At 29.6% G+C, this 72,089-nt stretch overlaps 2 protein-coding genes and 1 pseudogene across 3 annotated transcripts; all 3 read right to left on the reverse strand.

The window, feature by feature from the left end:
* LOC129285577 (MADS-box protein JOINTLESS-like) overlaps positions 1-1,935 on the reverse strand; it is a 4,687-nt pseudogene extending 2,752 nt beyond the window's left edge.
* Positions 1,936-8,724: 6,789 nt separating this feature from the next.
* On the reverse strand, positions 8,725-14,334 carry LOC129285578 (MADS-box protein JOINTLESS-like). The gene is made up of 6 exons (XM_054921322.1): positions 14,153-14,334; positions 13,338-13,389; positions 12,181-12,261; positions 10,490-10,531; positions 8,964-9,002; positions 8,725-8,863 (listed from the first exon to the last, which is right to left on the reverse strand). The coding sequence occupies exons 1-6, from the start codon at positions 14,332-14,334 to the stop codon at positions 8,750-8,752; spliced, it is 510 nt and encodes a 169-aa protein (XP_054777297.1). The 3' UTR covers positions 8,725-8,749.
* Positions 14,335-34,096: 19,762 nt separating this feature from the next.
* On the reverse strand, positions 34,097-44,745 carry LOC129285974 (MADS-box protein JOINTLESS-like). Of its 2 annotated transcripts, none has more exons than XM_054921992.1 (9): positions 44,645-44,745; positions 43,830-44,021; positions 43,032-43,107; positions 38,915-38,973; positions 38,716-38,815; positions 37,210-37,251; positions 35,497-35,535; positions 35,280-35,389; positions 34,097-34,658 (listed from the first exon to the last, which is right to left on the reverse strand). In XM_054921992.1, the coding sequence occupies exons 2-9, from the start codon at positions 44,009-44,011 to the stop codon at positions 34,640-34,642; spliced, it is 627 nt and encodes a 208-aa protein (XP_054777967.1). In that variant the 5' UTR covers positions 44,012-44,021; positions 44,645-44,745; the 3' UTR covers positions 34,097-34,639. The 2 variants fall into 2 exon arrangements, with proteins under 2 accessions (XP_054777967.1, XP_054777968.1); XM_054921993.1 differs by having other exon boundaries at positions 43,830-44,018; positions 44,645-44,738.
* Positions 44,746-72,089: the final 27,344 nt, after the last annotated feature.

Here is a 72,089-nt window from a genome sequence, read left to right on the forward strand (position 1 = left end):
ACTACTACCTTGTGCAGCTCGTTCTCATCACCTTCAAGCTTGTACGTATTTCAAAAGGAAAAAAAAAAAAAAAAACCAAAGGAAAGATGCAAAAAGACTTGAGAAGATTAGCCTATCATGATTTAATATCCATTACTTCATATATTATCATAAATTGATTTCAACATTATGTCACCCCTCAAGGCGATGCTTTTTTTAGCTCTCCTGTGTGGAGCTAATTCAGGACCTAGGGTTTTCTGTAGGGCAATTCAGTTTCACTTTTGTTCATAACATTAGCCCCTATTATCCTGGAACCTGATCAAATCTAGAAGGGGAAATATCTTCAAGGGAAGAGAGAGAAGAAAAAGAAGTTATGGACAACAAATTACAAAGAATCAAGAGGGAGGGAATTATAGGTAGAATGAACGTAATTTCTTCAGTGAGTTTAATTCTTCCAAAGAAGTAGATCCTTTTTTTTTTTTGTATTGCTGGCAAGTGCCGTACTAGTGGAAGTAATCTTGTTCAAGGCATGGCCGGACATTAAATGTGAACCTCTCTCAGCAAAAATTCAAACTTAGATTTGTTATATTGTGAGGGACTAACCCTTTCCGCTGGACGCAAGCCCCATTAGTGAAGTAGATCCTTTTTTCCCCTCTTATTCATTTGGTAAGTGTTTGCTTAGTTATTCAGTAGTCAAATTCCATAGTCAATTAAATAAGAAATCAGTTTGGGTGGGGGGCGCAAGTCATAATTTAGAGAAACTAAAAGGAGTTAAGTATGTTATCCAAACTAGAAAAGAAAAGAAAAAAGTCAAGTAAACAGGGTAGGCCGCATATGTTTATTTATACAAAGCATAAGGTATGGTATATTGTTGACAGCTAATAAACAGTACAACTTTCTATAAATATAAATATATTCATGATTGATATTAATTCATTGATTACCTGCAGATCAACAGATGATTTGCCTTGTATTTGAATGGCTGAATGTTGATCATACCTTTCAATTACCTGCTGAATACTGAAACCAACAAAAACAGTACCTCATTTGAGTGCCTTTATCCATTTTATTCCTTGAAATCAGTTAATGCAAAAGATCATATCATTAAGCACAGTTTTATTTATGTCAAACTAAATAATGAAATTCTTGAGAATCCCAATGGTTTTACTCAGAGCCTTCAGCTGTGCGGATACTAATCATGATTCAATTACTTCATCAAATCCATAAAAATATTTATGCATTCGTTGACCCTTTAGTTATTACTTAACAGAAACAACAATACTAAAACACACACATTGCACTTTAAGGTTAGAAATTAATAAATAAACAGAAATCATGTAGATTCTAACTAGTGGTCAACTTATAATTCTAGCCCTTTGAATTCAATTTATTAAACGAGGAAGATCATGGAGTTATTTCAAAAGCTCCCTATCAAGCGGATGAGAAATGCTGCTGTATTATCAGATTAAGAAGTTATACAATAAAATTCAAAACATATGCTCCTAGTTAGCTAGTTTTATAGATCATACAAAGTGAGAGATGCTAAGCGTGCGCTCGCGCGCGCACACACTAATGATGATGATGATGATGATGATGAGTGCTCATACAGTTTCATATTGCATTCTTAAATCAATCACGATGATATTGTGGAAACCTCTCTCTCTCTCACGCCCCCCCCTATAGAATTAAATATCCCTTTGTACATATATGTGTACGTGTTCAAAATGAAATTGAGAATAAGAGATAACACACACACACACACACACATAAGAACCTTGAGCTAGCATAATCAAAGAGCTTGCCAGTGAAAGAGAAGACCAAGAGGGCAATGTCAGCATCACAGAGAGTTGATAGTTCATGTGCCTTCTTGAAGAGACCTTTCCTTCTCTTTGAGAAAGTCACTTGTCTTGCTGTTACACCGTCTATTTTCTTTATCTGTATTTTCCTTCTCGTCATTTCCCCTCTTCTTCATCCGTAACACATGGTTATTAAATACAGTAAATTATACAGTCAAAAAATTACATGTACATATATATCAGCAGAATCAAAGTGGGGGTAAAACTGTACTTGAACTGATAAATAGAGAGGCTATTATACATGCAGTAAATCCAGTGGATTTCACATGAGAAAGATTTACAATAAACTATTATTATTCTTCTTCTTCTTCTTCTTCTTCTTCACAAAATCCAAGTATCCCACCCAGAACCGACAGATCAGAGATGAGAATCGGGAAAGAAGTTAGACATTGTCGCTTTTGTTGATAAAAATATAAACTATAGAAAGATTAGTGGCCTTGAAAGAATAACAAGAAATAATTGAAAAAAGTCCAATATATCGAACCAAAGAGTTTCCGACTCAACAATATCAGTCCAAAGGCTAGAGTACTTTGAAGTAATTTCTTCGCGACCAAATCAGGTAAGAGAAACTCAGCTATCAGTAGATGAAAAATGGAAAGCGAGGAAAAGGGGAGAAAAAAAAAATCGACTGTTTCGAAATGAACCTCAAACCAAAAGTTACAGAGGGACAAGAACCAAAAATAAATAAAAACTCCAAATAAAGCATTTTTAGAAGAAGGAAAGTGAAACCGAAGCTCCAGAAAATAAGGAATCCAACCTGGTAGATATTGAAGAGACTTGTGTTATGAATATCGCATCAGACTTCTCTCTTGTTCTTCAGCTTTCGCGGTTCGTACATTAATGGCTTTTCAAAGGAAATTAATATATATGCTTTTTTTCCCCTTTATGGGCAAGTTGATGTTTCCTCTGTAGCCACTATTTTAATTTCATATTCTTTCCTTTTCTGTTCTCTACCATTTCACCGTCGGAGAACTTAAAATAGTGGCTACAGGGAACTTACAAAGAAAAAGTAAAGGGTCCGTTTGTTTTCTGCTCACATAACTTTTGTTTATGTTTATTTATTTCTTTCTACCAAAAAAGTTTGAAAGGAATTATTTAAAAAAATGACAATAAAATTTTTTAAATTATATCAATGACATTTTAATCATTTGAAATGCTATAGTTTTTTTTAAGTTTTTAATAATTTTTTTATCATTAAAGAATTAATATAAAAAATTAAATTGTCCTTAATTGAAATCGTGTCATTCATGTTCCCTCTCACTAATTTTGCTTTCAATTTATTTAACCAGCCTTGACTCAGACACAGTCGAACAGAATTTTAAATTCAACTTCAAATTATATACACACAATTGTGCGTAGCGTACGGATGTTTGTTTTGTGTGGAGCATTATTTTAAAAATTAGACCGAAAGTGAATGGTTTGATCAATGGCACCGTCAACTGGACAATGGCATAACGGTTTGGCTTTTGTTTTTTAAGAAGAAAAACCGTTCAGATGATGGAATCGGGCGGCAAAGAAACGAATACCACTATTAGATTGATTGGTCTAATTCTTTTTTAAAAAATGAATCCAAATTTCAAAATTAAATGTCAATATTAAGCGGGGCTAAACTTGAACCAAAAATTATAAATTCTCAATTAGTATATTTTTTTAATGATTCACATAATTCTTTTCAGCATATTTTTTTTAACAATTTCATCTTTATATTGCTATATATGTTTGAAAACTAGGCTACGTTTGGTAGCCTATAATTGGCCAAATTGAAATGAAAGTGGAACCAAAATCATGAAGTTGAGTGGTCTAGTACTCCTTTCATTATAAATTATAAAATACTTTTAGATAACATATCACATGTCAATAAATATCATTAAATACACTTAACAACTTTATCTTTTCAAAATAAAAATATAAACTTTAAAAAATATCCATCATTTGATATATTAAAAAGAGAAGGGACAAAAATTAATTATAGAAAAAGAAAAGATGATATTAAAATTAATATATTTAATGAAACCTTAATCTTCTTAAAATGTCTTATATTTTAGAATAGATAAACTCTTTCATAAATACTATATAATTTGGGACGGACGGAGTATGTATGAATCTAAATTTCCAAAAATGTCTTGAATCTATTTCCATTACTATCATGATAGAATTGGCTAAATTTCAAGGAATTCTCGTCACTATCCTTAATCTCCCCCCGCCCTCTTCCATTACTATCATTAACACTAATGGTAACGAATCAAGTAAAGAGAAAGGCAATAGTGAGAGTTTTTTTCTTCAATTTTGAAAGGGGCATTGGGTTTTTATACCTTTTAAATACACATAATAAATAAAATTATATTAAGATTTCATCTACATATCAAAAATTGTACTTTTAAAACTTAATTTTATTGTATTTCTAATTATAATTCGATTCTATTAAAAATTCTCCCATCATATCAAATGGAGCATATATGTAAATCAAAATCTATTTAAATTTAAAAGGTGCATCTGCTTAAAGGTTCAAAAATATTAAATCTAGTTCATGTAGCTTTTGTTTGTCTATTCCTATTGGTTAGTAAATGCTTCCATATGAGATCATCGATCACCTTATTATAACTTAACCTATCACAATTAAGATTTTCATGGTTAGAGTCATCATTAATCCTGGCTTGCCAAATCACATATAAAGCTACACAAAACACAGCGCCTTTTACCGTTAAAATAGGCACGATTTCACTATTAAATAGGCAATATATAACGTCTACTATATAACGGTTACTAAAAAAAAAAAAAAAGTTATATAGGAGAGGCAGGATTTAGTGCACTCGAACATATAATGCTAACTAAGATAACAATTATATAATTTATATATAACAATTATTAAAAAAAACATTTAACTAGTCTTTTTTTTAAATTTTTGTCTCAAAATCTATGTAACGATTGTTTTAAAACAACTGCTATATCGTCTTAGGGATTATATAGCAATTAGTTTCAATAATTGTTAAATAATTTCATTTAAAAAACTTTTCACTTCATTTTGCCATCATAACATTACGACTCAAAAATTTTTTTTAAGACTCTCTTCCTCTCATGGAACCTCTCCATTCACCATGAAACTCTCCCATCGTGATCAAAAGCAAATTCCGACATAGCCCAGTCATTTTTTGCCATCACATACCTTCCGTCACTGTTGCCGTGCCTTGCTTCCTGTGGTGGTTTTGTCATTTTTCCGAGTTTCAGCTTTTGGGAGTCCGTTGATTTTGTTCTTTCATCTTCTTCAAGTTTTTCTCCATTAGGTTTGTGATCCTCTCCCTAATCTTCCTACTTTATCATTTTTATTGAGTTTTGGTTGTTTTTTTTTCTATGTATGGAGTGTATATGTGACTGTTCTTCTTCTCTGACTGCATTACTGTGCATCTCTGTCTCTCCTTTTATTTTATATGTATGTATGTATGTATGTATATGTTGAATTTAATTGCTTTAGACAACGTATATGCATAGATGGTGTTGCTTAATTTAATAGAACTAATTGCTATGAATTATGGAGGTTTTAAATTGCATTTTGTGATATTGGGTTGTTCTTTGGGGTAATTAGTTCTTGGTTTTGAAATAATGATGATGTTTTTCCTATTTGCCTTAATTTTTTTTTTTAGAAAATGAGTTGTTATCTTTGATTTTATTTTCTAAAAAGAATGCTGTGATATTGTTCTATATTTGTTTTGGAAACAAGTGTATTATTATATTTGAAAAAATTCATTTATGTGCTATTATGCTACTAATTTTTTTTAAATTAGTGTTCTGCCTAGGTTTAAATTATTTTTTATTTTAGAGTAATATAAAGAAAGGGCATAAAGCTAAGGCATTCCAATTTTAAGTCATCATGTTAGTAAAATTGTTTCAAGTGTAAGGTGACATGATTTCAATTATGTTCGATGTGTTTAAGATTTAGAATGTACCAAATATGAGTTTAAAATTTAAATTGCCCTCAGAATTATAGTTTAGGGTTTAAATTGCCTACTTGAAAAATATTTGTATACATTTAAATTCTAAAATGTTTAATCATCACATCAATATTCATTTTATTTTTAACCTCGAATAAGATACTTAAAATTAATTAATTTTGTTTAAAAATTTAATAATTTTTAACTTTACCCCTATTAAATGTACATATTTCAATAATATATTTTTTTTCTCCAACATTCAACAGAGAATAAAAGAAAAAATTTGTGATAAAACTTGAATGATGTAACTTATAAATATAATTAAAAAAAAATCCTTCTCTATATACCCTATAAATAAGACTAAAGGGAGTATGATTTCTACAACATATGGGATTGATATTTAATGTGCAATAAATAGATTTTTGCAAGAGGGACAAAAAATAAAGAAAATACATTAATAGATCCCCATACTTTGAATGCATTTTGTTTTAGTTTTTATAGTTTTATATTGTTCTTCCTAGTCACTTCAGTTTGATATATCTATAATATTAGTCCTTATAATTTTCAAAATGCACATAAAGACCATAAGTTGTCATTGACGGAGTTAATTTTGCTTGCCTATACTTAAGTTTATTAACCCCTTTATTGATGTATGTGTTCTCAATCTTGTCTTTGTCTCTCACGTTCTGCTTAATCCAAATATACAAGGAAGCTTTTTTGCTCTCTTTTATTTTTAAGCATGCTTAGCCAATTTATTTCTTTGTCAACATATTTTGTAATGTATCAACAAAAAGATTAGTAGTTATATTGAAATTAACTCTATCAGTGCTAATTTATAGCCATTTTGCACATTTTTAAAATTAAAGGGGCTAATTGCAAACAAAATTAAGCTAAAAGAATTGAGAACAATGAAATAAAACTATGAAGACCTGAAGAAAAATACAATTAAAATACAAGAACCAACTATAGTTGGCCAAAAGGACAAAAATACCACATGGCTGACAAACATGTAACCAATCTAATTATCCAACCATATGTTTGAGAGTTTTTCTTTTTTTTATTTTCAGGGGGAATGAATTAATGGATGTAGGATGGCTACAAGATTTGGATTCTACATTAAAATTATTCATCGTGTATTAAAATTTTATACTCTAAAATATAAAATGTTTTCAACTGTTTCATGTATCTTATAGAAATACGCAATATTGTTAAATTTGTCTCAAAAAAAAAAAAAACAGCTCAAGATTCTATTTTTACTCTTATTAATTAAGTGAATGTAAACATTATAAAACCTCCATTTTTTTTTCACAGATCAATCTACAAGATCTCTCATTAAAAGTCTGAGGGTAAAAATAAAAATAAAAAATTCATTACATGATATTACAAGCACATTATATCATGAGAGAATGACAAAGAGGTCCAAAAAAAATCAATTAATTTAAATTTCAAGTGTCAAATTTAAGAATTTACAATCTCTCAGTTTTACAATTCCATTATGATAAATTTACAATTTGCATTTCAAATTTTAATAGAAAAACAAAATTTTTTATTTTTCAATCCTGTTAAAATTTTAAAAATAAATTATAAATTTATCACAACACTTGCAAAATTCAGAAATGAACTCACAAATTTTTAAAATTTGACAATTAAAACCTAACTTAAATTAATTTATCATTTTAAAACCTCTTTATCATTCTCTCTTATATTTTATAGACCAATAGTATATTTTAGAAGACACTATAATTAGAACTCGAGTCAAATTTGCAGTTAATTAAGATGTGTGTCATACCATGCTCACGTGCGTTATCTTTTCTGTTTTAATTTGATTGGAAATGTTTAAATATAAATTTTTTGAGTTGTTTTAAATATTATTTTTAGTGCTGTACCCTTAGGGAGCCAAGTCAATTCAAACCGTACATTTTTTTCTGAATTAATAAACAATTGCTTTATAGTTTGTTTTCTTCAAAGTCTTCTACGACCACCAAAAAGGAAAGGGAAAAAAGAGTGAGGAAAAGAAAAGTCCAACGCTACCAATAATGCAACAGATGACTAACTACTACTTAATTGCAGTGTTTAGCGAATTAACCAAAAGAAATTAGATATATATATATATATATATATATGTATGTGTGTGTGTGGTGTGTGTATCATGTTTGTATGCAGAGAGAGAGAGAGAGAGAGTTGTAGTACAGTTCTCTCAGCTTGACTTGATAGCCCTACACTCACATGCCCGCGCGCACACATATAGATGATGTATACATATATACATACATAAATACATACATACAAAGAAAATGGTTTTTAAGTGACCATTAAACGGAAGCTAGAGATCGTGTTTTCCTGTTCATAAGTGTAATTCTCTAAGGAAAAAGCATTTATGCTTTTATTTGAATAAAGACAACCTGCAGCACATCCAAAGCCAAATTCTTGTTAGTGCTAAGAAGAATGAACAATAATGGCCACATGAATAAATAAATGAATGAATAAATATATTAGTGCCAACAAGTTAGAAAATAGAAGCAGTATCTTTTATTATTATTATTTCACAAAATGGATGGATTGTATATTTCTTAGTTAAAAACCTATTCAAAATTTAATTTAAATTATTTTGCAGAATTGAAACCTTCCAGTATGCTAAAACACAGCAACCAAGGTCTATATATTCAATTCAAATCATCAGCATCAAATGTAGACGGTTCAAGTTAGATTAAACAAACCTATCTGACATATATTTGAAATTTTAATATTTTTATTATTTCAAAAATGTAAAACACATAGTAAAACATAATTAATACTTTAGACAATCCAATTTTGTCAGATCAGTAAACAGTAAAACACAATTAATACTAGCTATCCCACTTTAGTCCAACATTTATTTAGAGGCTTGATTCAACTCATTTTAAATATATGAAAATTGATTTAATTCTTGCTTTTGCATGGATGAAATATTAACCATGGGCCTTACAACAAAGTAGATAAACTAATTAATTACCCAAGCCTGAGAGATGTATCAGAACTATCACAGTCTTGAGGAGGATTAATGTCAGATGAACTGCAAATGATGATGGACTCAGAAGACTGCCCTTGTTCATGCACAAGGCTCTGTACATATAAAGCTCAAGTGTATCTTTGTGTTACAAGACTTTCATCTGAAAAAAGAGGCAATAATTTAGAGGATAAGAATTTGAAAATCTGTGATCACCTGCCTCATTCTTTGGTTTTCTTCCTTGAGTTGGATTCCCTGTACATGAAATTCAAACATATTGTAATAGCAAAGGTGACTGAGAGTGTACGCGGAACATTGTTAGTGTCATAAAAAGCATCACTTGGGTTTTTCTTGAAATCCATTATGTATTAGTGAAATCATATGCATTAGTCTGTTAGAATATGGATCTGAATCTTCTCACCATGGGAAATTTTCAAATTATATAGTGTCATGTGTGAAGAGAAGAGTGAGCATCAAATCTCCTGGAATAACCGCATCTTGTGGAATCGACTATTCAAAAAGGGATTCTCAGAGAACTGATCATTCAAGTATGAACATAGGTGAATCTTTGTGTGTATTACGTTTCATTCGCTACATAATATAAGACACTTTTTTGAGTTTCCTAATTCCATATTCTTTTTTGTGCATTTCACATCCATTAATTTGTGTGTCAGCACCTCACTGATTGAGAAGATTCAGATATTGTTTTGTGACTAATTAAATAGAGGCTACATTCACAAAAATGAAGTTTATAGCTCTAGTCCAATAAAAAGAAGGATGTTTTACGTTTTAAGAGTTTAGGTATTGATTGTCTTTTCTTATGAGGGGAAAGTACCAAATTTATTTAAGAAACTAGAAATGGTGATCCCAAGAAAACAAATGAATCTAATATTCAGTCAACACTCTCTATTTTCATGTTTTTCTTAGTTGGGCTAATCACTAACCCCTGTTTGTTTGGAAGGAAATGAAAAGGAGGGAAGAGAAATTCTAATGAATTCGATTCAAAAGAAATGGATAGGTGGGGTTATAAAATTTTGAGAATTTTGTAAATTGAAAGAGTAAGCAAAATTAATTAAATATTTTAAACCCACTTCTCCATTTTGTTAAAAATCAAACTCATTAGAATCTCATATTCCCTCCAATTCCCTCCAACCAAACAGATATATGAGAACAATGGGAATGAATGTAATTGCGACTGTATAGATAGACTAAAAGACTAAAGTCAAGAAGTTTTTAATCACACTCTTCAATGGTTTTGTTTTCTCCAATTGTAGAAAGTATAAAAAGTGCTTAAAATAAGTTTGAACACTGGTCTTTTAACCGGTGTAGAAAGTCCACAGTCAAGACTTTCTACATTGCCTCTTTCTACACCAGTTTTGGAACTAATGTAAAAGTTATTTTTAACTGGTCTAAATAGTGCTTTTTGTAGTAAAGATGTACCTTTTGCAATACTGTGAAAGACCCTTTCTAGGTTTGGAACTACTTCAAGTCTAAAATGGATTGAATACACTTCAGTAAAATTCACATAAAAGTTTTTCCTGCTTCTGGAAGTATAATAAGTTATATAATGAGATTTCCTTTTACAAGCTACTGTACCCATCAATATTTAGACACACACAAAGGATTAAGTGGTTATCAGTTGATAAAAAGTGAATAAATTCATAGATACTAATAACATTCTTTGGCGCGCGCGCGCACATATATAGCAGATCCTAAAATCCTAAGTTTGGTGTAGTATTTACCTTTCTCTTAAGTGCATTGATTTGTTTTAAGATTCTTTCATCCTGAAACAATAATCATAGTGAGTATGTTAAATCAAGAGCTTGAATGTAATGACTACGCAAAATCACAACTCATAAAGGTATAGGATGAGGACGAAATCGAGCCAATTTCTTCACACAGTGAAAGATGACTAGCAGTTATAATCACTAAACTAGATTTTTTTTTTTTGCTTTCATGGTAAAGGCATTGCTTTTTAAAAAAGTGTAAAAGTATAGATTTTTAAAATAGAAAATGTGCACATCAGGTAGATTCTACATCAGCAATAATGTAGGTTTAAAGAAAGCTACCGAATCTTGTGAAAAAACATTAAAAGATATTATAGAAAAAGAAGTCATGGGGCAAAATGTAGGAAGCCACGTTGTTCATAATATAGCTTGTGAACAAGGTGAGGTAAGTTCTACAAATTTACAAGATACAGTGACTACTGATTCATGATTGATGAAAAGATATTATATTTCTTCTACATTCAATTCCTAAAAGTAAATGAAGAATGAAATTAATAGCATAAAGGAATCCTAACACTCTTAAAGTTTGTGCCTTTAGGGCTGTTTGGTCCACAGGAAATATGAAAATGGAACGAACAATAACCATAAATTAATTTGGTATGATACTGAAAATGGGAAAAAATATTTTTGATATTTAAATAAAAAAATCAAACCAATTAAAATGCCCACAAGGGGGAAAAATCCCATCATAGATCCACAGATGAAGGGTATTAGTGGAAATGGTGTGATTCCAGCTTTTGGTAATCAGGATTGCTCACGCTTTTATGGAGGATCATCCTTCCACAAGTCTGGTAATGAGTCTTTTCATAGGATTAGGATTCATACAACAAAAAGAATATAAAACACACACCATATTTGGTAATGCAATCGAGATTTGGGAGTTCAAGAATTCAATCAAACAAACCCTTATTGAAGTTCATAAACTTCTCTGCAGAATACTAGTATAATATATTTTCCTTTTTTCATATATACAAATACAAACTTTATACTCCCTACATTCAAAAAATACAAGGAATTTTTTCTGATTTTATATTTTTAAAAATAAAAGACATTTTTAATTTTTCAATGTGAAATTAATGAGTTTTTTTTTCAAAAGTACCTCTAATAAAAAAATCACTAAACTATTCCTTCACCTTTAAGTAATAGACCCTTTTAAATAAAGAAAAATATGAAAAGATAGTATTGGTTTAAGAATAACTAAGTAACTTATCAATAGTATAATTTAAATAAAAATGCCTTATACTTTTAAACTGAAGGAGTATGACAAAGTATCTTATTAATAGTATACTTTATTCCTCCTATCCCAAAATGCAAGTTACTTTAATTTTAATTATTTTACCCCAACCAATAAAGTTGGTTAAAGTTAATTAATTGAACATCTTGAACTTTTCAAAAGTTACTTGAACATTCCGAAATAACCCTTGTTAAAGTATGATCTCATATTAATGATATATCTCTTTTAAAATCTCTCGCGGGAAAAATTTGAAAAGATAACATTTAATGCTATAAAATGACTAACATTTTGAGTATCCCAAATCTCCTAAAACGTGACTTAAATTTTGGGATGGAGATGTTAGAATTTTGTTAGAACTTGACAAACTTTAGAGAGGATCAAGGTTGAAGCACAAAAAGGATTAAATCGAAACCTTTGTTTTTGAAACACGGGACAAGTCCCTTTCAAGTCTTTCCTCTAGTGTCTGCAATTCTTCAAGCGTGCATCCTTGAAGCTCTTACCCATTCAGCTGCCTGTTGAATTAATTTATAGTGCAAATCATCATGTGTCTTAGGAACATAATAATCTTGTGAACATTCATGCATGGTATGTATAGTACAAGGTTGTATACCTCAATTCACGAGTCTTTTCTGCTACTACTGCCTTGTGCAGCTCGTTCTCATCACCTTCAAGCTTGTACGTATTTAAAAAAAAAAAAGATACAAAAAGACTTGAGAAGATTAGCCTATCATGATTTAATATCCATTACTTCATATATTATCATAAATTGATTTCAACATTATGTCACCCCTCAAAGCAATGCTCTTTTTGGTCCTCCTGTGGAGCTAATTCAGGACCTAGGTTTTTTGTAGGGCAATTCAGTTTCACTTTTGTTCGTAAGATTAGCCCCTATTATCCTGGAACCTGATCAAACCTAGAAGGGGGAAAATCTTGGGGGGGGGGGGGGAGGAAGTTATGGACAACAAATTACAAAGAATGAAGATGGAGGGATAATTATAGGTATGATGAACTTAATTTCTTTGGTGAGTTTAAGTCTTCCAAAGAAGGAGATTCCCCCCCTTTATTGCTCACAGGTGTCCTCCAAGTGGAGATAATCTTATTTAAGGCATGATCGGATACTAAATTTGTAGTTTTGTAGTTTTGTACCTCTCCTGATGGGAATCCGAACTTGGGTTCGCTATATTATGAGGGACTAACTCCTTCTACTAGACCCACCCCTGTTGGTGAAGCAAATCCTTTTTTCCCCTCTGGTTCATTTGATAATAAGCGTTTGCTTAGTTATTCAGTAGTCAAATCCCATAGTCAATCAAATAAGAAAGAGGGGTTGGGGGGAGTGTGTGCAAGTCATAATTTAGAGAAACTACCTAGTAGTTAAGTATGTTATCCAAAATAGAAAAGAAAAGCAAAAAAGTTAAGTAAACAGAGTAGGCCACATATGTTTATTTGCACAAAACATAAGATATGGCATATCGTTAACAGCTAATAAAGTACAAGTTTCTATAACTTATATAAACATATTGATGATTGATATTGACCCATTGATTACCTGCACATCAACAGATGATTTACCTTGTATTTGAATGGCTGAATGTTGATCATACCTTCAATTGCCTGCTGAATACTGAAACCAACAAAAACAGTAACTCATTTGAGTGCCTTTATCCATTTTATCCCATGAAATCTATTAATGCAAAAGATCACATAATTAAGAACAGTTTTATAAATGTCAAAATGAATAATGAAATTCTTCAGAATCCCAATGGTTTTACTCAGCGCCTTCAACTGTGCGGATACTAATTATGATTCAATTACTTCATCAAATCCATAAAAATATTTATTCATTCGTTGACCTTTAAGTTCTTACTTAACAGAAACAGCAGTATTAAAACACATGCATTGCAATTTAAGGTTAGAAGTAAATAAATAAACAAGAATCATGTAGATTCTAACTAGTGGTCAACTTATAATTCTAACCCTTTGAATTCAATTTATTAAAAGAGGAAGATCATGGAGTTAATGGCAACAGTTACAAAAGCTTCTTATCAACTAGATGAGAAATGCTGCTGTATTACCAGATTAAGAAGTTATACAATAAAAATCAAAACACATATTCCTAGGTAGCTACTTTTATCGATCATACAAAGTGAGAGATGCTAAGTGCAGATGCGCACACACATATTGAAAATAATAATAATAATGAGTACTCATACAGTTTCATATTGCATTCTTAAATCAATCACTATGATATTGTGGAAACCTCTCTCTCTCTCTGTGCGTGTTTGAGAATTAAATACCCCTTTGTACATGTGTGTGTGTGTGTGTAAGAATGAAATTAAGTGTAGAGATAACACACACATATATATAACATATATATATATAAGAACCTTGAGCTAGCATAATCAAAGAGCTTGCCAGTGGAAGAGAAGACCAAGAGAGCAATCTCAGCATCACAGAGAGTTGAGAGTTCATGTGCCTTCTTGAAGAGACCTTTCCTTCTCTTTGAGAAAGCCACTTGTCTTGCTGTTACACTGTCTATTTTCTTTATCTGTATCTTTCTTCTCGTCATTTCCCCTCTTCTTCATCCGTAACACATGGTTATTACATACAGTCAAAAAATTACATATACATATATATATATATATATATCAGCAGAATCAAAGTAGGGGTAACACTGTGCTTGAACTGATTAATAGAGAGGGTATTATACATACAGTATATCCAGTGGTTTCACATCACATAGAGAAAGATCTACAATGAATTATTATTACTATTGCTACTATTCTTCACAAAATCCAAGTATCCCACTAAGAACCGACGGATCAGAGATGAGAATCGGGAAAGAAGTGAGAAAATGTTGCCTTTGTTGTTAAACATATAAACTACAGAAAGATTAGTGATCTTGGAAGAATAACAAGAAATAATTGAAAAAAGTACAATAAATCGAGCTAAGGAAGAATTTCCAGCTCAACAATATCTTTGCGACCAAATTAGGAAAGAGAAACTCAGCTATCAGTAGATGAAAAATGGAAAGCGAGAAAAGAAAAGGAAAAAAAATCGAGTGTTTCGAAATGAACCTCAAACCAGAAGTTACCGAGAGAGAACAAAAAAATAAATAAAAACTGCAAATAAAGCATTTTCAGAAGAAAGAAAGTGAAACCGAAGCTCCAGAAAATAAGGAATCCAACCTGGTAGATATTGAAGAGACTTGTGTTATGAATATCGCAGACTTCTTCTTCTCTCTTGTTCTTCAGCTTTCGCGGTTCGTACATTGATGGCTTTTCTAAGAAAATTAATATGTATGCTTTTTTGCCCTTTTTGGCCAAGTTGATGTTTCTTCTGTAGCCACTATTTTAATTTCATATTCTTCCCTTTTCTGTTCTCTAACATTTAATAGGCTACAGCGAGGAAGGATACGAACTTAAAATAGTGGCTACAGAGAACTTAGAAAGAGAAAGTAAAGGGTCTGTTTTTTGGTCAGGGAACTTTTGTATATATTTATTTCTTTCCACCAAAAACAAGTTTGAAAAGAATTATTTAATATTTATTTAAAGGCTTAAATGGTAATTTAGACTTTAGATTATATTTAGGCGTTAAATTATAAGCTTAGAAGCGATTTAAATTCTAAATTCATATTTAATATGTTCTAAATTCTAAACAATTAAATTTAAATAATTTTTCTTCGACCTTTAAGTTGGCATAAATGTTTGTTATTTTAAAAAATGAGATCAGATGTATAATTTTCATGCTTCTCCTTGCCATTTCACTCATCATCTTCCTTCTCCATCGCCTAGAATCCTGCCTCAAGTTTATGGAAGAAACATGAGCAGGCCAGCACTAACAGCACCTAAATTCAAAGGATTTCCAAGTGTTTCAAATACAGAGAGCTAGAAGTGGCAACGGAGGGGTTCATTAAAGCAAATGTAATTAGAAATGGAGGATTTGGTTTGGTGTGCAAGGGAGTGCTCAGTGATGGCACTCTGACTACCATTGGGTTGTTGCACAGAGAGAGGGGGAGAGGGGTAGTGTAATTTGACAGGGGTGGAAATTGCATATCCGGTTCCACTTTTTTTTTAAAAAAAAAGTAATGAGCATTTATGCCAATTTGACTGCAGGGAGAACTTGCTCTAAATTAATTATTTAGAGTTAAAACATATTAAATATAAGTTTAGGATTCAAACTTTTCCAGAATTTGTAATTCATCATTTAAATTATCATTTAATTTTATTTAAATGCTTTTTGATTAAAAAAATGCTTTTTATGTGTATGTTACTTTTTTGTATTCCCTCATATTCCTTGATTGTGATGGAGAGTCTCCCCATTGTACATGAAAGTTAATGTAAAATATAAGAAAAATTCAATTTCATCAGTTATTAATAATATAATAATTCCTTCATTAGGGTGTGTTAGGTAAGGCGATGAACATTTGGCTGCTTGCTATGCTGGGACTCTATTGTCAGCAACAATGGGAGAAGCAAGGAGAGAAGAAGATGGGTTGTGATTAGCGTTCTCTTGGTTCCACTAACTCCATTCAGATGTTTTTATCATCATTATCATCATAAAAAGAGGGTGAGTCAATTTTTTATTATTATATTAATTTTCATGCAATTATCAAAAGTATATATAGGATAAAATTGAATTTTATATACATTAAGAAAATTAAATTAAGATGTATAATTAATTTATATAAGAAATAAATAAAAATAAAAATCATCATATATGGATATAATTGAAAATTAGTTATTATCTTGCATCCCTTACCCATCTTAATCAAACAAAAGATCATTAAAGATCCCCCTCCTCTAACAAAATGAAACAAAATAACATAAAACCCTTCCCTCCCCTCTTCACTAGCAAGCCAAACACACCGTTAAGCAATAGAAAAGTAGTTTAGGTATTTAAATTTATAGGCCATAGTATATTTTTGATTTTCTAACTTTATATATCTTTTCAGTCATTAATTCCAATACTGTTAGTTTTAAATAATTTTTTTATGTCAAATATTATTATTTTTTAAAAAAAATTAAATTCAGTATATCAACATTTAAAAATATTTTGTTAATATTTTAAAGTTTAATGTAAAAAATTTTGTTATAAAATTGATGGTATTAGGGTTAAAGGATTGAAAAAACACTTTATAAAATTAAAGTATCAAAATGAAATTTTATATTTAAGTTAAAGGATTAAAAATATAATTTAGCTAAATTTATATATTTCAAATAGTTCTAGTTAGCTTCCAACAAAACTGAGACATGATGGCGTTCCCACTGCAAAATTAAATAAACTAGGTAAATTCATATAAAAGTAAAACAAAATACATTTAGTAGATATGTGAATTTTGAGTGTATGAGGGGGGGGAAGCAAAAAGGTCTAACTTGTCACAAGTTATAATTTATCAATAGTACAGTTAAGTTTTTATAAATTTTATATAATCAATATATTAATATATAGTTTAAAATTTAAAAGAATCATACTATTCATAAAATTTAAATCATGCAACTTATTTCAAATTTGATAGGAATACAGTACTAGAAAAATAGAATTTAACAAATTCAATAACTTTAACAAGGGATTAGCCCTCGCTAGTTCCTCACTAAATATGTCTATATTTTAAAATGATAATGCCACATCACCCACCATATGTGCGTCAATTTATGATATGTCACCAACAATCTCGTGTCTCATCAACTGTCATATCACCTATCATTTCGTGCCTCGTGTGCAACAACTCATGACAATTCACCTTACGTTATGCCACTTGCTCCTTATAAGTAATTACTATATCATATCTTCATTATGTTTATACCAAAGCCAAAACATAAACCCTTGACTTCATATCTTTCAAGTTTTATACTCTCTTTTTTTGCCAGTTAAATTGAAAGGAACTTATAGTCATTACATGATATATTATTTAACTACATAAATATATAAAATAATATATTATAAAAATACATACATATATACATATTAAATTTTTTTCAATTATTAATATGTTAAAAATATTTATATTTTATTTAAATTATTCTTTATATTATATTTTTAATAAAATATACTTTTTTCAATGAAAAGAAACTTAAAATAAAGAAAATATTAAATATTAAATAATTTTATTATGAATATTTTAGTTATTTTTAAATTTAATTTTTATTTTTAAATGAAAATAATTAAATATATAATTAAAATTTATTGCCAAAGGTTAAATTTTTTTGTAGTAATTAACTAGGGATAGAATCCCTTGCTAAATCCCTCACTAATTATCTTTTTTTAGGAATATATATACGTAAGAGGCATGGCTCCAGATGATTTTTTAAGTAGTTCTGTCCAAAAAATAATTTAAGTAGGGCATTATGGAGCATTTCTTTTCTGGAAACTGCAATGTGAGTATTTTTATTATAAATTACATGTTAAATTTTATATCAAAATTATTTTAATTTCAGGAGCAAACTTTCCTATACAGAAAGTTGGAAAGATGAAATGTAGAGTATCAATGAAGGGTATACATGGAAAATGGAATCAATTTTCAAACATTAATTAATTTAACCGTTTTCTTGTTATGTGTCCATGAGTACAATTAAGGATAGAGAGAGTAAAACTCTCAATATGTGTGCAAGTTTGAAGCAAAAACATGTAGTGGTGTTATGCTAGGTAGGATTAAAATATTTGTAGCGCTATAAATGACATACAATGGTACTAATAGTAAAAGTATGAATACGTTGGCCCCCCAAAAAAGAAGAAGAAGAAAAAAAAGAAGAAGAAGTATGATTGCTCCATATGATTATTTTCTGTTAAGTTTTCACATTTTAGTAACATTAAATGATTTTTTTATGGAAAGACTCAACGTTATATTTTTACACGAGTTAAGTGCTTGAGTAAAAGATGATCATTTTGATACTTTTAAATAACATTTTTTGCTACTAAAACAAAAATGAATGTAACCATAAGCTAAAAATTAATTTTATGTTTAAATAGAGATTTAGAAGAAGAGGAGAGAATATTCAGAAAGTGAGAGAAGAGATGATTCTCATTTTAATATGTTGAATACAACTGAGATACTCCCTATTTATTGGCATAAATGTAATCAACTATAATAAATAAAACATAAAATAATAATAGCTAAAAGATATTGGAATAACCCAAAAATATCAAAGTAACTGAAAGATATAGGCATCCACATAATATCTTAAATTTCATAACTCTCCCCCTTGGATGTCCATAAAAGATATTGTACCTTATTAAAACCTTATTAGAGAAAATCTAATGGAAAAAAATCCTAGTGAAGGAAAAAGAATACACAATATATTTCTAACACTGCCCTATTAAAAACCTTTCCATGAAAAATCCAATGAGAAAAAATATGATTAAAGAAAAAAGAGTACAATATATATAAACTTCCCCTCATGACTAGATCAGTTAATATTTTTAAACCTGGGAACTCCAATGTTGTATATATAAACTTCTCAAAAGTTAAAGTAGCGAGTGCTTTGGTCAACAAATATGCTAAGTTGTTACTGGAAAGAATTTATTGAATTTGGATTTCTCCACTTTTCTGAATATCATGTGTGAAGAAGAATTTTGGTGAAATATGCTTTGTTATATCTCCTTTAATATATCATTCTTTTGATTAAACAACACATGTTGCATTATTTTCACATATGATTGTTGGGATGATTTTTCCAAAAGAAAGAACTAGATGCATTCTCAGCTTACTTCATGCATTGGTAAATTTTTTGAGTGATTAAAAGATGTGGCAGCTATAACCTATTTCATAGATCACCACAAAATAGGAGTGCTGCCATAAGAAAACAAGTAGCCTGTTTGAGATCGACCATTATGAGCATTTGATATGAATCCTACATTTTGCATAACCCATTAAATCCTGCTTTATTTTATTAGAATATAATAAAACTATATCCTTAGTACCTCCAAGGTAACCTAGAATATGTTTAACTCTATTACAATGTTTTATTGTTCGTGAAGAACTATATATTGCTAATAGATTAACAATAAATCATATATTAGGTCCTGTATAATAAGCAAGATACGCTAGTGTTCCAATGGCATTAAGATATGTTAATTTTAGACCAAGTAGTTCTTAATCATTTTCTTGAGGCTTAAAAGGATCTTTGTTCTTGTCCAAAGATCTAATAGCCATTAGAGTCTGTAGATGATGTGTTTTGTCCATATAAAATTGCTTTTAGAGCCAATTTATATTTGCTTCTTGGTACACAAAAATATCACCATTCAAATATTCAATTTGTAATCCAAGGTAAAATTTTATCCTTCTCAAGTTCTTTATCTCAAATTCTTGCTTTAAGAAATTCATAGAAAGCATTGTAGAAGTTCCAATAATATTTATGCCATCAATACAAATGAAGATTATTTCATACTCATTTCAAGATCTTTAAGGAAAATGCATAGACAAATATGATCATTATTATATCCTTTATTTATAAAATATTCACTAAGGCAATTGTACTACATGTGTCCAAATTATTTTAACCCATAAAGGGATTCTTGAGAACCTTGATTGTTTGCTTCTAGCAATTCGAATACTTTTGAAATTTTCATTAAATCAAGTGAGCCATTTAAATAGGCTGTAACAACATCCATTAAACATAAATCCAATCCCTCACGTGCTTCCAAACTAATCAAGAAAGGGTAGTTGCATCCACTATAGGTGAGTAATTTTGTTCAAAATCAATGCCAAGTCTTTATGAAAACCTTGAGCAATAAGCCATGCTTTATATCTTACAATTTCATATATTCATTTTGTTTTTGCAAGAAGACTCATTTATACCTAATAGGTTTCACATTTTCAAGTGCGTAGACTATAGATCCAAAATTTTTTTGTTTTTCAAGAGATTTAAATTTTATCTCCTTTATGTCTTTCCATGTCAGCCAATCATTTCTTTGTCTACATTCCTTGACAAACCTTAGTTCTTGATCCTTGTTGTCATTCATGGCCTTTAGTAATGTATTATATGCAAATTTTTCACCAATATTGATTTTATTTCTATCCTATTGAATTCCATCCACAATATAATTTATTAAGATCTCATTATGTTCATCTATTTCATATACTTGTGTCTCACCTAGAGTTGAAACTTTTGTCGTGTCTAATAACTCATCCGGAGCTTCCTTTTCCTTGACTTGACTATCTAAATTCTTAGCTCATTTTCTTTTTCAAGGAGTTTTATCTTTAGAATCAATGGGTCTTCCACGCTTCAAGCAAGTCTTAGACTTATTTATTGTGATTGATTGTCCGACAAGGACATCAATCTTGATCAAAGCATTAGTAGCTGAAATATATGACTTAGTCACTTTTTTAGGTAAGCAAATGCATTTGGCAATTGATTTTTTTAAAGTTTATAATTGAATTATTTTTTTAAACTTCTTGTTCACATTGTTTTGTACGAGAATTTAGATGAGATAATGATAATTCATTCTAAGTAATTTATTTTTTGAACTTTTTATTCACATTGTTTTGTATGAGGACCAAGTATTGGATAAATTGAACTAGAAAATGTTGAGCTATAAGAAAACTTGACTTACTAAGCGAAACTTGAGAAAATTGTGGATGTAAAGGAAAAGTAACTACAAAACAAAATGATTCACCTAATAAAAGTTATATGGAATGGAATGACTCTCAGTAATGCAATTGAGAAAACTGAGGAGAAGATGAAGCAATTGTACTTTTATCTATGCTAGCAAGGTATGCTTTAGTTGGTTACTTGAATTTTGGAGACAAAATTCTTAAAAAAGAGGGGATAGTTATAACATTCCAAAAATCTTAATCTCAAATTAATTAAGTTAAACTAGATTAAGTTAGTGATCAAGGAAAATTGTGTAAATTAGTATGGTGTGCGATTTAGGAGGGCTTATAGGCTTATTGAGCTGTGATTACAGCCTTAAGATTGAGTTTGGAATGATAATATGTCATCTAGGCCTTAAAAAGGAAGAAAATATGAGGAAGGAGAACACTTTTCTATACATCACAACGTGTACATTGTGTGCCACTGCATATTGGCTAGAATTAGTAAAGGAAGCCTTTTGTACCACATGCCATAGCACAGGTATGTGTGTTGTAGCATATAGCTTAAGTTCACATGAGCCAATATCTCTATGTCACATGTCGCGGTGGATGGCCAAAAATCTTGACTTATCAAGGTGAGTCAATTCAAAAAATAGAAAGGAAATAGAAAGTAGATAAAGAGCGACAAAAAGTTAGAGGGTTGCTCTATTAGGGCTTAGAGTTTTAAAGCATTAAGTGTAACAACCCTAAATTTTAAAAAAATACAAAATTTAAAAATTAAATTAAATGACTTTCCCTTTCAATTGATATTTTATTTTATTATTTTAGTTATATAACAAATAAGGAGTAGTGATTTAGTGGAAACTATGTCACTTGTCACTTGGAGGTATGGGGTTTAAATCTTACTTATATTAAGGGAAATTTCATTTTTCTAGCATTAAATGAAGTTACCAAAATCTCCTTACCTATTGTGTGATTTCATAAAATATCCATTAGGTTTCTATAATTTTCCCAAATAAACTTCAACACTTTAAATTTCCCTTCCCTTATTGGTGGAAGAACAGAGCACGTGGGGGAAGAGAGATAGCATTTGGTTTCTACTTCACCATTTCCCTCCTCATCACTGATTTACTTCTCTAATTCTTATGGTCGGTGTGTGTTTACGGCCCTCATCATTAATTCTTGTCTATGCCATTGACTTGAAGTGGTGAGCCTGCATGATTTCTATTCTCCTCTTCTTTCTTATTTGGTGGTCACGCGAGTTGTGTTGGGCTGTATTTTCAGCCTTTAATTTCCTTTTCCTTCTTAGCTTGGCTATCGAGTATATGTGTGTGGTAAGCTCAACTTCTCTTATTCTTTCATTGTTATTGGCTGTTTAAATTTCAACCTTAAACTTCCTTAATTTTTAGTCATTCTCCCTTATTTTGGTGTCATTGCCATGCTTATGTGGTTGGAAAATATTTCAAGTCTCTCCTCTAATTTCTCATATGCTTTATAGATGAGTGAATACTACCTGTCTCCTCTTCCTCGAGTAGTCTATACATGGGTATTGGGGTGGATAAAATTTGTTCTTTTCCATTTGCTCCATGGTTGTGCGTGAACAAGGATAGGAATAGTATTAAAGTAAGTTTGAATTGATGATTAGGAAGCTTATTTTGAATAATAATCATGCTTTAAGAAGCATGTTATTGTAAGAGGGAAATGAGATAAATGATGCTCTTTCTGGTTGTGGATTGATTATTATATAAGGTAGGAAATTTTTTTTGAAGTTTGATTAATTTAAATACTGATATTAGGAAAAAAGAAGGGTAGAATTTCTTTAGATTTGATAATGTTAAGACCAATGGTTAGTTATAGTGATATATACTAATGAGTAATTTCAATGTTGCTTGCTGTACGAGGAAGGCGAGTTAAACTATATTTTCTTTTGAAATTTGTCATGGACTTGGATTGAGAATGTGTTCATTTAATTGTAAAAAAATAACCTCAAATATTCTAATGAGCTTTGATTGATGTTTTGAAACTTGCAAGTGCAAAAAAAGAAAATGGTACATGCTTTGAATAAAATATATTTGTGAAGAGCTATTGGAGAGCCTTTATGATAAATCATTTATTGGTTATTAAGGGAAGATGGTTTGAGTGTGACATGAGGGTATCATTATTGTATAAAGAAAGAAATAAGATCTTTTTAAATATGGTTACTAGGCTAGAGACAAATATTAATTGAGAAAACTTTGATAAGTTATAGACAAGATAGTGTATTGATGAATTTTATTGGCGACATAGGAAGTAGAGTTATTATTAAAGAAAATTACTTAATCTTCATGTCTAGGTAATAGAATATCTAAGAGGCAACTAAGAGGGTTTATTAGGAGCAAATTGTTATCTCGCAAGCTTTCAAGTAAGTGGATAGCATTCCAACTATTTACAAATATTATATTATGTAAATCATATTTATAATAATTATCTTAAGTATTGAATATTTTATCATTTAGATTTCTTTATTTTATGGAATTATAAAGCATTGTTGGAGAATAATTAAATTATAATATGTGTGCATGTATTCTTCTTGTGAAGCACACTTTCAAGATATTATGAAATTATTTTATCACCTCTGGAAATTGTGGTTTCTTAATAAATGCAAGAATGAGCATTAGATATGCAACTTTATTTCGGCAAGTTTTAATACTTAAAATATTGTCCATGCGAGTTTGATTTTGAGAATGCAAATGGTATTTCAATAGTGATAATTTTCTTGCATGTTTGAAAATGGATTTGGAGGGAATTTTATATAGAAAATTGGTTGCTACAGGTAGTTTCGTTAGCTTTTGACGCGTCATGGTTAATAACTAGCTAATTTGATTTTCATGAACCCTATTCTCATGTTTGTTATTTGTGGGTCTTGTACCTACATATGTTTTCGTGGCTTCAAGTCGTGTTTGGTTAGCATTACCCTTGTGGACTATATGTCCACGTTTGTTTCATGGCTCAGGTTGCGTTTGGTTATTTACACTCATCGATTGTGTGTCCATGTTTGTCTTCATGGCTTTAAGCCGTGTTTAGTTATTTACTTTCATAGACTATATGTCCATATTTGTGAATTGTTTTGTTAAATCTTCAGAAATATGAGTTTTAATTAATTGATGATTTCACACTCTAATAGTTTTTAACTAACAAATATTATTATTTTCAATTGTGTACTTATTTAATTATGTTGACATGTCAAGATCAAATGTTAAAGCTATTTTATTATTATAGATTTAAAGTTTCTTCATTTTGAAGTTATATATAACTTTTATTCCATGCTTGCAAATTTGTTTACATTGAATTGCTCCCTCATTTAATTTATGTAACTATTATATTTTATTCATTTTGATTTTACAAAAATGTCATGGTTGGGATGTTATTTATTGAAAATATTTTTTGTCTCAAATAGCATAGCTGATAGTCTATTTTTTGCTGGTCTCTGAGGGGTTCATTGCTGAATTGATAAAAAGGACCTTTTGAGGATACGTTTATTTCATGCAATTGTTTTATTATCTGTTATATTTTGGAATTATGAATCAGTTCTCCATGTTAACTATATATAAGATTTTGGTTTGTAATTTATACTATCTATTTGTTGTTGAGGAGCAAAGCTCCTAAATACTGATTTGAATTGTATATGATTGTTGTAGAAATTTTAGAAAATTTCACTTACAGAAGAGGTTATGTAAAATTATTTGAAAAAAAAATTGGAATCTTTTTGTTTATATATAAATGTTGAAATGGTTTCCAATGTTATTTCAAAAGAACTAAAATATTGGATTAAAGTTTCTTTGATTAAGGCTTAAGAAATATATGTTTTTAAGTATAAATCATACCAATCATGTGAAATTTTAGGGCGTGACATTAGGAGTATTTGGAAGCTTATAACCCCTATGTTTGAATGTTTGCTTATTCTCAAACAAACCAGAATCACTATACAAAAAAGGCAAAAGAAAACATGAATGTTTCAAGGTCAATTTCAATTCAAACTTTCAAGAATTCAATTTAATTAAAAACATTTCCTTCTTTTCAAAAATAATAGCAGCAAGGCAATTATTTAAGAAAAGATAAATTTCAATAGGTTGTCTCACACCTATCAAGTATTTACACTCTATGCTCAAGGTGTTTGAAGGTTTATGTTTCACTCAATCCTACCCATTGTAACCCATATATCATAAGCTTGTTTCTCATCTCAATCTCTACTAAATTATGCCACTACACGTACAAATCAAAAGGACTAGTCAAGGTTGAAATGTTTTAGGTAGGATAATATAATGGAATTATTTAATAGGAACAAACACATCCTCCAGTCAGTGCTAAGCATTTTAGACAAAAATCAAGAAAATTTAAGGAGAATATTATTGCAAAATGACAAATTCAACACAACTAATTTGTAGATGATATCCATAAAATCACACATTTTTTTTATTTTTCTTTTTCACAATTTCTATTCTTTCTTTCTTTTTGTGTTCATCACTTTGTTTAGACTTTATTATTTTTCTTCTAGTATTTCTTTTTTCCCCTATATTTCCATCACTTTTTTTTTCAAAACTAAATCCTAATTCCTTCATTTTCTTTCACAGATTTCAACATTTAGAACTTTTGAAAGTAGTCAGCGAGAAGAAAAGGAGTGGAAGAGTGAATAAATCTTAACAAAAGGCTTATGATTTTTTTTAAATTTTAAAACAAGGCTAATGTTCAAAGGGATTCATTGTGAAAAAGGATAGTATTTGGCTAAAATAGCTTTGAAAATGAATGCCTAAATCATTGTTGTGTATGCAATTAGTTATTACATGTGTCAATAAAGGTTCAAAACAAGTTTTATAGATGGAATCACAATAAATGTACTCCCATGTAAAGGAGATGAACATTTTGGCTCAAAATTCTCACAAGCTTTTTGAACAACCTATAATCAATCATCCAAACTTAATTTATTGTCTATTTACTAAAATTCCAAGAATGTAGGACCAACTTCTAAGGAAACTTAATTCTTTCAAATTAAATTTAATCCAACCTTAGCCACAGTCACAAAAAGAAACCAAATAAAATGACCAAAACAAATTGTTTATAAGATTTTCAAAATTTTCAAATTTTTTTATCATTTTTTAAACTATGTACAAATTTGTACAGCCAACTTCTATTAGGAAAAAACAATAAATATCAAGGACAAGCAAAATGCCAAATGTGAAATAAGTACTCTCTTACCCTAATAAGACTCATATTTTACACACTTTATCCATTCATTGAGGATCAATTTTACATGTTTTATTCTCCATTTTGGTGCATTCATGGTGTCAAAAACAAGAAAATCGCCTAAGGGGTAAAACTATACACTAGAGGTATTTTGGTTCAAAATTGTATTTTTTAATGAAAAATTGGGTTAATGTTGTATTCTATATGTTTTATACCCAAAAGAATGAATATGAAATTAGTTTTTAAAAATTCAATTTGGTTTGAAAGTTATAAAATAAAAATCACATTTTGGGGTTGTTGACTTTATTGATTGAATTAAGGTTTTATGTGCATGCATGAGCTTTCATGTGTCACTATCCTTGGATTTTACTTCATTAATATTCTTCCATGCTAGTTAGTTAATTCCATATGCAAGAATTTACTTATTATATCACATGAATATTTGACTTTAATTTTATATTTATTTTGTGAGTTAGGTGGCACATGTGGACTTGAACATTTTGCAATTGGCCAATAATCATTGGAGAAGGCTAAAAATGGAAAGAGTGGCATCATTTTGGGGCTAAAAAAGGAGAGAATAATCAGATCCTTTGATGACATAAATGAGAATATTCTTACTTAGGATATTCCCTTCAAGCCAATGAGAGGAAGCCACCTATTCAAGTATGTGAAAAGTGTGCATCTCACCTTAGCTTTTTCTTTTTCCTTTTTGTTTTATTTTTTCTCGTCATTTGCAGCTAAAAATGCACGCCCCTTTCAGCATTTTTCACCCAAGAAAATTAACTCTAACCACTACACATAATCTCTCACCACCTCCTTCATTTTTATTTTACATTCTCTCTTTTGTTTTTTATTTTTTCTCATTTTTTCAACATGGCAACCCCCTTCTCTCCTCCATTTCTCTTCATCTAATCATTGGATCATCACTAAATCATTTCCATTCTTCTCCTCTCACTCTCCTCTATACATTCCTATCACTTGATCATCTATTTCATACTTCATTTTTCATTTGTGTAACGACCTATTATTTTATGTAAAATGATAATAATATAATAATAATAATAAAATGAGTGAATAAAAATAAATAAAATAAAATAAAAAATAATAATTAAAAAATAATTAAAGTAATTAAATCAAAATTTATATAAGGTATTCAGTTATATTTTTATTCATTTTAGGAAAGAACAAGGTAATGAAGTGGCTTGGTGAAAATTGTCTTGATGTTCAACTTTCTCACTGAGGGTTCCAATTCTCGAGAGAGAGAGAAAAAAAAAAAAAGAAGCTTATTCATCACCATCACCATCACCATTTTAGCCCTATGAAATTACTCTACCGCCCTAACTTAAACCATTGGAAAAAAAATTTTATTCCCTTCTCTCCTTCCTCGACATTACCTGTTCTGAACTATGGAGAGGGAGCCAGAGATATGTATTCCAGAAGCTTCAATCCCTCTGGCCGACAATCTCAGATCTCCGCCTCATCTGGTTGTTGCCGTCGTCGATGCTGTGGGTTCAGCCGTTCAAGCTCCTTCCTTCCCCGATTGAAAACATCGGCACTGACTGTGGTCCTTTGGTTCGTGTGGCTCTGTGTGTGTTTAGACCTTCTTCTACATTCATCTGCATCCTTTTTCGTGTGCTATGGTATCCTTGTTGCGTGAGTGTGTCAGAATTTCCTCCCCCCTTTTTTCCAGCTGTGCGTCGCCGTTAGGTGCAAGGGGTGGTTCGCTGTTGGTGGTTTGAGTCATGAGTTTTGTTCTCCCTTGTTCCGTCTGTTCTGTTGGCTTCTTCCTTTTCCTTCCTTTCTTTATCATTGCTGAATTAAGGTGAGAAACATTGAACTCTTGTGGATCTTGTACACGTGTGTTATGATCTAATGACTGAAGATGAAAATTTTTATCCCCTTTGTGCTGCTGTACGTGTTTGATTGGGAAGGGCAACTTGAAATTTAAACAAACTGAAATTAACATTAACAAGTATGCTTTTGATGCTATTTTATCTATTCATGGATTAGTTGCTGTTAGAGCAATTTAGATGTGAGTTCTTCCTCCTCTCCCTTAGCTTCACGCTGTCAAATGTGCATTTTCTTCTCTGTTTTGCGTCAGTACTGTTATGAGTTTGGGGGGCCATTAAATTCTTTAACCATTCTCCTTAGTGAAATCTAGCTTCATCCTCTCTCCTTTTCATATGCTGTGTGAGTTTTTATGGTTTGAATAATTGGTTGGCTGTATCTGTGATTGTTTGAGTGAGTAGAGAGGGGGGATTTGAGTTAAGTTGAAATTTTAGTCTAAGAGCAAGATGAAGATGATGGATTTTCATCTTAGAATTGATTGTGAAGGTTTTGAAAATTTACTTTAGTGCTGTCTTGTATGTAAATAAGTTTGCTGTTAAAATTGCATTCACCATGTCGTATTGTGATTTTTTTTTTATTTTACGCACATTAAAGGTGATGCATATTGTCCTCGTGTTCGTCTGATGTAATTTAGCTTGCTTTTTAATAAAACAATCCCACCGAATTCCAGCAACAACCTAAATAGCATTGGCTAAGGCATTATGAAGAAACTTTATGAGTGATATAAATGATGATGTTAGGGGAAACTTTTGAATTATTTACACTGATTACGATTATGTAAAGGTTGAAAGGGAGTTTATTGACCTAGTAGAAAGTCTATCAAAATCCTATTATATTTTATAGGATGTTTAGAAAAAGAGAAACTTGATAGGAGTAGAATGGAATAAATCATTGAAACTTGAAAACTTGACAGGTAAGTGATTAACGTCCCAATGATTTGTTATCAAATTTATTTTATTGAAAATATTGCTTTAGCATATTTATATGCCACATCCTCTATTAATTTATATAAATCTTTTAATTTCTTAAAAATAAATGATAAAATGTTTTTATTTAATCTTACATAATGGTTTATGATTTTAATTTTATCATCAATGATTGAATTTGGAAATATTTTCTACATAAACGGATTTTATAGGAATATTTGGGATCATTTTCTTTAATTGAATATCTGAAGGTGATTACTATGTTGTTATATATGTAAGAGAAATCATATTGATTTTATAAACTTGTACATTCTTATTTAAATTGTGGGATTGAATCATAACACTAGTTGCTAATGACTGTTTCGTTAGCCCTTGACACACCATGGGACACCTAGCTAGCAGAGTGTTTAGAAGGTGCTAGCCTCATGTGACAACCAATGCATGTGAAATGGAAGGATGATAATTCATGAACATAATACTCACGCTTGATTTCATGGGCCTTATGTTTGCACTTGATTTCATGAACTTTGTGCTCGCGCTTGTTTTCGTGGCTTTGAGCCATGCTTGTCAGTTCTATACCCTTATAGACTGTATGTCCATGCTTGTTGGTTAGTTTCTTTTGTGAATTTTGTGTCCACACTTGCTAATTGTTTTGATAAAGTCCTACTAAAGAAAGAGTTTTTAAATTTATTTTTCTTAAAATTCCAAATTTTTTTTTTATATATAAAGCAAACAATCCTCTCTACTTTATATGGATTTTTAAAATTAGCTCCATAATTCTCCAGTATTTAAAGCATACTTTTAATATTAAAAGTGGAATTTGAATTTTAAATTATTTTTTAAAATTTATAAATTCATGGTTTATACATTTTAAGGACTATTGATCTATGATATATGCATCTATGTTATTTTAATTGATTATCCTATTAAGTTTATAATTGATTCATCAATGTTCTTTATTTTAGTTCCTACAACTGTAAATCGAGATGTTATTCACTGAAAAATTATTGTTGGTCTCAAATCCATTAACTGACATTGTACCTCTTGTTGACCTCTAAAGGGCCTATAGTTGTGCTGGATGGAGATTTACTTAGAAATTATTATCATCTTTGTATGTAATTATAAAGCTTATGTATTTCATTTTTAAACTATGGCTAAGTACTTCACATAAATTATAGTTAGGATCCTCGTCTTGATTAACCATTATTTGTCTGTCGACTAATAGGAACAGAGCTCTTTATGGTTGTTTGCTTGATATATATGTGTGTGTGTGTGTGTATTGGTAAGATCTAATTTTATATTAAATACATTCACAATTTATAATTAAAAATTTCTTAAATTAAGGTTTAAGGCATGCAAGTTTCTACAAATATTCCTTATGAACCTCGCCTAATTTTTGCGACATGACAACTTGGCTCTATGGGAGGGTTTGGCCAACTCACGCTTCCTATAGAGAACTTGAAGAACATTAAAGGCTAAACCACTTTGGGTGTTTGGAGAAGCATGAAAGATCAATGAACTATTTGGGTCTTCAATTTTGTAACCTTTTTATTTTTCTCTTAATTCTTTTCTATTAATAGACTTGTAAGACTATAATTTTGGATTGTTATGCCTTGACTTTACAATCATAATTTTGGTTGATATTTTTGTATGGAGATTGATTTGATTAATGTTGAATTTTTGAATTTCGGCCACTTTAATATATTTCATAATCTTGAATGTTCTTAAATATTTTAATCTTACTTCTACTTCATCATAATCTTGGAGAGTGTTTGTTGGACTTGCTTGTGATCCACCATGATTTTGGGATGTTAAGGGTTGAGCATATGCTTGTTGGAATTTACCATTAGTCACCTAACTATGGCCTAAAACTAAATTAAGGAGTTGAATTGAACTTTAGAGTCCTAGACTTAATTAAGGTCCCTAATGAAGTTAAGTTGCTAGAGAATTATCCTAGTGGTTTCATAATTTGGTTAGCAAGAGAAGAATTAAGGGTGGTTAATTTACATTTCATAAGTGGTTAGAATTTAAGCATTAATCTAATTTCAAGTACCATGTTCTATCCCAATTTCACAAACTTGCTAGTTTAGGTCTTTAGGCTTTAATTATAGTAATTAGTGTTTTAGTTTTAATCAATTAAAATAAATCAACTCTTGAGACTTTTATTTTAACTTAATTGCATTAAAAAGCTCTGGATTTAATCTTTGAACACATCTTTGGTAGATAATCTAGGCTGTCGCTATACTAGATTGTTAGTTAATCTAATTTAAATTGCTAAGTATGCGACCATTTGGTTCAATTTTTAACACTTAAATTAAACATTATCCCCCATGTTTAAAGATAGTAAAACAAAGAGAGAAGGAACTAAAACTCCCCTAACTGACAAACTTGGCAAGTTGTAGACGAAAAACTTTGATTGGGAGATGAAAGTTATATATTCTCAAAAGAATACGGCACTTACTAATCGTATTAAAAAGACAAATGGATAAGTTGTAGACGAAAGATTTATATACAGACCATCAAGAAATAAGTTATGAATTATCAGTTACAACCTTAAGAGAACAAGGGCCAAACTGAACAATCAAAGAAAAAGAAAAAGAAAATCTAACAACAAGAGAAAAAATAAAGTTCCATTAAAATAAAAGCTCAAGTCAACAACAAGAATAGCAAGAGAAGGAGGTAATAATTGAGCTTGAAGCTCAAAGCTTGGTACATTAATTCTCTTCCACTCTTCCAGTTATTTCTCATATAGAATTCAATTATTGTTTCATGTAGATGGATTAACTTTTATTTGATGATACTAATTGATTGTAATTGTTTGATGTCTGCCCTTTCTTAGCCATCCAACTATGAGCAACATGTCATCCATCAACATATAACAAGGTAAGTGTCACCAAACATCATAAAATAGAAGGGAAAAATTCATATGGAAATGGCTATAATAGTATGTCATTCGTTAGTACACAAAGTTTTTTTTTTTTCAATTTGAAATTCAAAATTTCATATATGCTCAACAACAATCAACCAGAATTCTTAAAGCAAAAATCACAGTATCTTGAGTACCCATCCATAAGAATTAAACAAAATATTCTAAATATTAAATTTACCATAAAAGTAGAGCATAGAGGCAGTTCAAAGCACAAACCCAACACTATATAATAAAGCATTTAAAATTTGAACAAAAAAGGTTCACTCAAAGTTTAGAGCATAAATCAAACAGCATTCATTACAACCCTCGCTGACCTAGTTGAAGCTAGCATACTTTAAAACAGCAAAAAAGAGTGGGTTGAAGAACTTACCCAACCGGAGCACTCACACAAAGAACTCACAAGGTGGGTAAAGGAGAAGTCTCAACAAATAGTAGTTCTGAAAGGGAAACAAAATAGTAACAAGTGCGAATGGATTGATCACAGTTGAATACGATAGAGTGAAAAATTTATTATAAACTCCCATTAGGGTAGGAAGTAGCCTTGATTGGGATAGATTTTGCTTTTTCATTTGGTTATTTATTTTTCTATTGAACTCAATGTCTTGTCTATGAGATTCTAATGTTTTGATTTATATTTATCTCTCTCATTTTAATTATTCATTATATTATATCAACAACCGCTATATAGATTGTCTGTAGGTAGTTTGATGAATTAAAAGGTGAAAGACTTACTTAGATTTAGAAAGATAGATGCAGATAACTAAATTAAAAATAATTTAAGAATCTATGATGGCTTAGATCGTAGCTTCATGCTTTAGTTAGTGAGTAGAATTTAGTGAGAGCTAAAGTTAATTATGATTAAATACATCCTAATATACCAAAAGGTAATTAGGACACTTAAAAATAGTTGTCACCATTAAAATAATTAACTGAATTAGAATAATCTGTCTTGATAGGTGAGTTATAATTCTTAGTGCTCATTTGATTGGTTATTTCATTGTTTTTATCACTTTTATTATTTTTTTGTCTACACATTATTTAAATTAATTAACCATTGTAAAACTACCTTTTTTTTTTGTTGCTTTCATGAAATAACACTTAATTGCTTTCCTCTAGATTTGGCGCTTGGTATACTTTGAAATTTATTACTACATTAATCTTATGCACTTAGGAGGCCAATCAGACACCCACAGGACTTGGATTCTACATTAAAATTATTCATCATTTATTAAAATTTTATACTCTAAAATATAAAATGTTTTCAACTATTATGTGATAATATTAAATTTGTCAATAAAAAAATTACTGAAATGCTAATATTTCAAAAATTAATATTTGTTTTGATTCTATAGAGGTTATAGCACTCATTGATTGCAACATCAATAATAGCTATCCTCTCTCAGCAATCAACAAAAATATCAAAAATTTCATTATGAAGAACTGAGAGATTACTTATGATCATATCTGCAAAGAAACTAATCATTATGCTTATTCTCTGGCTCACAAGGCTTTAAGTGAGCATTTTAATATTACTTTATTTAACAATCCTTCCATAAATTGTAGAAGCATTATGACTTTTAACATGACCTAAATTTAATCTTTTTGCATAGTTCTTACTACCGCCTTGTATTAAAAAAATTATCAAAAATAAAAAATAAAAACAACTCAAGATTCTATTTTTACTCTTATTAATTAAATGAATGTAAACATCATAAAACCTCCATTTTATTTTTTCACTGATCAATCTACAAAATCTTTCGTTAAAAGTTTGAGGATAAAAATAACTAAAAAAAATCATTAGATAATATTACGAACACATTATATTATATATTAAAAATATATTTTAGAAGACACTCTAATTAGAACTTGAGGCAAATTTGCAGTTAATGAAGATGTGTATCATATCATGCCCCCATGCATATGTAAATATATCTTTTTTTGTTTTAATTTGATTGGAAATGCTTAAACATAGTTGGTTTTTTGTTTTGTTTTGGTGAATTGTTTAAATATAATTGTTAGTGCTGTATCCACTAGGGAGTCCAGTCAATTCAAAAAGTACCTTTTTTCTGAATTGATAAACAATTGCTTTATAGTTCGTTCTCTGCAAAGCATTCTATGTTCACAAAAACGAAAAGGAAAAAAAGTGAGGAAAACATAAAAGTCCAACACTTCCAATAATGCAAGAGATGACTAATTATTACTTATCTAATTGCAGTATTTAACGAATTAGCCAAAAGAAATTAGATAGAGAGAGAGAGAGAGAGAGAGAGAGTTGTAGTACAGTTCTCTCGGCTTGGCCTTGTTGCCCTACACACACACACACACACAATGGTTTTTAAGTGACCATTAAAAATGGATGCTAGAGATCGTGTTTCCCTGTTCATAAATATAGTTCTCTAACGAATAAACATTTATGCTTTTATTTGAATAAAGACAACCTGCAACACATCGAAAGCCAAATTCGTGTTAGTGGCATGAAGAATGAATAATAATGATCCACATGAATAAATAAATAAATAAATTAGTGCCAACAAGGTAGAAAATAGAAGCAGTATCTTTTATTATTATTATTATTTCACAAAATGAATGGGTTGTCTATTTCTTGGTAAAAAACCTATTCGCAATCTAATTTAAATTATTTTGCAGAATTGAAACTTCCAGTATGCTAAAACACAGCATCCAAAGTCTATATATTCAATTCAAACAATCAGCATCAAATGTAGACGGTTCAAATTACATTAAACAGTCCTTTCAGACGTACATTTGAAATTTTAATATTTTTATTATTTCAAAAATGTAAAACACATGATAAAAATAACATTATTGTAATTTAGAAAACAATGCTTAAGTCTAAAAATAATTAAAACCTTAGCAATCCAAATTTGTCAGAGCAGTAACACAGTAAAACACAATTAATACAATCCTACTATAGTCCAACATTAATTTAGAGGCTTGATTCAACTCCTTTAAACATATGAAAATTGATTTAATTCTTGCTTTTCTATGGATGAAATATTGATCATAGTTCTTATAACAAAGTAGATAAACTAATTAATTACCCAAGCCTGAGAGACTTATCAGAACTACCGCAGTCTTGAGGAGGATTAATGTCAGATGAACTGCAAATGATGATGGACTCAGAAGACTGCCCTTGTTCATGCACAAGGCTCTGTACATATAAAGCTCAAGTGTATGCTTGGGTTAAAAGACTTTCAATTCGTAACATCTGAAAAGAGGCAATAATTTAAGGATAAGAGTATGAAAATCTGCGATCACCTGCTTCATTCTTCGGTTTTCTTTCATGAGTTGGATTCCCTGTACATGAAAGTCAAACATATTGTAGTAGCAAAGAAGGTGACTGAGAGTGTACGTGGAACATTGTTAGTGTCATAAAAAGCATCACTTGGGTTTTTCTTGAAATTCATTGTGTGAAGTCACATACATTTGTCTGTTAGAATGTGGATCTGAATCTTCTCATCGTGAGAAATTTTCAGATTATATAGTGTCGTGTGAAGAGAAGAGCAAGCATCAAATCTCTTGGAATAACCCCGTCTTGCGAAATCTACTACTCAAAATGGGTTTCTCAGAGAACTGATCATTCAAGTATAAATACTCGTAAGTGAACTTTGTGCGTATTCCGTTTCATTCGGTACATATTATAAGACACTTTCTCTTTTTCTTTTTTGAAGAATCATGTTGAAAAAGATAACATATATTCAATCTTTTAAGGTGTAACTAATATGATTTTTCAAAAATGCCCTTAATTAAGGATGCAATTAATAAGGTCTTCTAACTAAGGCAACTTATCAAATAAAGTAAACATAGAAAAATGTGTAATTTTAATAACATTAATTAAATGGAGAGTATAAATTAGTTCAAAGTGTCTTATTATTCTGAACGAAGATTATAGAAAGAGTGGTATACGCATTGATTTCACAAACATTAATTGAGTGTCCTAGGCATATTCTTTTATGCATTTCACATGCATTAATTTGTATGTCAGCACCTCACTCATTGAGAAGATTCAGATATTGTTTTTTGACTAATTAAATAGAGGCTACATTCACAAAAATGAAGTTTATAGCTCTAGTCCAATCAAATGAAGGATGCTTTACGTTTTAAGAGTTTAGGTATTAATTGTCTTTTCTTGTGAGGGGAAAGTACCAAATTTACTTAAGAAACAAGAAATGGTGATCCCAAGAAAACAAATGAATCTAATATTCAGCCATCACTCTCTATTTTCATGTTTTTCTTAGTGGGGCTAATCACTAATCCCTGTTTGCTTGGAAGGAAACGGAAAGGACGAGGGAAGAGAACTTCTACTGAATTCAATTAAAAAGAAATGGAGAGGTGGGGTTATAAAATTTTGAGAATTTTGTAAATTAAAAGAGTAAGCGAAATTAATTAAATTTTTTAACCCCACTTCTCCATTTTTGTACAAATCAAACTCCTTAGAATCTCACATTCCTTCCATTTCCCTCCAGCCAAACAGATAAATAAGAACAAGGGGAATGAATGTGGTTGCTATAGTATAGATAGACTAAAAGAGTAAAGTCAAGTAGTTTAAGATCAAACTCCTCAATGGTTTTGTTTCCTCCAATTGTAGAAAATTATACTTTCTACACTGGTTTTTACATTAACTGGTGTAAAAAGTGCTTCCTCTGATTTTTTTTTTTTTATCTTCTCTAAAATAAATTATAACATCGGTCCCTTCTGCAATACTGTGATTTTTATGTTCGGAACTACTTCAAGTGACTTAAATGTATTGAATACACTTCAGTAAAATTGACTTAAGTGTTATAATGAGATTTCCTTTTACAAGCCACTGTACCCATCAATATTGCTTATATAGACACACGCGCGCACACAAAGGATCAAGTGGTGATCAGTTGATAAAATTCGAATAAATTCATAGATCCTAACAATATTTGGGGCGCACGCGCACATATATAGCAGATCCTAAAATTCTATGTTTGGCAGAGTATTTACCTTTTTCTTGAGTGCATTGATCTGTATTAAGATTCTTTCATCCTGAAACAATAATCATAATAAATATGTAAACCCAAGAGCTTGAATGCAATAACTACTCAAAATCACAACTCATAAAGGTATAGGATAAGGAAGAGAACAAGCCAATTTCTTCACAAAGCGAAGGATACCTAGCAGTTATAATCACTAAACTAGATATTTTTTTGATGCACAGTAAAGGCATTCTTTTTAAATTAGAAAATGTGCGCATCAGGAAGATTGTACATCAGTAATAATGTAGGTTATAAGAAATCTACTGAATCTTGTGAAAGAACATTAAAAGATATTATTGAAAAAGAAGTCATAGGGCAAAATGTAGGAAGTCACATTATTCATAACATAGCATGTGAATAAGGTGAGGTGAGTTCTCCTACAAATTTACGAGATATAGTAACTATTGATTCATGATTGATGAAAAGATATTATATTTCTTCTACATTCAATTCCTAAAACTAAATGAAGAATGAAATTAATAGCATAAAGGAATCCTAACACTCTTAAAGTTTGACCTTTAGGCTGGTTTGGCCTACAGAAAGTATAAAAATGGAATGGAATGCAATAATAACCATAAATTTATTTGGTATGATACTGAAAATGACGGAAGAAAATTATTTTTTATGTTTCAATAAAAATAAAATCAAACCAATCGAAGTTCCCAAAAGGGGAAAAATCCCCATTATAGATCCACAGATGCTGTTAGAGGAAATGATGTAATTCAAGCATTTGGGAACCAGGATTGATCACATTTTTATGGAGAATTTTCCTTCCACAAGTCTGGTAATGAGACTCTCCATGGGATTAGGATTCATACAACTAAAAACAAACCAAACACTATTTCTTGGAACGCAATCGAGATTATTAGGAATTAAGTTTCCAAGAATCCAATCAAACAAACCCTTATTAAAATGAATAAACTTCTATGCAGAATACTAGTACAATATATTTTCCTTTCTTTGTATATACAATATAAAATTTTCATAACACAAACTATTATTCTTCCAATCCCAAAATGCAAGTTACTTTTAAATATTTTACCCAAACCAAAATAGCCTTACTAAAATGCAATCTCATATTAGTGATATGATCTCAATATCTCAGAGAAATTAGGGAAAATTTAAAAACAAAACATTAAATGCTCATCCATTATATAAAATGGCTTACGTTTTGAGTATCCTAATAAATCTTCTAAAATGTGACTTACATTTTGGGAAGGAGAGGATCCTACTCCATTTCCAAATATAAAAGAAAATTAACCAACTCATATAGTTTAAGAAAGTTAGTTAAGTATAATAATTATGTCTGAAACTAGAAACATTATGACTAAATTATCCCTATAGTTTTGCATATAAAAACACAATATGACAAGTTCTCTTATAATAAAAAAACGGAGGGAGTATTATTTTGCAAAGAATTTGACAAACTTTAGAGAGGATGAAGATTGAAGCATAAAAAGGATCAAATCGAAACCTTTGTTTTTGAAAGACGGGACAAGCCTCTTTCAAGTCTCTCCTCTAGCGTCTGCAATTCTTCAAGTGTGCATCCTTGAAGCTCTTCCCCATTCAGCTGCCTGTTGAATTTAATTTATAACGCAAATCACCATGCGTCTCAGGAACAAAAAAATCTTGCGAACATTCATGCATGGTATGTGTAGTATAAAGTCGTATACCTCAATTCATGAGTCTTTTGCGCTACTACCTTCTGCAGCTCGTTCTCATCACCTTCAAGCTTGTACATATTTCAAGGGGGTAAAAAACCAAATGAAAGATACAAAAAGACTCGAGAAGATTAGCCTATCATGATTTAATTTACATTACTTCATATATTATCATGAATTGATTTCACCATTATGTCACTTCTCAAAGCAACTCCGCCTATGTTTATAGCCGGTCCCAAGCCCGGGTAAAGGAGGAGGGTTGTGTTAGGCCATCAACAGCCAATGTAAAAATTTGTTGAATCTATCATGAACATGGACAATAGACGTTATAATGTTAATGCTAGGTCGTTGCCCGTAAGTAACGCGCTGCATGGCTCGAGTACAGTGATAAGTGAGTTAGAGCCGCTGCATCGGCGCCCGGATGTAGTGTTAAATGAGCAAGGGCTACCGCGTCATTCTGGACGCACGCGGCTAAAGAAGTTAGTCCATAAGAGCAAAATTAGATTTGGTACTTGGAATGTTGGGACATTAAATTGTAAATCTGTAGAGGTTGTAGGGGTTATGATTCAAAGGAAAATCAATATCCTTTGCTTGCAAGAAACAAAATGGCGTGGAGAAGAAGCTAAGGATATTCAAGGTTTCAAACTTTGGTATACAGGAAAAGTAAGTGCACGCAATGGAGTAGGCATCATTATAGATAAGGAGTGGAAGAAGAACGTTGTAGAAGTTAGCAGAATTGGAGACAGAATTATTTCTTTAAAAATGATAATTGGACGTGAGACTGTTAATATTGTTAGCGCTTATGCGCCGCAAGTCGGGACAGAAGCCAGTCTTAAGGAATTATTTTGGGAGGATCTGGAGGGGTTGATTCGACACATACCACAGAGTGAAAAGATTTTTATTGGAGGAGACTTTAATGGGCATGTCGGGAGGGAAGCTGGTCAGTATGCGAGGGTGCATGGTGGTTTTGGTTTTGGAGAGCTAAACAATGAAGGGCAAACTCTTCTTGATTTCTCATTGGCGTATGATTTTAAGATTGCCAACACTTGTTTCAAGAAGAGAGATGAGCATCTCATCACCTACAAAAGTGGAGCCTCAAGGTCGCAGATTGATTTTCTTTTGGTTAGGAACACAGATAGAAAACTTTGTAAAAATTGTAAGGTGATCCCTGGAGATGCTGTAACGACACAACATAGGGTCCTAGTCCTTGATGTGTGTATTATGAGTAAAATCCAAAAACGTCGACAAGTAGTAACACCAAGGATTAGGTGGTGGCAATTAAAAGGTGAGAAGCAAGATATTTTCAAGCGAAATCTTTTGGATAAAGGAATTTGGGATTCTCAGGGAAGTGCTAACATCATATGGGAGGATATGGCTAAAAAGATACGGGAGGTTGCAAAAGTAGTTTTGGGAGAATCGAAAGGTCTGGTCCGAGAGATAAGGAGTCTTGGTGGTGGAATAATAGTGTACAGGACAAAATCAAGTATAAGAAGAACTGTTTTAAAGCCATACATTTGTGTAACAATGAGGAAAATTGGGAGAGGTACCGTATGGCTAAGAAGGAAACTAAGAGAGCTGTGGGTGAAGCTCGTTCTAAAGCTTTTGAAGAATTTTATAAGAACCTTGAGACGAAGGAAGGAGAGCAAAATATTTATAAGATTGCCAAGAGTAGGGAAAGAAAATCAAGAGATCTAGAACAGGTAAGGTGTATTAAGGATGAAGAGGGAAGAATTTTAGTTACAGATGATGAAATTAAAAATAGATGGGAGACTTATTTTTCTAAACTTTTCAATGATGGAGAGGATTCATCTAGTAACTTGGAGGATTTAGTAACTGGTGAAGGAGAACAAAATTTGTCATTCTATCGAAAAATACGTGATAAGGAGGTAAAGGAAGCTCTTAAGAAAATGGCAAATGGTAGAGCTAACGGACCTGATTGTATATCTATCGAAGCGTGGAAATGTTTAGGTGAAGAAGGGGTGAGATGGTTAACTAAGTTATTTAATGTGATTTTACGGTCCAAGAAAATGCCTGATGAGTGGAGGAGAAGTACATTAATTCCTATTTATAAAAATAAAGGAGATATTCAGAATTGTACTAACTATAGAGGGATTAAACTCATGAGCCACACAATGAAATTGTGGGAGAAAGTAATTGAGCACAGGTTGAGATTGGAGACAAGTATTTCTGAGAATCAATTTGGTTTTATGCCAGGTAGATCAACTACAGAGGCGATTTATCTACTAAGGGGATTAATGGAAAAGTATCGTTGTAAAGATAAAGATCTACACATGGTTTTTATTGATTTGGAAAAAGCTTATGACCGTATACCAAGAGAAGTGCTTTGGAAAGCGTTGGAAAAAAAGGGAGTACGGATTGCTTATATTAAAGCCATACAAGATATGTATGAGGGGGTAAAAACTAGTATAAGAACGCCTAGTGGTCAAACAAAGGATTTTCCTATAAAGATTGGGCTACATCAGGGATCATCTCTGAGTCCTTATTTGTTCAACTTGATTTTAAATGTTTTGACGGAACATATTCAAGAGGAAATCCCGAAATGTATGCTCTTCGCGGATGATATAGTTCTTATAGCAGAGACAAGAGAAGAGGTTAATTGCAAACTTGAGTTATGGAGGAGGACATTGGAGTCGAAAGGTTTTCGTCTGAGTAGAAGTAAGACGGAATATTTATATTGTAAATTTGGTAAAGGACTATTCGAAAATAATTTGGAAGTGAAATTGGGAGATCAAATTATACCTCAAGTGGAAAAGTTTAGATATTTGGGAGCCATTATTCCAAAATGATGGCGAAATCAGTGGAGATATTTCACATAGAATTCAAGCTGGGTGGTTTAATTGGAGAAAAGCTAAAGGAGTTATTTGTGACCGTAAGGTGCCTAATAAACTTAAAGGAAAGTTTTATCGTACTGCTATCAGACCGGCAATGTTATATAGTAGTGAATGCTGGGCTCTAACGGGACAGCAAGAGCATAAAGTTGGAGTAGCAGAGATGAGAATGTTACGATGGATGTGCGGACATACACGTAAAGATAAAATTCGAAATGAGCACATACGTGAAAAAGTGAGGGTGGCACCTATTGAGGAAAAAATGGTAGAAAATCGGTTGAGATGGTTTGGGCATGTACAAAGAAGACCAAGGGAGGCACCAGTGAGAAGAGTGGAACATATAACTTTGAGTCCGATTAAGAGAGGTAGAGGAAGGCCTAAGAGAACACTCTTGGAAGTTGTTGAACGTGATCTCTTAATTAATAATATTTCTAAAAGCTTAATAAATGATAGAGCACAATGGCGTCTTGCAATCCATGTAGCCGACCCCACCTAGTGGGATAAAGGCTTGTTGTTGTTGTTGTTGTTGTTGTTGTCACTTCTCAAAGCAATGCTCCTTTTAGCTCTCCTGTGGAGCTAATTTAGGACCTAGGGTTTTCTGTGTAGGGCAATTCAGTTTCACTTTTGTTCATAATTTAGGAACCTGATCAAATCTAGAAGAGGAAATATCTTCAGGGGGAGAGAGAGAAGAAAAGGAAGTTATGGACAACAAGTTACAAAGAATCGAGAGGGAGGGAATTATAGGCATGATGAACTTAATTTCTCAGCGAGTTTAAGTCTTCTAAAGAAGCAGATCCTTTTTTTTTTTTTTTTGTATTGCTAAGAAGTGTTCCACTAGTGGAGGTAATCATGTTCGAAGCATAGCCAGACATTAAATGTGAATCTTTCCCAACAAGAATTCAAACCTAGATTTGCCATGTTGTGAGGGACTAACTTCTCCTGCTAGATCCAACCCCCGTTACTAAAGTGGATCCTTCGTCCCCCCTCCGGTTCATTTGGTAAGTGTTTGTTTAGTAATACAGTAGTCAAATTCCATGGTCAATTAAATAAGAAATCTTTTTCTTGGGGGGGGTTGTGCAAGTCATAATTTAGAGAAACTACAAGGAGTTGAGTATGTTATCCAAAATAGAAAAGAAAAGAAAAAAGTCAAGTAAACAGGGTAGGCCGCGTATGTTGATTTGCACAAAACATTAGATAAGGTATATTGTTAACAGCTAATATATAGCACAACTCTCTATAAATATAAATATATTGATGATTGATATTAATCCATTGATTACCTGCAGATTAACAGATGATTTGCCTTGTATTTGAATGGCTGAATGTTGATCATACCTTTCTATAACCTGCTGAATACTGAAACCAACAAAAACAGTAACTCATTTGAGTGCCTTTATCCATTTTATTCCTTGAAATCAGTTAATGCAAAAGATCATATAATTAAGCGCATTTTTATATATGTCAAAATAAATAATGAAATTCCTCAGAATCCCAATGGTTTTACTCAGAGCCTTCAGCTGCGCGGCTACTAATCATGATTCAATTACTTCATCAAATCCATAAAAATATTTATGAATTTGTTGACCTAAGTTATTACATAACAGAAACAGCAGTACTAAAACGCATACATTGCACTTTAAGGTTAGAATAAATAAATAAAGAAGAATCATGTAGATTCTAACTAGTGGTCAATTTATAATTCTAACCCCTTGAATTCAACTTAAAAGAGGAAGGATCATGGAGTTAATAACAACAGTTACAAAATCTTCTCATCAACTGGATAAGAAATGCTGTATTATCAGATTAAGAATTTATACAATAAAAATCAAAACAAATGCTCCAAGCTAGCTAGATGCTAATTGCAAATACACACACACACATACATTGATGATATAGTAATATTAATGATTACTCATACAGTTTCACATTGCATTCTTGAATCAATCACTATGATATCTTAGAGAATTAAATATCATGTATATATGTGTGTTAGTCTCTCTGTGTGTGTAAGAATGAAATTGAGAGTAGTGATAACACACACACACAGATATATATATATAATATATATATATAAGAACCTTGAGCTAGCATAATCAAAGAGCTTGCCGGTGGAAGAGAAGACCAAGAGGGCAATGTCAGCATCACAGAGAATTGAGAGTTCATGTGCCTTCTTGAAGAGACCTCTCCTTCTCTTTGAGAAAGTCACTTGTCTTGCTGTTACGTTGTCTATTTTCTTTATCGGTATCTTCCTTCTCGTCATTCCCCCTCTTCTTCATCCGCAACACATGGTCATTATATACAGTAAATTATACAGTCAAAAATTACATTACATATACATAACTATCATCAGAATCAAAGTGGGGGTAAAACTGTGCTTGAACTGGTAAATAGAGAGGCTATACGTAGAGTAAATCAGGTTGGTTTCACATGACAGAGAAAGATCTACAATGAACTATTATTATTATTCTTCACAAAATCCAAGTTTCCACGAAGAACCGACAGATCAAAGATGACAACCGGGAAAGAAGTGAGGAAATGATGCTTTTGTTGATAAATTAAACATATAAACTAATAGCAAGAAATAATTGAAAAAAGTCCAATATACCGAACTAAGGAAGAAATTTCCAACTCAACAATCAGTTCAAAGTTTAGAGTACTTTGAAGTAACTTCTTTGCAACAAAATTAGGTAAGAGAAACTCAGCTATCAGTAGATGAAAAATGGAACGCGAGAAAGGGAAAAAAAATTCAAATGTTTCAAAATGAAACTCAAACCAAAATTTATTGAGGCTAGATGAAGGAGAAGAAGAAGCAGGAGAAGCAGAAGAACTAAAGATAAAGCATTTTCAGAAGAAGGAAAGTGAAACCGAAGCTCCAGAAAACAAGGAATCCAACCTGGTAGAGATTGAAGAGTCTTATGTCATGAATATCCCAGCCTTCTCTCTTTGTTTCTTTCTTTTATCTCTTCCTCAGCTTTCGCTGTTCGTACATTAATGGCTTTTCAAAGGAAGTTAATATATATGCCTTTTTTTTTTTTTGGCCTTTTATGGGCAAGTTGATGTTTCCGCTGTCGCCACTATTTTAATTTCACATTTTCCCCTTCTCTGTTCTCTAACATTTCACCGTCATTTTTATAGAGAGAATGATAAGATAAATTTCTTTAAAATAAAAAAATTGATAATTCAGTCTCATAAAATATAATAATTAAAGTGATGTTTTCAGAAATTTTTTTAAAATTAAATTTTATATAAAATTATTTTAATACCCTCCATAATTTAGAAAGCTGTAATTTCTTAAGTCATTTTAGTTATTAGTAAAATTAAACTTGTAAATACTTAGACTAAACTTATAAATAATATAAAATTAGTTGAACTTTGATAATAGAAAGTTATAATTTTTTATATTATTTAATCACTCATGGAATTAAATTTATGAATATTTATTTTAAATTTGTAAACTATATAAAATTAGTTAAACTTTACTAATTAAAAAAATTACTGATAAAAAGTCGTGATTTATCTTAAATTATTTAGTTATTGATAAAACCAAATTTGTAAATATTTATACCAAATTATAAACCATATAAAATTAGTTGCAATGGTACTACAGTAATTTTACACAAAAATTTAATCTTAAAGAAGGTCCTTATAATTATCAAATTTTGCAAGACCAAATTGTCATCTTTTTTATTTCAAAGAGATTATCCATTATTTTTCCATTTCCTATCCTGTTTTGTAATAGAAATAATGGATATAATTTTATTTTTTTAATTATAATTTTTATTTTGTGAATTACAAAAATTAAATTAAAAATCACAGCTTTTCATACAATTTTTTTTTAAGTTTGATAAATAAATTTTAAAAATAACTAATCCCAATCATAACTTTTATTTAAACAATCACAACTTTAATTTTTTGAATCGTAAAAATTGAACAAAAATTTATAAATTTTCATTTGAAATTTCTTTTATTATTAACATTCAAGTTTTGAAAATAAGTAATTATAATTTTTATTTAAACAATCACAATTTTTATTATACAAATAGTAAAAATTAAATAAAAATTACAAATTTCACAAAAAATTTTTATCATTAAAATTCAAGTTTTGAAAATAAACAATTATAATTTTTTTTAAGCAATCACAAATTTTATTTTAAATTATAAAAATTAAATAAAAAATTATAACATCTCATATGAGCCAGTTACTTTTTTATCTTAAACAAGGGATAACTTAGTCATTTAATTTAAAATTATTAATATCAAAAAATACCTAGAAACTTTTAAAAAGTATACTCCCTTATCTAGAAACTTTTAAAAAGTATATTTCCTTTATCTCAAATTATAAGGTACTTTTAAAGGAGTTTCACTATTTCAAAATATGAGACACTTTGTGTATATTAAGATTTTATTAAATGCATCAATTTCAATTTTACTCTTTCTCTCTTTGTAATTAATTTATATCCTTTTTTTCAATATATTAAATGATGGGTATTTTTAAAAGCTTATATTTTTATTTTCAAAAGATAAAGTTGTTAAATATAATTAATGACATTTATTAGTATCTGATATTTTGTCTAAAAATGTCTTATAATTTAAAATGGAGAGAATAATATTTTGAAAGACCTTATTATTATTTATATATTTAGGTCAGGTTTTATTATCATTTTTTAAAAATAAAAAGTAAATGGTCCATTTTCTGCTTGGAGAACTTTTGTTGATATTTATTTCTTTCTACTGAAAAAAAATACTCCTTCTATTTAAAAATATAAGATATTTTTTATAGTTATTAAAAAATATAAGTCATTTTAGTCTTTTGAGGTGTAATTATTATATTTTAAAAAAAAATGCTCCTATTGATAGTAAGTTTATATTTATTATAAGGTGTTTAATAGGAATAAATATAAAAATATAGAGTTAATTAAAAAGTAAATATTTATTTTATTGAAAATAAAATTTAATTAAAAATATTTTATATTTTTTAAGGGTGAGAGGATAAATGAATTATTTACTTATTTAATGCTTTTTGTGTGTTTATTACTGTGTTGCGTCGTACTCCTTGGTGTTGACGGGAGAGGCTCCCCTTCGCACGCGCCTACGCAGCGTAAGTCAATGTGAAACATATAAGAAAAATACAGTTTCATCAGTTAATAACCAAATTTTTTATGGCCGTCCATAACCCTCATTTTGAAGATAGGAAAATGGAACTGAAATTTTTTTAATGAATTTAATTTAATTTTGTTAAAAAAAAATTGGATGATTGGAGTTGAAATTTTTTTTATGGATTCTTTACAAATATTTTTTTATTAGAGGCAATCTTATTAGAAGCATGATTGAGTATTAAATATAGATATCTCTCTCAATGGATATTTGAACTAGGAATATAATTTTAATATAGATAAAATGTAAAGAAAAAGAGTAATAAAATTAATTAGAATTTTAAACAACAATTCTTCTTCATTTTTAAAATCAAACTTATTTAAATTTCTCATCCCACCTTTATTCCTCCCATCACCAAGGGGCAAAGTTAATATGAGTTAAATATTAATTAATTATTATTACTTAATAATTTTACAACCAATGGTAGTGATTACAATATAAAATAAAATAGTATCGGCCTTTTAGCTAAAATCAAGTGCAGAGTCATGATTTTATGTTTTACAAATCCCTAAATAATAATATCATAAAATCTAAAAATAACCAACTAATAACTACTTTTATTATTGTTATAACCTGGCATAAAATAATATTTTTTTTCTATAAAATATATAAATTATTTTAAATTTACTTGTTTTTTAATTTTGAACAAAAGTACCCTAACTTTATAATTTATTACCTTTATGTGTTAACATATAAGCAAAAAATTAATTTTTAAATTTTATTATCATGTATAGACTAAAATTTTTAAAATAAAAAAATTCAATGAAATTCATATCTACATCTTTTTACAATTTTTTAAATTTAATTTTTAATTTTGTTATGATTTTCACGCATTATTTTTATTATAGGATCATTATTGTCTTTTAAGACATTTGAGATCTACTGTACTCACATGATGGAATTACCTCTCTCGATCTCAAATTATAAAATATTTTTAAAAAATTTGTCATCTCAAAAAATAAGACATTTTGAGAAAATTAAAATTTTATTAAGTAGGCTTATTCTAATATTATCTTTTATCTTTTTATTTAATACTAATTAAGTGTATATTTAAAGTTATTAAATGAATGATATTTTTGAAAGTTTATATTTTTATTTTTAAAAATAAGTTTGTTTAGTGTACTTAATTAGGTTTATTGATATGTGAGATTTTATTTAAAAATATTTTTAATTTAAAATGAAAGAAGTAAATTGTAAATATAAATAGATTATAAATAATATAATATAATAATTCCTTCTGCAAGCACTAGAAAAGTAATTAGGTATTCAAATTTATATATTTAAAGTATTTCATGTTAGCTTCCGATCAAACTAAGACATGATGGTGTTCCCATAGTGAAATTGAATAAATTGGGTAAATTCATATAAATTAAATGCATTAAGTAGATAGATAGATTAATTTTGAGCCTATGGAGAAAAAAAAGAAAACAAAAATGACAATATCTTTGTCATGGCTCTCCTTTTTAGAATAAATCTTCTTACATCTCATTTTTCAAATACTCTAGGAGACATGTGCAAAAAGCCTCTATCATAGGGTTCTTCTTATACTCCAGATACTGGCTTCATTCTTTACATTTTAAATTATCCAATCCTATACAAAAAGATAAAAAAAAAAGTATGAAGCTTGAAAGGTTTGACTAATTTTAGCCAAACCTTCTTGCTTCCTTGCAGTCACACAAAATATGAATTTAGGAATTAAAAGATTTACAACCAAAAGGCATGCTTGTTGAAGTGGATTACTTCCTCATGTGATTATGAATTTAGTGTGTATTTAATTCCAAGCAGCTTTTTAAAAAAAATATTTGATTTTCTTATATGTGGGCTGACTACTTCCAAATTGTAGACCAAATATTAAAATTGATTTGATCCTTTTGAGTATTCAGAGTTTCATTAGCAAATTTGATAGAGAAGTTGCCATTTAAAAAAAAAAAGGCCCCCAATAAAGAACATCCTCATCTCTATGTGGGTTAGGGGTTGCACTAGAGCAATCTATCTATCTAATCATATTAGTGTGGAGGTGGTTTTTAGAAGATTAAAATTCCATCTTTCTATAGGCATGTAAAAATTTAAAACCCTTGCATGTAGGACAGACTAAACACTTTAAAGAGCGTATTTAACAAGCGATACAGGGAGGAGAGAACATTGGTCACACCAGAAGATATTTTGTCTCATTTACCTACTTTCCATCTGACGTGCATCATAAAAATAACATTTAGACTTAACGTAAAAAAATAATACATGGAATTGCATTAGGCATTCAAAATCCCTCCTTTGATATTTGTTTTAGTTTTCTTTCTTTCTTTTTAGATCTGTATATCATTTACATGATCTACTATCTAATCAACCTTTTATTCTATCATAGAGCTATTTCATTTTGTCATAATAAATAAATTAAAATTAAAATTAATATAACATAAGCTAATTTTTCAAAAAAAAAAAAAGAAAGAAAATTGGACCCTATGGTTTTGTCTTTTGATCTTAGATCCGCCTTATATTGAATTATTGATGCCCATGGATATATTATTTGCAGTTCATATCTCTAATCAGTCTCATCCTATATGATTAAAGAAGCGATTTCTTTACCCAAAAAAAAAAAAAAAGCAAGAAGAAGAAGAAGAAGAAGCAATTTCTTTTTGTCAATTATAAGTTATATAAATACACAAACACACACACACACATATATCAATTGTGATAGCTGAGTCCAAAGGACCGCACAAATAAAGTGGTCCTCATCTAGAAAGTATTTAAGTTTCAGGTCGTCGTCGCCTCAACTAATTTTTTTTTTTCACATGTGTCTTTTTATTACAAGTAATTATATTTGAGGCACAATCGTGCATTTGTGAATATATCTTTCAACAAAAATTTGAACATGAATTTTTCATGTTAAGAAAAATTAGCTCATTTCATTAGACTCAACATTCATTAATTCAAAGTCTCAACTTATTAATTATTGCCTGGTCTTTATACTCGGCAATATACTTGATAGCGAGACGATTTTCTGGACTGATTAATTATAAACTTGACTTCTCTCCCTCTCCGTCTGCCTCTATAGATATATATACATATACAGTTTAATATATTCATTAATTTAACTATAATTAAATAGCACTACTAAAAAAATATCTATATATAGTGATTATTTCAATAATCATTATATAGACGAGCTAGGATTTGATACCAGAGAATATATAATGGTTACATAAAATAACCACTACATATTATCTAGGTTTTATATAATGGTTAAAATAAAATCCCATTATATAGTATCTCTAATTTTTAAATCTAAATAGTGTATAAAACTATCTAGCAGTTACTTCTAGTAACCATTATATAGTTTTTTTTAAAACTTTTTTAACCCAAGGATTGTTAGTGATTATTTTAAAATAACTGTAAAATGGTCTTAAACTATTAGCATTGTTTCTAAATAACTAATTAAACTATATAGCAGTTACTTCCGGTAACCATTATATAGTGTTTTTTTTTAACTTTTTTAACCCAAGGATGATTTAGTGATTATTTCAAAATAACTGCTAAATGGTCTTGAGCTATTAGCATTGTTTTTGAACAACTACTAAATAGTCTCATTTAAAAAACCTTTTAGTTGCAAATTTTTTTTGTAGACATTAACATTTTGGAATCATCAAAACACTCTCTTCCTACCACAAACCTCCCATTCCTCACGAAATCATTCTCATTGCTTTCGAAAGTGTATTTTTGGCCATGCCTAATGTTTCTCTGCCGTTGAAGTGCCTTCCTTCGCTGCACCGCCTCCTCTACCATGGGTGTTTTGGGTTGATTTTTTGAGTTTTTCAACATTTCATGGCTTTCTCCATTCTTCCTTTATTGTTTTCTATCTTTCTTTAATATTTGAGACTAAGGTTATTGATTTTTATCCCTAATATCTATCCATTATCATTTTTACTCCATTTTGATTTGTTCTTTGAATATATATAGTGTATATGCCACCATCTTCCTCCATTGCTATGCTTCTTTATTTTTCTATTTATTTTGGGAAATTACATCTAGGTTCTATAGAAGATAATTTATTACCAAAAGATTCCATAAAATTTACAAAACACTCTCAAGTTTCAAATCCTTCACATTTACAACTTGACTAAGGGTATTGTGCTTAGTCAACTAGGCAACTGTATAATGGCCGTTGCCCAGTTATCAATGTCCTTAGTCAAGTTGTAAATGTGCAGGATTTGAGACTTGAGAGTATTTTGTGAATTTCATGGGACTTTTGGTAATAAATTTTTTTATATGAGACCTAGATATAATTTTTCCATTCATTTTATATATAAAAATGATATATTTAATAATTCAAACTTTAGTTTTATTATATTTTCTCTATTTATATTTTGAACTTACTTGCTTTTCATAATGTCTAGATAAATGGATACACTATGTGATAGTGTTAATATATCTCATAGAACGAATTGCTCTGATAATAGTACTATGATATTACTTTGTATTTGTTCTAGAAAACACAAGTTTTTAAAATGTTATAAAGAAAAGGCATAAGGCCTGGGGTATGATGATTTAAGTTATTATGCTATCAAAAATTTTTTTCAAATGTAATGGGACATAATTAAAATCATGTTGAATGTACTAGTATTGATTTTATAATTAGAGAGGAATAATATGTGATAGTATGTGACTCAAGAATTGATTTCTTCTTTATTTAACTATCCTAATTGACATTGAGTCACTGATCACGTTTTCTTTCTAAAAGAGTGCTACTTAATTAACATTACGGATGAGAGATAGATATTAGCTAAATGTACATGTCAAGAATGCTAGGATAGGGTTCAATAATTCATTAAGTTTGTAAGAGAACATGCCAAAGATCCAGAAAGAATTATTTGTCCCTATCTAAGGTGTAATTCTATAAGGTATGATTCTCCACAAAAACTTGAAACTACTTGGTGGAATTCGAGATCAATCAAAATTATAAGGGTTGGACATGACATAGAGAGACATAAGATGAGATTAATTGTAGCTGCTGGCATAGTGAAAGTTGTCATTCCCCTAATTCTAACACAATTGCATATACATCTAACAATCTAGAAGAGTTGGAAAACTCCATAAAAGAGGTACTCAAAGACTTTCTAGAAATATTAGAGCGGTTGAAGAGTGATGCAGGGAAGCCTTTGTATGAGGGTTGTGAATGCACAATATTGTCTATAATATTGAGATTCTACAACTTGAAAGCAAGACATTGGTTGAGCGATGCAAGCTTCATGGAAAATGTCTCTATCATAAAGGAAATACTACTAAAGTCTAATAAGTTTCCAAGTCAGCATTATGAGACAAAATATATGTTACACTTTATTAGCTTAAGTTATGCCAAGATATATGCCTGCATCAACAATTTCATTTTTCTAGGAGAGAATATGAATCGTTAACCCATTGCTCTAAGTGCATGGCACCATATTACAAGAAAAATGAGAAGAGTCTAAAGAAAGCAATATGGTATTTTTCCATAATACAAAGATTCATATGCTTGTATAGTGTATTGAAAGAGGTAAAAAATCTAACATGGCATTTTATCCAATAGTGTGAGCAATGATCACGAGACTTTGTTTTTTTTTTTCAAAACTCTTTGCAATACAGTAATTGATTCCATAAAGTTGTCAAGGTTGCAAAGAGGGTTGCAAAAATATTGTGTGAACTAAAAATGTATTTTCCTCCTATGTTCTTTGACATTATGGTCCATCTAACCATTCACTTGGTTAGAGAGGTATAATTGTATGGCCCTACCTGCTTGAGATAGATGTACCTAGTTGAGTGTTACATGAAGTTATTAAAAAATTGTATAAAGAATCAAAGTTGACTATAAAAAGGTTTGAAAATTAATCATGGGTCGATCTTGCTGAATTTTAATAAGGGAAGGTAGAAAAGTGAGCCTTTCATTCTTACAACCCAATTTAAATAAGTGTTTTATATCCTTGATCCTACTAATAAGGAGTGGTCTATTGTTTTGCTTAGTAATAAAGAGAATGATGAGGAAAACAGTGGAGAAATGCTAAAAAATGAAGACAATAGAATAAATGATGAAGTCGAAGATGATCCATTTGAAAGGCTAGAAAATAGTTATGATGATTTTGATACTAAAGATTTTACTTTTGATATGAGACATGATCACAATGAGGGCACTTGGATATCAAAGAGGGAGAAATCACTTCAACTAAAGAAGATAATTGTTAAGAAAAAAGATGAGACAAAGGAATTAAAAAGAATGACTTTGAACAAGTAAATGAATTTTGCTTGATTTATTTTATTTATTTGATTTATTTTTTGTTTGATTTAATCCAATATATTTTATTTGTTTGATTTAATACAATTTTATTTTTGTTTGATTTAATATGATTTATTCTATTGATTTTATCTGATTTATTTTTGTTTGAATAGGTCTTTAAATGGCTATAAGAAGTAATAATCATACTCTTTTTGAGAGTAGCTCTTGGCAGAGTGATCTTATTCTTGTCTCTACCACTAATTTCTAGCGGTAGGGTATGCGAGGTGAAGAGGAAGGATTGAGGAGGAGCTTAGTAGTACTAGAGCATGTAGCTAGGTTAAGAGCTATCGAGAAAAAGCTTCCCATTCAGTAGAACAATAGGGACTAGTGCATTGACTCAAATAATTTGGGAAGCTACATTGGAGTTATGGTTAAAGGTAATATGCCCTCTAATATGGCAAATTGGGCAAAGGCACCTAATTTAGTCTGGAATGTAATCCCAATAAGATATTTTTTTTATTTGTCATTTTAAAACTTTTTATAAAAATTTCAACTAGCCTAGAATGTGATTAACTTCTTTTGTAGTCAAGATTTGAGCTTGACGAGAGTCAAAAGAAGTTTGTTCAATGAAAGTCAGGACAGCCCACCATAGTTTCAAAGAATGGGTCACCTAGAAATTCTTGAAGAACTCATATCAGTGATTAATCTAGATTAGTAGGCTGAGTTTGTTAACTCTAGTCACAATAGAAAGTTCAAGGTAATATTTCTTCCTTAATGTTAGTTTTTATTTCTTATATATGTACACTCACTCAAACATTTTTGTTGTTGTTAAGATTAAGGTGAAGAAGAATGAATATTCTTACCTAAAAGGGTGCAAGAGTTATGCTATAATTAAGAAAGGATTATTTGAAAGAGTAAGGATCAGAGGATTCTATATTTCATGGCAAGCTTTGGGTTTTGGCCTGAACAAATAATGATGGAAACATTTAGGACCCTTTATGGAGGAAGTTGCTGACAAAATTATAAGTAATATTTCCTTTCTTTTGTTGTGTAATAAGTTCTTTATTTATTTGTATTTATTTTTCTCTGGTATGTAATCCACAGGCAACCCTAGCTTAAGAGGTAGAATCAAGCACTCCACGTCTTAGTGAGGATGTCTTAGAGAAGGTTTTAAGGAATGTTGACCACCCTCATCATGTTTGGGGTGTAGGGTTCAGAGTAACCAATAAGCAGTATTTTGCTAAGAACCCAAAGAAATCCAAGAAGACTACCAGTACTGCAAAGGTGGATTTATTATGGCAAGAGCTTTAGAAGACCCAAGCAGTCATGGAGTAATAAAATAAGTACATTGAAATGTTGCTCAAGGGGTATGTGTTAGGGATTCTTGTAATAAAGTTTAGCCCTATGAGTGTAAAAGAAAGCTGCATGAGCATCCCCTCTCCAAAACTATCTAAGGTAATGTTGCTAAGTGTTTTAATCTTGTTTATTTTATTTATTTCTTACTCTTCTCTTAAGTGGTATAATTTTTTTTTCTCCTTTTATTTAAGGAGAGGTCAAGATTAAGTACATGACTGACATCTCGTACTTGTGCATGGTTGCAATTGGACTCATGCACAACATTGTAGGGAGCATTGTGATTGACAATGTGCCCATCCTTACTGATCATGTAAAGATCCATCTGATGGTTGCGCATGAAGCCAATTATCTCTTACTTGTGCCTACATTAGATGTAGAAATTGTACAAGTAGCATTATATAGTTTTATGGCTTGGCTTGCTTATTTACTACGAGTTCTAGAACCGAAGGAAAAGGTAAATTAATAAAATAGTTATCATCTTCACGTCCCAAAAATTTGACGTGATTGTCATAGGATATATGCATAAACATACATCCCTTGAGACATAGTCAAGGAAACTTTAACCTAATACTTAATATTTATTTCTAAAACATAATTAGATTCATATTGAAATTTTTGATACCTTTAATAATGTGCAATTATAAATAAAGTTTTAGTATTTTTATAAAAATTTTAGCAGAACCTCCCCTATAAATAGGATCTCCTAAAAAAGTTCTATAATATAATATTTCAATCAGAATATATAATCAATCAGGAGCAAAGCTCCTTCCAGCTAGCAGATAGAATATATACAAAATAAAGGACCTAGCTATAAACTATATGGATCACCTAAAAATAAGTTTACAAAATAAAATTTCATAACTAAAAGTTTTACATCCAAAGAAAGCGTAATCACTAGCTCTTCCACTTCTAGTTAGTAATAGACTCCTCAATAATTGACAGGTGATTTAGTATCAACTATATTATCTAAGATCAAATTTATTTTTAGTGAATAATATCCCAATAACAAATAATTAAACATGAATAAAAGGAAAGTTAAAAATAATTATATAAGTTAAAGAGACAATGATTTCCATAAAAGCAAAAATAAATTCATAATAAAAAGGTTCTATATAACTTTAAATAAAATCTTGAATCATTAAATTATTATATCAAATATTGTTATCACTTGGTTTCAACGAAGCAAATAAACAAAATAAGTAATTATAAATAGGTTACTGATTAAAAATAATGGGACATAAAATCATTAAATAATCAAATTCATATTTATAGGGACTTCTTAGGACATTTAACAAACATAAGGACATAGTTTGCAATGATAAACAACCAAACATGGGTTATGTCACAAAGATACAAGTGAACACACAGTTCATAAGAGTAAATAACCAAATATGGTCGAAACCACAAAACAGACGCAGGTACGAGACCCACGAATAACAAATGTGAGAATACAGCTCACGAAAGTCAAACTAACTAGTAATTGACCATGACGCGCTAAGGGCTAACAGAACTGCTATTAGTAACTAGTATTCTATATAAAGTCCCTTTAAAAAAATTAATTTTTCAAACATGCAAGAAAAATAATCATTATCAAATTAAAATTTTCTCTTCTTCATATCAGACTCACATGAATTATGTAAACACCCGTTCTTTTCAATATAAAAACTTACAAACTTTTTCATGAATTTTCATGATTGTCTTTGTCAAATCAAGGATTACTAGAACTTATAAAAACAATTTTATCAATGTTGTAAGCACATGACATGATTTCAAGAAATAGAGTTATTCAATCAACAAAAGTAATCAATCCTAGAGAAATATATACATATACATATACACACATATATAAATAGACATAATTGCAAATTATTGAGAGCAATATCTTGATAAAAAGAAACTTTGCTAATAAATTATTTGGGACATTATCCACTAACCTGAAATTCTCAAAATGTAAAATTTTCCTTTAAACTTTGATCACATTTTTCCTTTTCCAAACACCTTAAAAATCATGTTAAGATTTTAAATATACTTTCAATAAATTCAATAATATTATCACTATCAAAATTTTTTCTATAATTATTTGAAATTTTAAAATTGGGACTCTACACATAAAAAATCCATCAAAGCTATAGCTTAATGCTTGGTTAAAATACAATCTTATATTAAACTTTTTTTTCAAAATACCAAAAGTACATTATTTCTAAAGAACTCAATTGACTACAAAACATCTTCATAATCAAATTTATATGGCCAACTCCAAGCTCAATTGACAAAATAATGTTAAGGCTTGCTATGTCTTCCAAGAATTTAATGAAACTTTAGTAAATTCAAATTCACGGAAAACTCAAATAATTTATCAAATACTTTATGGTATTAATCTTGAAACACATACCAACCTCTTCTTTAATTTCCTTTCTAAAAATTTCATAATATCATTAATGTAACTAATAATCAAATCAAGCTCAATTGGAACATAAACCCACATCATCATCATCACAAATAAACCTCAACTTCCACTTTTCTCAAACATTGCATCAACAATTTATAAATATTTACAATATATAAACAATAAAATAGCTCTAAAATTACCAATCAATATACTCTTTCCAAACCTCTTTACTCCAATTTTAGCATCCTTTATGGATGGTAATTGTCTTCCATAACAATTGATTTTTCAATAACACAATCAAATCCTTTAACTTTCATCAATCCACAAAACATCTCCTTTCAAGTATTTTAACAAGCATTTCATGGGCATGAATTCTTTGACTAATACCAAACTTTCTTTCTTCAAATTTCATTCCCCTAATTTTACTAATATCCATATTTAAAATAGCCTTTTAAATTTCAATTCTTCAACACTAATGAATGATTTCTTTAATACTCAAAGAAAATCAAATTTCCAACTCTATAACATTCATGGGCAGCAAAAGAAAGAAGGAAAATTCATAATGTTTCACCATTTCAACCCAAAATCAGATGCACATGGCAATAGGAAAGAGATCGAAGCTTCTCGCCTTAAGTATTCAACGAAACACGCACAACCAAGGGAAGAACATAACCTTCAACCAAATAGTGGAAGGAGAAAATAACATTAAACCAACCTCAACTCACAAAGCAATCCTCCTACGACACCAAACCAGCTCCTTACTTGTTTATTGCCCACAAATAGAAAGAATACAGGAAGAAAAATATTCAATGATGAGAAATAGAGTAGAGAAGAGTTGTGAGCATGGCGGACTAGCGTCGGTGACCTCACGGCAACTCATCTCCCTTGTTGGCGACAATAAGGAATGAAGAAGAAGGATTAGAGGTCGAGGACAGCAGAAGGAACGAAAATCACACACAAGGTTCCAAATTTTTCTCTTCCTCACTCTGATGCACAAACACAACTTAGCAAAGAGGAAGATGAGAAAATTATATCTGATAGGTTGATGGCATTTTGGTAATTTTAGAGGTTGAAAATAAAAAATAATTCCCTAAATACTTTAGCAGGTTCGAACTCTAGACCCCATAATATGCACTCTTCCACCATACCTACTTCTTCTTGTCATAATTCTCACAAAATTAATATAACTACAACTAAACAATATATTTAATTTTTGCTCACAACTCTTGGGTTATTACTTCACCATTGTAGTTTCTTTTTAAATTGATCACTAATAATGTATTTGTAGTTTGTTGACAAGTTTCTAGAGTCGTCCAGTGATAATGAAGGGAGGGGGAAACGCAAGAAAAGGAAAACTTCTAAGGGGACTAAAGATTCTGTCACATATCTGTAGAATCAATTTACACCTCCACTAGAAGCCTACCTTTTAGGGTGTATCGAAGGCTACAGTGGATACCCCAAAAGTTACATCAAAAAGCTAAGGCAGTTACACCAAAGGCCCCCTCTAAGATTCAAATGGTTCAAGCACCCTTTTCTACAAGGACCGAAAAATGTTGGATCATTATGTGAAATCCTACAATGGTGTCACAATGTTGTTTAAGAAGGTAATAACAACACTGGGATAACATTGATAGTGACATTACAAGAGAAGTTATCAACCATATGGAGGATAGAGCACATCTCTTTATAATCATTTTATGAGGTATACATTTATTGATCAATTATCTTCAATAATTTACTTATATTTACCACATTTTATTTATTTAATTATTATTTTAATATGTAAGGCACCAGCATATGATGATTTTGATAAATCCCTACTCTACTTCCTCCCATGAATGGGGTTAATGGACAACAAGCAATGGGAAGATGAAATAAATGATATCACTGATTACCTAGCCTAGCATGCAACCAAGGAGAATCAAATTTGTTTTCACATCATTTTGTGAAGGGTTAATTATTTTAGTAGTAGTCATATTTGAATTTTTTTTAATTAAGTTATTTTTGTATAACACATACTAATATATATGTGTGTGTGTACGTGCGCGTTCATTATGACAAGGCTCATTGGATGCTACTCATGCTCAATCCTTATAAAGCCATGATATGATACCTTGATCTTACTAGAGGCCGTATAGATAACCAAAAACATATCATGTTAATATTCACTAAGTAAGTTAAATAATTTCTCTACATGTGTGTAAATTATTTTTTCCACGTGATTTTTCATATAAAGTTTCATATCATCATGTAGGGCTGTCCACATGTTTTTTAACCATAGAGAGCTGCGTTAAATTGGAAACTCTACTACTTATGAAGATGTATTTAAATGGAGGATAATCAATGTATATATTTACCCTAAATTTACTTCATCAAATTAAGTTTATTATATTATAACTAACTATATTTTTCTGATTTTATGATGAAAAGCATCCAAAGCAATGTAACAAAGTTCTTAATTGAGACTATAGCATCATAAGATACATGAAAATGTGCTGGTTGATGGGATTTTGACTCACCAAGCATGTCTCCTATCTCTACTTTATTAATTTCAATAATTCACATTATATTACACATATCACATAATTAAACTTGATCTATGTTTTGTTAGTAGCTTAATAGATAGTTCTTCTAGGATGCATATGTAGAGAATACAATCCATCTCAAATTGAAAAAATTCCCAAAGAGTTGGCCAAGAGTTTACTCAAGTAATGGATACAAAACAGATGATCACAACCATTTTAGCTTCTTCAATTTTGTCATAGTATATAGATGATTTATACTTTGGCAAAATAAGCTTACTTTGGCCAATTTTAAGTTTTTTTTTTTTGGTAATTTTGGCTTTTTAAAGTTGCAATAGGTTGTACTCTTGACAAATTTTTCCTTGTAGTTACCTTAATGTATAGTTATTTTTTGAGAAGTTTGAAGTATTATAATTAGGTTTGAATTATTGGATTCAATTGCATATGGATTTTGATTGAACTTGGATTGTTCTATTACTAATGCATTTCTGAATGTTTATGCAATTTGTTTTGTAGGGAGCTACTTGAAACGCAACCCCCTATTTTCTTAAAAAAAATACTGAACTATATAGAGGTTATTTAAAAAAAAAACTATATAATTCAATATATTTAAAGAAAAATGGCAATCAAGGACCGTTGATCAAAATTTATATCAATTAAGGATCAATTGTTATCAAAATTTAAATAAATATTTGTTGGTAAGCAAGCCCAAATATAATGAACTATTATTAATTTAGAAAGATTTGTTGTTTAAACCCAAATGAATACTGTTGATAAAAAACAAACTTGAATTAACAAATATTCATTTAAGTTTTGATAACAATTAGTTCTTGACTTATATAAATTTGAGTCAGTGGTTTTTCATTATTATTTTTCCTATATTCATTTAAGTTTTGATAACAATTATTTATTCTTGACTTATATAAGTTTTTTTTAATTATTTTTTTAATTATTTTTACATTTATTTTTATTGTTGTGTACTATCAAATTGATGTGAAACGAGAGGATATAAGGAGGGAGGGAGAGAAGAGAGAAACAAGGAGAAAAGAAAAAAATTATATATTTTTTATTCAAATACCAAAATTGAGAAACTCTAGTGATATTTATAAACCTTATAAATAAAAATAATAATAATGAATATAAATATAAATTAAATCATAATCTAAAAAATGGCAATAAAATATCTAACTGGTCTAACTATATTATTTTATGTGAAAAAATACTTAAAGATAAAATAAATCTGAGATATTAAACAAATAATATTAAACCCTAAATACTAAATCAAATATTAACAAACCCTAAATCAAATCTTAATAAATACTAAATCAAATCAAATATAATTTTCATCATTTTCCTCGATTAGAGTTAAATAGCTTATAGTCATTGAACAAAGCAGATTTGATGTTGTAGAACTCATTTGTAGCGATCTATATAGCATCTAAATCATCTTTTTAGCAAATGAAGTACCATTGGATGGGACCTACTTAAGTTTGAAGTGTTTGTTCATCCATAATAGCATTAATGGTTTCGAATGGCAGCATAACAATTGGTAATGGTGGAACAAGGGCATGGTGGGGCTATGTACACACAAGATTATCAAAAAGCAAAAGGATGGCTTAAAAGTACCTCAATAAGAAACAAGATCCTTAACATTAGATACCAGACTGATAGGCATATTTGGAGGTAACTTTAAAGTGGAGCCTAATTTCTTAGCATTCTGAAAAAGGGCAAAAAATACAAGCATACAACTCCTTGGCAAAATCTTTGAAAAAGTATTCTGGGCAACAGTATAGGTAAACCCTAATATAATCTCCAATAGCAAAATCTTAAGAACAACAACAAGCATTAGCATCTAATTTATATTCATCATTACTCAACACTAACTTATGCCTAATTTCAACAAGATGTTGCGGAACGTGATGGGCAAAGGTTGTAATGAAGTCAAGGAAATGAGCTGTTAAATGGAGAGGTAAAGGATTAGGAGGTTGTTTCTAATAGCACTATCAAGAAGGTTCTTGCAAGTGAGCTAAACAACAAATGGGCTCAATTGCCTACTTGTTAGAAGGTTAAGATTATGTAGCTTATCTCTCTGATTTATAGGTTCAAGTTTAGCGTTCGCAAAATAAAATAAAATTGTCTTTCCTTTATGTTTGAACATATATGCGTTCTCTTACCCATAATTGGTAGCATTATGGTCATAAAGACAAGGGCATCTTAAAATGATCATAAAGATAGGGGCATCTTAAAATGATGAGAGCTACATCCATAAGAAAAACATCACAAAGGATTTCTTCTCTAATTGAAGGGGAAAGTGACATTATTGAGTAATAAGGACTAATGATGTATTTATCCAAGCTAGATGAAATGGTTTAAGATGAGGCTCTAAGTTAAGGCCAAATTTGGTTGCCGCACTACTAGAGATCACCTTTCTTATGTTACCCCTATCAATTATTAGTTTACATACATGGTCCCAAAATGTTCAAAAAAGTATGAAAGATACTATTTCTCTTTTAAGAGTTCTCAATTAAAGGGGTAAGTGTAACACTTCTTACAATGTTCAAGCATCCTGAGTTAGGGTTAGAACCCTTTAATATAATATCCTCATCAACATCAAAAGGGTAGTCAATAGGGTCAACCATTATATTAGCTTTAACTACCTTATTCATATCATCTACTTAGTGTTTACGGATTAAGGTTTGTTGTGGACATTTAGAGGAAATGTGGCCTATCGTATGACAATGAAAACACTCAATAGATGATCTATTAGGTTAGAAACTAGAATCTATAGATTTGCTAACCTGCCTGGTGTTACTCCTAAAACTAGAGGTTTGACTTGAAGGAAGTTGAAAACTTGATGTAAGAGAAAATACTAGGGATTGATTAATAGTTATAAGGTTGCAAGTGATATGTTGGTACACTGTGCCTTGCATGAGGAAACTCTTAACAAAGGGATACCTAGATAGTAAATCTATCTCCATAGATTTATGATGCTTCTTCTAGGGTATTGAGTAGTTTGTCCTAAATTCTTACTGAGACACATATTCAAATACTATTTAAGTTTACTTAAGGTTAAGTAGTTAATGGTATAGTTTGCTCTTATAGCTAGTTGGCACATACTTCTCTCTCATATTCAACTTCATCTCAAACTAAGAATTCATAAGAGGTTGACCTAGGCGTTCTAAGTTCTCTTGCACATTTTGTTAATATTTCATATCAGAACCCATAAGCTTTATTTTTGCGAAGCGAATGCTACTTGTCACTCATGTTATACTAATGAAGGTAGTCATTCATGATAATTAACCAATCTAGAAAGGTGCTTGGGTTTAGACTACCATCAAAATTAAGTGCTTCTACCTTGACCTTTCTTATGGTATCATCATGGTATTTATGTTGAAATGTTTCTCAATTACATCTAGGATGATATTCTATGTTGATTCCTTGGTGGCAATTCATATAACTCATCCTAAGAGAACTTTACTTCCTCAAAATGTTAGGGATTAGCTTCATGGTTAAGTAGTCTGATGTTATTGGTAATAAGACTTGTGGAGGATTGGTGATGTCGCATATATAGGGGTCTAGTATAGTCATTTCTAGTGTGTCTTGGACTTCTACCACTAGGGTTTTCAATTTTTCTATTGTATGCATGCTTAGGTCTCAAAAGGAATCCTAGAGTTTTTGATGTTGATGTTTAGAGTTTTGTTTGATAGTTGTAAAGTGATGGTCAATGCCATCAATCTTATTAGTTGGGACTGCTAAAGCCTTAATAAGGTCATCAATAGAAGTTTGATAGGTGTGGTTGTTTTGGACCATTTAGGTATCAGTAAGGTCAAGTTAGGATTTAAGAGAGTTAAGCTCTTATTCAAGGAAAGCTTTGTTATTATATAGGTCATAAATGATCATACAAGAGTAAGGTTGACTGATGTGCAAATTTAGGGTAGTTCTATCCTAAAGGATAAAGGTTCCCAAGTTGTTCTAACCAAAAAAAGGTAAAGACCTTACTTAACAAGTCTACTTCTTAGAGAACTTAAAAGCTCCTCAAGAATTACAATTATTAAATAAGTAACAACTTGAATAAAATCTTCACTATAATCTCAAAAGGTTTAGAAACCCTTCAAGAAAATTGTTGCAAACTTCAACTAACCCAGGTTAAGAGTAGTTGGCTTGGATACAAAGCTAAATGTATGTGACGAATATGTATGAACTTAGGATACATAATAGGCGCAAATCAATAAATAGTAATAATAAAATAAATAAATTAGAAGACAATATGAAAAATAATTTCACTATATATATATATATATTTCTTTTTTTATTTTTTTGGCACTACATTAAAACTACAAAATAATCAAACAGGGTAGATGATAAGAATAGTAAATAAAGTAATCAAATTAAACCTCCAAAATATGGTAAGAAGTCGCAATAATTAAAGAGAGGGTCAATTCGATCATACCAATATGACTTAAGAAAGTCAAAAAATAAAAAAATTTACCCCAATGGCTTCAAGACATGGTTTGTAGTTTTAGGAAGGCCTGGGTATTTTATAGATCTCAAGTAGAAAAGCAATACAAGAAAGGAAGGTGAAATCTAGCTCTCACATCAATTGTTGTGAAAACAAGAGAGGGGAAGAGAGAGAAGAGAGAAAGGAGGAGGAAAGATCAAACTGTAATTCAAATGTTAAAATTGAATACTAATGAGAAACTCTATGGCTATTAATAGAACCCTATAAATAATAAAAATAATAATAAATCTAAATATAAATCAAATTATTATCTAAAAAATGAAGATAAGGTATCTAGCTAATATAAATATCTCATTTTATTTGAGAAAATATTTAAAGATAAATCAAATTCGAGATTCCAAAAAAATAATATTATACCCTATATAGCATATGCTAAATCAAATCTTACAACATCAACAACAACAAACAGTCTTATCTCATTAGGTGAGGTTAACTATATGGATTGTTCAATACCATTATAATCTATCATATACCAAGCTTTTAGAAATGTTATTGACTAAGGGATCTCGGTCAACAACTTTTAAAAGTGTTCTCCTTAGCTTTTCTTTGTTTCTTTTAACAGGGCTTAAAGTTATTTGTGTTTACTCTCTTTACTAGTGCCTAATGCATTCTTCTTTATACATGTCTAAATCATTTCAAATGATTTTCTATCGTTTTCCCCTCAATTGGTGCTACATCAACTTTTTCAGTTATGTACTCATTTAAATTTTATCTTTATGTGTATGTCCACACATCCATCTCAACATTATCATCTTTCCTACTCCAGCTATATGTTTTTACTGTCTTGTTAAAGCCCAACATTCACTACTATATAACATAGCTAGTATTATAGAAGTTTAATAAAAATTTCATTTCAGTTTATTAGGTACCTTACAATCATAAATAACTCTTAAATCAGATATAATTTCCATCATTGTACTTTGTAATAATATAATTGTTTAAATCATTGGCTTCTTTCATTACAAAAAGTATAAAAAATAAATTATATTATTTATAACTTATAAATAATAAAATTTGATATTGATTGATACTAGCAATATAATTCACTATACAAAGTTTTTATGACTTGCTTATATGAATTTTATCAATGATTATAACTCGTGGGATCCTTAACAAAGTAAGCAAGTGGATCAAAACAATCATAGGAAAACTATCCTTATTTAGCTTTCAAATTCAATAATATTTATATTAAAACTAGTTAATAATTTCTAGGGTTAATAGGAAAAAATGTTATGAAACTTTTTCTCCAAGGGTGCTTGCATCTTAAACTTTATTTTGGAGCATTTTCACCCTAAACTTTTTAAAAAGGAGTATTTTTTCCCTACTATTAAATATAAAAAATGTTGACTGTTAAAGTTTAGTTTAACCAAAGATTAAATAGCATCATGGAACTTTTTCTTCGAAGGTACTTGATATCCTGAACTTTTGTTTAGAGCTTATTTACCTCGGAGGTTTTAAAAAGAGACTAATTTTTCCTTACAGTTCCAAATCACCCAAACCTATAGCTATATTCGAAAACAATCAACTATCCATTAAGTCAATCAATATGAACTCGATCACATGAAGACTCTTTTCTTCTATATTTGACAATTCCACTATCTCACTCAACTATGACGACTCTACAAACTCTGACCCTAACTCAGACTCTTCTGAGGACTTCATAGCATCAAACTTGACCAGGAAGTGATGGTGACAGTAGCGGCTTAGATGTTACGTGAGGAGCATGTGGCAAGTTAGTGAAGGACGACGACAATCTATAGGAAGTTAAGAATGGAAAATTTGCCTTTGATAGATAGAGCGGCGATGTTGTGGGCTTGAGTGACCATTTTCAGAGGGCAAAAGTGCCAAGCCAAATACGAGACTTCTTACAAACCTTATGAATCTCAAACCCATTTTTTCCAACTTCACATTTGGACTCCAATCCATGATAATGAGGGAGCTTGCTGGTGGTGGAGGAGGAGGAGGAGGAGGAAGAAAAAGGGAGGAAAAAATTGCCTCATTTTTAAAAACTTTTAGGATAAATAAGCTCCAAATAAAAGTTCAAGATATCCAGTACCCTTGGAGAAAATTTTTTAAGACAAATATGTCATTTAACCCTTGATTAAATTAAACTTTAATGGTCAATGTTTTTATATGTAATAGTGGGGCAAAAATGCTCTCTTTTTGAAAAGTTCAAGGCAACAAGGCTTTAAGAAAAAGTTTATGATGTCAAGTGTCCCTAGAGAAAAAGTTTCAAAGCATTTTGGTCTATTAACCCTAATTTATAATACAAGATGGTTGTCACCAAAAAACTATTAAAAAAAAGGAAAAAGACTACAAGATGAAGGAAAATATGGAGAAATTCTTAGGTAGATTAGGTGTGCCACATCGTTCGTGGTCTGTTCAATTAGAATACCCAAAGTTATATAAATAAAATCTCATGTAACATTATTTTAATTGATTTTACTCTTATAATAAAATGCATATTTAATTTCTTATCTTTTCTATCTCTGATATCATTAATGTTAGAATAAATTTATATTTAATATAATTTAAATGTCATATTTTTATTTAATAGACCACAAATGAAGTGGCTCACCTATCTATCTAAAAATTTCTCAGAAAATATCTAGATGCTAATATATGGAGACCTTATTAATATTTTAGTAAATATTGAAGGATTTTGAATGGTTAATGTATTTTCTCATACTACACCTCTATATCAAGTACAAATGTTAAATACAAGTTTTATATATTGTATTTGTAAATTAAAACATATTTGTGTTGTTGAGACATGACACTATCGATTAACATCAAAATTAATAAAAATTAAATTTTATAGTAAAGCACAACTTAGGTTGTCTCCCTAACAGTCAATAGAGTAACTATTTGAATTATGATTATAAAAAGATAAATAATGAGAAAATTTTTAATGATGAAATTAATTTAAAAAATATATAAATTAAAATTAAATAAATAAATAAAATTTAACTAAAAAAGTTATCAAGAACAAGCAACGCAATCAATCACAACTCAATCATCTAAATTTAATCTTCCTCATCCACAAAATAAATTAATTTTATTTAACTTTATTATTCTAGTTTTATTATATATTTCTTAAATTATCATTCAAGAATTAAATAAGAAATTAAATTATAAATTAATTAAAATTTTCCTTAACCTACAACGTAACAACTGTTTTATATTAGCCACACTAAAAATAAAGCATGAATAATTATTCAAGTCAAGCCAAATTATTTTTAAATTACTATATTAATTGACTATAGCAAGCAAAAACTCAAATAAAAGCTATAACCTAAAAATTATGTAATAAAGCTACTCTAATCAATAATAATAATTAAAGCATAAAACTTAGAGATAGAGAGAAGAAGAGCAAATTAAAATAAAATTATAATAATTTTTTTTAAATATTAAAAATTTTAATTAAAGTTTAATATTATAATTTATGATTGATCATAAAAAAAAAGTTCTTCGCAGAACTAAAAGTGAAAATCAGAGTCACCATCTCCATTTCACTCCTTCAATTCTGCGCCGCGTCTCTAGTAAAAGTTGTGTTGCCTCTACTGTTCCTTCCTTTATGTATATATAACGTGACGTGTGCGTCTCCTTCTATAACTAAAACTTAATAATTTATATAAGATGATAAAACTACCTAAAATAATTTTAATTAAAAACTATACTAGAAAACTCAAAAAAAATATTAACAAAAGTTTAAGAATTTTATTTTTAATTTAATCTTCAAATATGCTCATATTCTTCTTATCCAAAATAATATTCATCAATATTTTTTAAATTGAATCTAGAAGATCTGCACAAATAAAAGAAAATTAAATAACAACCGTGCAAAAATATTAAAGATATCATTTATATTTTAAAATCAAATATTTAGATAGTTAAAATTCAAAAGTTGAAGATTGGCTAATAAAATAAAATAATATCCACTTAAATTCTATTAACCTTAAATAAATATTTAAAAATCTAAGTTAAAAGAATAAAAATATATAAAATTATTATTTATCAGAATATTTAATGAATTAATCCTAATTGTGCATTTGATTATCAAATCTCCACTCACTAAATCTATTTAGACATCGTTGGATGTGTTGGATTACAGGCACAGCATGGAAAAATTGCATCAAACATTGTTCCAAACATTGATGAGGTCTCAAAACCCAAATCACATAGTGTTTAAAGTAATTTGTGCGGACCACACTGTCCTTAAAGCAATGGTCATTATATTATTTGGAAGTGGTCGATAACTAGTTAAATTGAAGAATTGATTATTTTATACTCTCTTCATTTAAAAATATAAAATATTTCTAAAGAGTTGAATGTTCAAAAATGTAAAGTATTTTTAGTCTTTCGAGGTGTAATCATTGTCTTTTTTCAAAAGTGCCCCTATTGATAATGACTTTATATTTATTGTAGGGTGTTTAATAGGGTTAAATATGAAAAGATAAGATTAGTTAAAAAGTAAGTAATTAATTTATTGGAGGGCAAAATTTGATTAAAAATACCTTATATTTTTTAACAGAGGGAGTATCATCAAATGACAAAAAATGATTAACCAATCACAATTAATTTTCTCAACTTTATTTTATTAACTAGTGTTTAAGTTAATGGGGTCCATAGAGTTGAATTACTAGCTAAGTAATTAAAAGCAATGACTACTCATTTTAGTAAATTAAAAACAAAAACTTAACTAGTCACAACTAGTTTCCAAAAATTGTGTTTTTGTCACTTGCTAATTTCCTTTTAAATTGATATATGTATATATATTAGTCGGCACTGGTTAGATTTTTATTTTTGTCATTTGCTGAAATGAAGTAGACATTGCTTTAATTTAACTAGGTAACGTTTGCTTAATAGAAGTGAATGTAATAAATTGAAAAAATAAAAATAAAAATAAAAATAAAATAATTAAAGGGATAAGTAAGCATATTTATAAGAGAAGGGGTAATTTAGTTTATCAGATTGGGAATTATGATTCATGAAATTTTTAAAAGATGTAATAATTCTCGCATATATAATATATATTAATGAGTTTTATTATACTTACTACAAGGATAAAAGTGATTTAGTTTGTTTTTATTTTGATTTTTTTAATCTATTCCATTTCTTTCTTTTTTAATAACCAAACAAGATCTAGTCATTTGGCTACATTTATCCTTTAACATGAAGTGATAAAATGAATTTGAGGAAATTAATTGTCATTAAGGTTTTTTTTAAGTTCTTTGTTGAGAGCCTCAATCCAAGTACGTAGTCATTGTGGTCATTTTCCAAAAGAAAAAAAAAAGAAAAAAGGAATGTCAAATCCAGAGACTTCACAATAATTAATTCAATTCACGATTCTTTTCTTTCCCTTGTCTATTTTGGGTGGATTTTCTCTATCGCACAAAATGGGATATTTGATATTGGACAAAAAGAAAAGGAGATACTTGACTATTACTTTTAGCCGACTTAGCCAAACCACTAAATTAAATGGCACCATATATTATATGCTACTTTACTTGATAATTAATGACCATTAAATAATAGGACATTATTTGATGATTATTTAATAATAATATTTAAGTATTTTCTTTTAAGTTTAACTTTTGAACAAATACTTAATGGTTATTTAATAATAACCATCAAGTTATTACCTTGATAGTTATTTCTTTCTTTACAATACATCCCGTGTTTTTATGCGCATCAAAACCAGCCAGTTATATTTCTCCAATAATCTGTTTTAATTTCCCCCACATATATGATTTTTTCTTTTTTGGTGCTAACACAGAGATTATATACTTTATCTAGCTTTATTTATAAATTATTTTTAATATATTTTATTATAATAAAAGAAATTTAAACTTCATTGATTATGTCTTAAACCAAAAAAAAAGTTAATAAGTTTTTAATTCTACCCCCAGTAACAACAAAAATAATTATTTTAATATTTTTCTTAGCATTTAAGAGTGATGATGAATATAAAAAATAGTGAGATAGTCTTATAAATAAGATTAATATTAATTTTTTTTCTCTATCCTATAAATAAGATTAGAGAAATGAGATAATTATGCTTAACTTTTCAAGTGGTGTGCATATACCATAAGTCTTATTATCTAATGCCAAGGCTTTGTGCACCCAAACTAGCTTAACTTTTAATTTTGTGTATTCATCTACTTTTATTTGTAAATTATTTTTAACATATTTTTAATGTACACACATATACATATGAGGGGTACTTTCATCCAATCACAATAAATTTCAATTGTGTTTAAATTCCTTGACCCTACGTAGCAATTTTAGAATTGTTTGGTCTTGCAAAGCAATAAATGTTCAGCAATGGTCCAAGGTTGTAATTTTCCAAGAAAGAAAAGGTGGGGGAAAAGGAGTTATGGGAAAGGCTAAAATTAATTATAGAGGAGTAGTTGAAGGGTGGAGGTGTATGTGTATGTCCATTTATGGTGATATCGATGTAACGTTGCTTTGCCGTACAGAGGACCACGTGTCCATCACATTAAATGCTCTGACGTTCTGAATTTTGTGTGCCCTCGTACTCCTCGAGTGTATCCATGCTGTTCTCGCCATACAAAACCCTAGGCTTGGCTTTGTCCTTTACAATAACAAAATCGTGAGGATTACCCAATCCGACATGCTTGTTCCCCTTTTCAGAATTTTATTTTATTTTAACCAATAAAGATTTAAGATGTATTTTTTTATTTACAAAGTATTTTTAAAGCAGAAGAGTGATGGGGCTCGTTAGATTCTGTTTTTAATTTTTATATTTTAAAAAAAATTTTATATAATATTTTTTAGAATAAATTTTGGAAATAAAATATTAAAAAATATGTTTAAATTATTATTCTGAAAGACATATTAAAGTGGTGAAATAAAGGTGAAAGACATATTTGATTTATTAACATAATTAGCATTGATAAAAACATGATATTTTCTATATTTTTTTAATTTTACAGAACAAAAAATAAAAAAACACATAAAAAAGATGTTCTATTTCTTTTTTAATTTTCTATAAAAACTTTTAAATTTTTTATTTTTCAAAATAGATAGTAGAAAATACATCTTCAAACATATTTTTTGTTTTTCAAAATGAAAAAAAAATTCTAAAAAGAAATGATTGAATATGACCTTAGAGCTTGTTTGGTTTTTTTTTAAAATTATTTTTAATACAATTTTTAAATTTTTTTGAAAAAAAATAAAATTATGTTTGATTATGTTAATTTAAAAAATTAGAATTAAAAAATAAGTTGATAATGTTGGTTGCGAGCAGTTAATAATAATAGTTTATAATAAAAATTGATTAAACTAACTATTTTTTTCAATAATCAAATAAAATTTGTTTTGAAAACAAGAAAAATAAAATTTTTGGTTGTGATTAGTATAAAAAAAAATTAGTCAAGCTAACTATCTTCTTCAATAATTAAATGAAGAATAAAAATGTTCCTTTTTTAAAAAAAACAAAGAACAAGAATATTTTTAAAAATAATTGAATTCAAAATATTTATATACATAATTTTTTAATCTTTTTCTTTTTAAAAACAAAAAACAGTTTTTCCTGTCCCCCCCAACCACGCCCCGGTTTTTTTTTTTTTTTACTTGTTGGTGCATTCATTAGTCTAACGTAACACTCACGAGGCAACGCATGTTTCTTCAATAATTTCATCTGCCGACAGATCAACTGCGTGTATTGACTGGTCATTATTCAAGCCAGGCTTTCGTCTGCAACCATATGAAATTACAATTAGTTTCATTTGTGATCGAATATAGACATATGTCTTATTTATGAGATACATCTTAAAAGTAATTTTTATTTAAAATATAAAATATTTTATAATTATATTAAATTATTTTTTAATTTTTTATTAACATAAAACTATTTAATATAATTTTATTATGATTTAAAATTAAAGATAAAGATAAAAGTTTATATAATTTTTTTAATAATATAAAAATTATTTTTTTAAACGTGTGAAACGATTAAAAATATTTTATAATAAATATCAGAAAAAATATATAATAAAGGTTATTCTAACCCAAGTTCTCATTTAAATTACTCCCTAATCATTACTAAACACAACTAACTAGTGATAGAAAAGAAAGATGATGAGATTATTGCAATATTGGAATGATATACTCTCTTTATTAAAAAATATA

The sequence above is a fragment of the Prosopis cineraria genome, unplaced genomic scaffold (assembly GCF_029017545.1).
Source record: "Prosopis cineraria cultivar Desert tree isolate PC_DT_omini unplaced genomic scaffold, ASM2901754v1 PC11, whole genome shotgun sequence".
In the NCBI taxonomy this organism is placed as follows: Eukaryota; Viridiplantae; Streptophyta; class Magnoliopsida; order Fabales; family Fabaceae; genus Prosopis; species Prosopis cineraria.

Bases quoted from the DNA above. Each gene is read 5' to 3' on its own strand.
- LOC129285578 (XM_054921322.1), bottom strand. From the start codon at position 14,334: ATGACGAGAAGAAAGATACAGATAAAGAAAATAGACAGTGTAACAGCA. The intron at 12,262-13,337 runs GTAAATCATCTG...AATGGGTAAGAG, and splicing joins TTCAGCCATTCAAATACAAG to CTTCAAGGATGCACGCTTGA. The intron at 9,003-10,489 runs GTAAATACTACA...TTTCATGTACAG, and splicing joins TCAATGCACTTAAGAGAAAG to GGAATCCAACTCAAGGAAGA.
- LOC129285974 (XM_054921992.1), bottom strand. From the start codon at position 44,011: ATGACGAGAAGGAAGATACCGATAAAGAAAATAGACAACGTAACAGCA. The intron at 43,108-43,829 runs GTTCTTATATAT...TGTTGGTTTCAG, and splicing joins TTTGATTATGCTAGCTCAAG to TATTCAGCAGGTTATAGAAA. The intron at 37,252-38,715 runs GTTTCGATTTGA...TTATTGTTTCAG, and splicing joins CCCGTCTTTCAAAAACAAAG to GATGAAAGAATCTTAATACA.